This window comes from Berghia stephanieae, chromosome 7 (genome assembly GCF_034508935.2).
Source record: "Berghia stephanieae isolate SIO BIC M18660-M18661 chromosome 7, UCSD_Bste_1.3, whole genome shotgun sequence".
Taxonomy (NCBI): Eukaryota; Metazoa; Mollusca; class Gastropoda; order Nudibranchia; family Aeolidiidae; genus Berghia; species Berghia stephanieae.
Genome location: NC_088366.1, coordinates 56388269 through 56443767, shown reverse-complemented (window position 1 = coordinate 56443767; position 55499 = coordinate 56388269). Strand labels below are relative to the sequence as shown.

The 55499-nt window shown below is 35.0% G+C and overlaps 1 protein-coding gene across 4 annotated transcripts; it reads right to left on the bottom strand.

The window, feature by feature from the left end:
* Positions 1–5623: 5623 nt before the first annotated feature.
* On the bottom strand, positions 5624–52812 carry LOC144977540 (uncharacterized). Of its 4 annotated transcripts, none has more exons than XM_078922863.1 (19): positions 52585–52746; positions 44271–44415; positions 41425–41493; positions 40682–40727; positions 37370–37523; positions 35861–36001; positions 33173–33244; positions 32502–32667; positions 31928–32110; positions 31190–31285; positions 30275–30404; positions 29557–29630; positions 28354–28472; positions 24699–24868; positions 23770–23901; positions 22650–22716; positions 21460–21673; positions 12729–12792; positions 5624–11624 (listed from the first exon to the last, which is right to left on the bottom strand). In XM_078922863.1, exons 3-19 carry the CDS (start codon positions 41482–41484, stop codon positions 10981–10983), a joined length of 2532 nt encoding a protein of 843 aa, XP_078778989.1. In that variant the 5' UTR covers positions 41485–41493; positions 44271–44415; positions 52585–52746; the 3' UTR covers positions 5624–10980. The 4 variants fall into 4 exon arrangements, with proteins under 4 accessions (XP_078778989.1, XP_078778988.1, XP_078778987.1 ...); XM_078922862.1 differs by having other exon boundaries at positions 44277–44415; positions 52585–52723; XM_078922861.1 differs by lacking the exon at positions 44271–44415 and having other exon boundaries at positions 52585–52812.
* Positions 52813–55499: the final 2687 nt, after the last annotated feature.

The window sequence follows — 55499 nt, the reverse complement described above, 5'->3', positions numbered from 1 at the left end:
ATGAACTTCCTCTTTAAGACCAATCCTGGTTGGATTTAACAAGAGAGCATTCGTGTTATTCTGTGTGGCTATGTGGTCTAGTGGTATGACACTCGGTTTCAGATGGAAGGTTCGAGCCTCGCTCAGCACATAGTTGCGTCCTTGGAAAAGGCTCTTTACTCATGACTCACATATTTTTTAAAAACTCACCTTCTCACCATACTCGGGTATTAAAGGAATATTTGGCTGGTGACAGCATTGTCTGTCAAAAAAAAAAAAAGTAAAAAGTGGAGTACTATCACCTACACTATTTCTTCTCTATGTAAATGATATAAGAGAAACACTATGTCGAGGAGTGAAAATGTCGATGTACGCAGATGACCTAGCTCTGATTAGCTCTGACCAAAACTTAATCAAGGCACAACACAGGATGCAAATCACACTGGATAATATCAAAGAATGGACTGACAACTGGGCGATGAAAATAAATGCAGTGAAGACAAAGTTCACAATATTTAGCCTCTCCCCAAAAGATGAAAAAGCAAAGCTATGTATTGAAGACCATGAATTGGAAAAAGACGACGCACCAAAATACCTAGGAGTCCATCTTGACCCAAGACTAACATGGAAAAATCAAATCAGCAACAGTCAGAAAGTTGGGGTAAAGCGAACACAACTCTTGAAAAAACTAGCTGGAACAACTTGGGGAGCTAGCTCCGATATACTGAAACAAACTTACACAGGATATGTGAGACCAGCGCTAGAATACGGGATATCTGCATGGGGAAACTGCTCCAAAACTCAAATGGAAAAATTGGACAAAGTGCAAAACAGCAACATGAGGATAATAAGTGGAGGAATGAAATCGACACCGATACATGCAATGGAAACCATAACAGGACTTACATCTCTATCAGAAAGAAGGGAATCAAAAATTTTGAAACAATGCACAGACGTGAAAACAATGACAGATCAGCCTCTTCACGCTAGAGCGCAACAAAAGAAAACTAGGCGGCTGAAAAGATCACACTTTATTGAAAGAGCCCAGCAAATTGAAAAAGATCACGAACTTGACGAAATAATGACTCAAAAATGCAAAGCAAATATCAGAGTACCAATTTGGAAAAGGCAAAATCACTTGAAAATCAAGACTTCCGTTGGTGACATCTCAACAAAACAAAAACACGGCGAAGAAATCAAGAAGTCTGTACAGAAGTGCATAGATCAAAACTACCCTGAAAAAAAATGGACAAGAATCTATACCGATGGTTCATGCAATAAAGAACACGTGCGGGGGCCTGGGAGTGCACATCTAGTACACAAATGGTCAACAAAAGGAGATCAGCAAACCGACTGGTACTCGCACTTCAATCTACAAGTCAGAGGCAGATGCAATCCATGAAGCTGTTAAGCAAATCCTCTCAGAAAATGAAAAACCAAGACACATAGTGATTTTAACAGATGCTAAGAAAATTCTGGAGGATATAATGATGTCCTTTGCGGATGATATAGACGCCTTGGTGGAAGACCTCATGAAGCTAAGCAAGTTTACCAACATTGTACTGCAGTGGATTTCAGGACACTGCGGGATACTAGGAAATCAGATCGCTGACCAACTGGCAAAGGCAGGCAGTCGCATGCAGCAACCCTCCTCAACGTACTCAACAGGAGAAATTAACAAAATGGCCAAATTTATCCAGTCTCAGAAATGGAGACAGAAGCACCCAGAATACAACATGAATGACCCAATCAAGGTGCTCGACAGAAAGGAACAGGTCATCATCTTCAGACTGAGAACTGGACACAACCAGTTAAAGGAACATATGTGGAGGATGTCCAGAGCAGGTGCCTCTGGACAATGTGACTGCGGACTTGAAAATGAAAATGGACATCATATCCTAATGAAATGTCCAAGGTACAACCAGTTGAGAAGGAACTTCTGGCCTGACCCAACCCCATACTCAAAGAAGCTGTACGGCAGTGAGGACGACCTCAGGACCACTGTGGGCTTCATTCACCAGACCGGACTGACCATGTGACGTGACGGGAACGAAGAAGAAGAAGAAGGAAGGTTCGAGCCTCGCTCAGCACATAGTTGCGTCCTTGGAAAAGGCTCTTTACTCATGACTCACATATTTTTTAAAAACTCACCTTCTCACCATACTCAGGTATTAAAGGAATATTTGGCCGGTGACAGCATTGTCTGTCAAAAACAAAAAAGTAAAAATTGTCAAAGCACCATAAATGCATCATGTCTCGTCTTACATGTTAAATGTTGCAGTTCTGGGTGGGATTCCTGACCTCCCATAGTGGGGCAAGTAGATACATACTGTGTCTTCTATCCCCCTATGTCTGTTTTCCAACATGCTTTCTATCTTTGTCTTGGAATGAGATTACTTGGTTTTGTCCTGGCCGTGGCCGGATACCCTGGCTGGGAGGGAAGCAGTCGAATGTATAGTTAGTTTTGGGAGATGATATTTTTTTCCTTGTAAATCATCTATCTATTATGCACTGTATTATGCTTTCTTTATATTATATATGATTTGTAAAATATTTGAGTGTGTTCCTCTTAGCGGGGACCTTTGCTTGTGTCTGGATGAGACTTTTAGTGATCTCAAACTAAGTACTTTGATAGAGTGCTTTTGGAATTTAGACCTGTTTCTTATTTGAACCAATTCCCCTTTGTCTTCCCTTTTCTTGGATGCTTTATTGTAATTCTAGAACTTTTTACTACCCCATTTTCTTCCTTTTTACTGGTGCTGATATGACCTTAATGTGTTGCAAGCGCCGTAAAACCCTTAAAAACATAAAAACATTTATGATTTGTAAACATTTGAGTGTATTCCTCTTAGTGGGAACCCGTGCTTTTGTCTGGATGAGACTTTTAGGCGATCTCAAACTAAGTACACTGATAATGTGCTTTTGGAATCTACATCTGTTCCCTATTTGACCAAATTCCCCTAAGTCTTACCTTTTCTTGGATGCTTTAATTGTAATTCTAGAACTTTATACTATCCCATTTTCTTCCTTTTTACTGGCGCTATGGTCTTAATGTGTTTGCAAGCGCCGTAAAACCCTCAAAAACAAACAATGTTGCAGTTGGCTTGGGATCCCTTTTAAAGTGCCTTAAGCACATTTAGATACTGCGCTTTATAAATATAAAGGCTCAATTTTATTTTTTCCCTTCTAGTTGGTTGTATGAGATTTCTCAAGTTCTCTTCACAGCACCAGAGATTTTGACTCTTTGCCTCAAACTCAAAAGGCATTATTTCCCCCACCCAGAAATTCTTCCCTCCATACTGCATGTGCCACTGTTTTTACCTAAGAATTTCAGAGACTTCATACAAACTTCATTCTGCTTGTCTCGGAACACCGTCCACAAACTTGTTTGGGAAGGATATTCCCGTTGTTCTACGTGTACAGTGGAATCCTGATCCCCATGGTAAAGAGGCACAGGGTATAGTCATCTTCATTAATAAAAAAAAAAGGAAGAATAGCACATAAAAGGCGAGTTTAAACCAAAAAAAAAAAGAGGGAAGGGGTGGGGGTGGGGGGGGGGGGGTCTTCTAGGACAAATATCATTTCTTTTTTGGTTATGCAACATCCACTGTATTGTTCCGTCTGTTTGTTTTTAAGGGTTTTTTCGACACATTTAGGTCATTTCAGAGCCAGTAGAAAGGAAGAAAATGGGATAATAAAAATATGGATCATTTACAATTAAAATCACGACAAAATGCAACACAAGTGGAACGGTTCTAAAAGGGGAAGGAGGAAGATTCCAAGAGCAAACTATCAATGTGCTTTGTTTACTTTGTAAAACTACTCAAAAGTTCCATCCAGACACACGCACAGGATCCCACCAAGAGGAATACACTCAAATGCTTACAATACATGATATTCGAGACAAAAAAGATATTACAGTACTTAATAGAGAAATAATTCACAGGGGGCAAAAATATCATCTCCCACATTTGACTGTTTCCCCCTCAGCCAAGGACTCCAGTCAGGGCCAGGACAAAACCAAGTAACCTCATTCCAAGAAATAGAAAGCAAGTTGGAAAACTGATATAGGGGGACAAAATACACAGTAAGTGCCTCCCTGTTTTGCTTTTTTGTTTTTAAGGGTTTTACGGTGCTTGCAACATATTAAGGTCATATCAGTGCCAGGAAAAAGGAAGAAAATGGGATAGTAAAAAGTTCTAGAATTACAATTAAAGCACCCAAGAAAAAGTAAGACAAAGGGGAATTGAGAACAAATAGGGATCAGATGTAGATTCCAAGAGCATACCACCAATGTACTTAGTTTGAAATCACCTACAAGTCTCATCCAGACACAAGCACAAAATCCAACAAAGAGGAACACACTCAAATGCTTACATTATACATTCAAAATAAAAAAAATAATACATAACAGAGAGATGATTTACAAGGAAAAAAATATCATCTCCCAAAACAATAACTATGCATTTGACTGTTTCCTTCCCAGCTAGGATTCCGGCCAGTGCCAGGACAAAACCAAGTAATCTCATTCCGAGACAAAGACAGAAAGCATGTTGGATAACAGATATAAGGGGATAGAAGACACAGTATGTACCTCCCTGCCCGCTATGGGAGGTCAGGATCCCCACCCAGAGTTTGAGATCGCCTAAAAGTCTCATCCAGACACAAGCACAGGTACCCACTAAGAGGAATACACTCAAATGCTTACAAATCATATAGAACACATTAAACAAAACATAGTACAGTGCATAACAGAGAGATGATTTACATATCATTTAAATATCATCTCCCAAAACTAATTATACATTTGACTGTTCCCTTCCAATCCAGGGTATCCGGCCAGGGCCAGGACAAAACCAAGTAATCTCATTCCAATTTATTTTTTTTAAGGTTTTACGGCGCTTGCAACACATTTAGTTTATCTCAGCGCCAGTAAAAGGGAAGAAAATGGGATAGTAAAAAGTTCTAGAATTACAAATAGAGCACCCAAGAAAAAGTAAGACATAGGGGAACTGGGAGCAAATAGGGATCAAATGTAGATTCCAAGAGCACACTATCAAAGTATTTAGTTGGAGACCCCCTATAAGTCTCATCCGTACACAAGCACAAAATCCAACAAAGAGGAATGCACTCAAATGCTTAAATTATAAATTCAAAATAACAAATATAATAATACATAACAGAGAGATGATTTACAAGGAAAAAAACATCCCCAAAACAATAACTATGCATTTGACTGTATCCCTCCCAGCGAGGACTCCGGCCAGGGCCAGGACAAAACCAAGTAACCTCATTCCAAGACAAAGACAGAAAGCATGTTGGAAAACAGACATAGGAGGATAGAAGACACCGTATGTACCTCCCTGCCCACTATAGGAGGTCAGGAACCCCACCCAGAAGTGCTTCCCTGACCACATCTGAACATTATCTCACCCGGGAGCAATCCCAGTCCCTTTTCATGTGAAGCAAATGCTCTACCATCTGCCCCATCTAGACCCCCAAAGGAAAGATAATGTTGATGTAGAAACTCCTATTGAGGAACACGAGTATGAAGCTGTGAGGAAGTGTACTCAAAAAAAAAAAAATGGAGAAAAGAAGACAGTAAGTGACCTTATTGGTCTACACAGAAATCAAAAGAATGTGCTTTCGAGTCAGGGTATCTTTCTTTATTAGTTAATTACCGCATATCGTTAACAAAATGGAATCAGTTATTTTTGTTAAACGCAACAGATTTGAAACAACATATTTGCAGTGGTCGATAATGGCACATTATACTTATAAAACAATTTAAAAAAAAAAATTATGCCTTTTGCACCACGATATCATAAGATATCGTTGCCTAGGCATTCCACGAAGGAATATAGATAACTCATCAAACAAGATGTCTGATGTCAACAGGAATCACCCATGTTGTCCAAGTGAGCAAATTGGGGGGTTAATAATCTTGCTCAAGGAAAAAAACGAAAGTGCTTGAAGCGGTACTGGAAGCAGGGCTCGAACCCAGGTCATCTGGTTCACAGTGCAATGCCTTAACCACTCGGCCACTTTGCTCCCCATACTTGTAAAATTGAAACAAAACGTGGGATCAAGGGCATTTAAGTTTTAAAATCTTAAATTTCAATGAATCAACTATAAATGACCAGATTGCAACATCTCTGGGGCTGAGAGCTGGATTTACGTTGAATGAGGGGTGCCATTAATGGTATTCAGTAAAAATAATATTGATAAAACAGCAAATAAAAATAAGTATAATTTTTCAAAATTTACAGATACAAAACACAAATAACAATAATAGGTATTTTTCGTGTCTTCGTTTAGTATCAGTCCAGTATATCTGGCTGCGTTATACCAGGGTGACCTTTGACAAAATTAAAATCGTAGGTATAATAAAATGCAACAACAAGAAAAAATAAAAAAGTACAAAAAATAAAAGATATTTTCACGCATCAAAAATACAACACTCCAAAAAATAAAAAGGATAAATAATTGTTAAAGAACCATTTTAAAAAAGAGCATGAACCAGGTATCTAAGATATCACGGTGCGGGCAATTGATTACATACTTCTTACTGTAGAACTTTTTCAAAAATAGAATAGATTTCATAATACAAAAGCTCTTTCTTGAAGACATGAGACATTTCTAAATACTGTTGACCTTTTTAACATTATCATGGTATGACAGGAACTTGCGCATAAGGTTAGTAATGTTTGGTTGGCTTTTAAGAACAATTGGGCTATCTCGCATTATAAAAAAAGTTTAGACAAAAGTTACTCGGATGTCATTTTTAAAAAATAATTTATATTGCCTTTAATTTTAAGTGAAAAATCTTATCTTAATATTAAAAGGTTTAACACGAAACGGAAATTGGTTGCTGAAAGAAACTTGGCTTTGACTTTAAAAAATAAAGGTGGGAGAACATGAACTTGTGAGATTAAAAAAAAATCCTGGGAAGTCTGCTATTCCTTAACTCTCTCCTTACCAACCATTTTCAGGATTTCCCCCAAAACTTCACACCCAACTAACACAAAAATAGATTTTTTATCACTAAAACAAAATAGCAGTAAAGTTCTTGCCATACATCATTTCTTTAGCAAAACATGCTCTACAACACACTGGTCATTTTCTTTAAATTTTATGATGTACAAAAGAAATTTGAATAAGAAAAAATGTTGGTTGTGCCTTAACGAATGTAACGATTTTCCTATAGTTGGTAAGGAGAGGGTTAAAACCGTCCATTTTTAATGATTAAAGGGGAAAATATATGCAATTTAAAAAATATATGATAATATGCTAAGATTTAACAACTAAAGGAAGGAGAGAGTGCAATTAAAAGCAACAGATTTAGCTGATTTAAAGATTATCAATGCTTTTTACAATATTATACTCTTTGGGTCATTGGTGATTTGTTTTTATATTTACAATAAGTGTTTAAAACTTAAATCGTGCTTGCGTCATTTTTAAGTCATTTCAGGGCTGGGAGGAAGGAAAATCAAATTCAGACAAATCCGCGAACACAAAAAGACACAGTCTCAGCCACACAATGCAGATAAATCAACTGTTTTGTGAAATGAATATTATGTACTTATTTTTTACTCATTCTTTCCTCAAACCATTTGAGATTGGACACTCCAGTCTCATTTCATGATCGCCTACTCGGATACAGACCTGCCTACTTATAGTTCTAAAAAATAGTAGTTTTTAAACGGAAAAAATAAGTTCTTTATACAGCTATTAAAATGACTGATTTGTCTCAGCAAAATATTGAAAATTGCTTCAAAAAGTTTGGGATTGCACCAAAATGATATTTTCAACATTTTCTGATGCTAATGTTGCTCTGCAATTAGAGCAAAAACGCGTAAATTCTTCGAAGTAGTAGGTAGGTCTGCCAATGGTGAACAACTTTAACGATTTCTTTCCAGTATCATCTTACAATTATGTGGACAAATTGTGAGCCTCACACATGTCAAAAAATTTTTGACTTGACTTGCAATTGCAACTGACAAAGAAAATGAAAGACAAGGGGAATGGTTAAAATATTTGTATTTATGTTTGTTTTTAAGGGTTTTACGGTGCTTGCAACATGTTAAGGTCATATCAGCGCCAGTAAAAAGGAATAAAATGGGATGGTAAAAAGTTCTAGAATTACAATTAAAGCACCCAAGAAAAGCTAAGACAAAGGGCAATTGGTTCAAGTAGGAAACAGATGTAGATTCCAAGAGCACACTATCGAAGTACTTAGTTTGATCACCTAAAAGTCTCATCCGGACACAAGCACAAAATCCAACAAAGAGGAATACACTCAAATGCTTACATTATACATTGAAAATAACAAATATAATAATACATAACAGAGAGATGATTTACAAGGAAACAATATCATCTCCCAAAACAATAACTATGCATTTGACTATTTCCCTCCAAGCTAGGACTCCAGCTTGGGCCAGGAAAAAACCTAGTAATCTCATTCCAAGACAAAGACAGAAAGCATGTTGGAAAACAGATATAAAGAGGCATAGTAGACACAGTAAGTGCCTCCCTGTCCACTATGGGAGGTCAGGAACCCCACCCAGTGGTTAAAATATAGAGCAGCGTAAAATCAATAAAGAAATATCAATATCCATGATTTTGGTCTGGCCCCATCATGAACAAAGCACTGCACTGGATATCCAAATATTATGTTTTTTGTTTTTAAGGGTTTTACGGCGCTTGCAACACATTTAGATTAGATCAGCACCAGTAAAAAGGAAGAAAATGGGATAGTAAAAAGTTCTAGAATTACGAATAAAGCACCCAAGAAAAAGTAAGACATTGGGGAACGGGGAACAGATAGGGATCAGATGTAGATTCCAAGAGCACACTATCAAAGTACTTAGTTTGAGACCACCTATACGTCTCATCTGGACACAAGCACAAAATCCAACAAAGAGGAATACACTCAAATGCTTACATTATAAATTCAAAATAACAAATATAATACATAAAAGAGAGATGATTTACAAGGAAAAAAATATCATCTCCCAAAATAATACCTATGCATTTGACTGTTTCCCTCCCAGCTAGGACTCCGGCTAGGGCCAGGACCAAACCAAGTAATCTCATTCCAAGACAAAGACAGAAAGCATGTTGGAAAACAGATATAAGGGGATAGAAGACACAGTATGTACCCCCCTGCCCACTATGGGAGAAAATTCATCTGACTGTCTTCCTCTAGGAAAAAATCATAGAAATAGAAAGGGCCTGCACATCCACAAATGATCTCAAACTCAAGAAACGCACAGACAAAAAAAATTATATAGGGGGTAAGTTAGATTTTAATATTGCATGGGATATGATTAACAAGATTATAAAAAAAAATAATAATAACATCTATAAAAGACAAAGCATCTTTCGGTAAAAATGAGTTTATATTTTCCAGTGAATGACTAGAAATATATATTTTTTTCATAGTATTATAGCATTCAGACAAAGTGCAAGCACACACATGATCGATCATATTCAACAATAACACAAGTAGTTCATATATTACATTCGTAGACAGGGCAATCATAATACATGTTTTGTTTTTGTTTTTAAGGGTTTTACGGCGCTTGCAACACATTTAGGTTATATTAGCGCCAGTAAAAAGGAATAAAATGGGATAGTAAAAAGTTCTAGAATTACAATTAAAGTACCCAAGAAAAAGTAAGACAAAGGGTATCTGAGAACAAATAGGGATCAGATGTAGATTCCAAGAGCATACCACCAATGTACTTAGTTTGTAATCACCTACAAGTCTCATCCAGACACAAGCACAAAATCCAACAAAGAGGAATACACTCAAATGCTTACATTATACATTCAAAATAAAAATAATAATACATAACAGAGAGATGATTTACAAGGAAAAAAATATCATCTCCCAAAACAATAACTATGCATTTGACTGTTTCCCTCCCAGCTAGGACTCCGGCCAGAGCCAGGACAAAACCAAGTAATCTCATTCCAAGACAAAGACAGAAAGCATGTTGGAAAACAGATATAAGGGGATAGAAGACACAGTATGTACCTCCCTGCCCGCTATGGGAGGTCAGGATCCCCACCCAGAATCATAATACATAAAATCACTGCCTCTTTGCCTGTCAAAAAGAATGTTTGTTAAAGCCGTAAGTAGCAGGAACAATTGACAACAAGTATAAAAAAAGAATATTATTCAAAAGGGAATGATTACAAGCTGTGATGCCATTTTCAAACTACTTTTAATAGAGTACTATTAATATGCACAATTATCAATTTTAACATATTTCCATAACTGAAGAGCATTGTGAATTATAATTATAATTTGGAAGACAAATCAAATCAGAACAAAATAACACATTCCTATTTCTTTTAAAATAGTCTGCACTGACTTAAAATGCAGAATTTTCATACTTTTTATTTTTATCTAACCTTAACGTTAAAAAAACTTGTAGCAGCTACAGTGTTGAAGAAAATAAACTAATTTTCACTATTTTTATTTCTCATTAAGTGACACACAAGTCGGTATATGGAGGATAAATATTCAAATTCACATTCATTTGGCCAAGAAAATAATAAAAATCATTTACAAATAATGTAGATTCAAATTTCAAGAGCATAAAAAGTAGGCCTGCGAAGTCTTTGACAGGAAATACGAACATGCTAGAGAACAAAAATGACTATCATAGCTTAAAAAAAGAAAAGAACAAAATGATTAGCATGGGACATTTCAGGCTAAAAACCCTTCTTCAGTCAATAATAAAAGCGATTTAAATGATTTAATCCATTTGTTTTTTGTCATTAGCTGAAGAAAGGTTTTCAGCCTGAAACATTCCATTTTCAATAGTCTCTTCTTTTTCAATGCTGTAATAATCGTTTTTGCCCAATACTTTTAAAAATCTCACAAGACTAATTTAGTAATTCCACTTAATTTGTGATGTCATTCAAAGAAGAACATTGATGGTTGTGATTTTTCCAATCTCATACAAATGTCCGTTTCTTCTGCATTTACAGGAACTCTTGCAGGAAGCCATTCGAAATCATTTCATACACCTGATTTGAATCTGCACATTGGCCGTTCATGATTGTTGTAAGACTATTGTTGCTCATTTCATTGTTGAAATCATTGTTATATTTGCTGTTGGTGATACTATTGGACAAAGAAGGGTAAGTAGGCAAATTCGATTCAGTATCCATTTCATTAATGTCAAGTCCAAGCAAATTTTTCATATTTGAATCAGTTGGTAACTCTGTTGGAACCAATGATACTTCACCCGTGCTTAGATCGGTGAATAGAGTGATCATGTTCGAATTCTGATCAGCAATTGCATTTTCCGTTGTAAAGGTCTCTGCCCATGCTGGAGAGACTGAAGACATTTTAAAAGAACTTGCAAAAGCCAGTTTCTGCATTGTTTCTGTAACCTGTTTAATAACGTCATCATTACATTTTGATGAGAATACTCTGCATGCATTTTGGAATTCTGCAATAATCTGGTCCTGGCCGTTGGCAGTAGATGACATTGTTGAGGTGTGTTGCACAGATGGATCATCTTTGCAATGAATAGCTGAACCAGGTGATGAAATAAGGTCAAAATGTGGAATCCTGTTTTCATTGGGCGACATGTGGCCTTCAATACCGGAGTCTGGAGAACCTGCAAGTCAAATATGTCTAGGTTGAGATTTAGAATATTTTCATTTATGTTCTTATTTTCAACAATATGATAAATTTCAAGTTTAACTTTTAACTAAAGGCTTTCGCCAATAAAACACAAAATTTGATGGCAACATACATGAAAGAGAAAAAAAATTCGAAATGAAATCAACAAAACAAGATGGCAATATTAATAATCGTGGTAAAAAAATAATTGTTTTGTTTTTAAAGGTTTTACGGCACTTGCAACACTTTAAACCTGACAAGAGCTGGACTGCAACAGTAGCAGAAATGAACAGTTGGAAACAAATATAAACCTATGTGGTCTAGTGGTATGACACTCGCTTTCGGATCGGAAGGTCCTGGGTTCACGCCTCGCTCAGTGCATAGTTGAGTCCTTGGAGAAGGCTCTTTACTCACATTCTCTCACCGTACTAAAGTGTAAAATGAGTACCTGGCCGTTAACGACGTTGTCTCTGTTCGAAAAAATTGTAATATCGCCTAACAGGCATCATGTCCTGTCCTAAATGTTAAGAGTTGCTGTTGGCCTGGGACCCCTTGTAAAGCGTTTTGAGCACGTTTAGTGGATATTGCGCTATATAAAACCTCAATTAAAAAAAGCTCCATTAATAAAACCGGAATAAAACAAGTCCTGGTCCAGGAGACAGGAGTCGATGCACTTAGTTTCTTTTATTATACTACAGTATAGCAAACTACTGATTTTTCTTTTAAGTCACATTATTAGCTTTTTTTGTTGTTGTTGTTGTTGTTGCAGGCTCATTCATTTAAGTATTTGCTCTATAATTTCTATATAGTTTCTGTCCACTTGAAGTGTGCGAGCTGTTAAATGTAAATGTTGCTGCTCGAAGCTCGAAGAATAAATAACAATGTAAAATTGAATGTAAGCTTCAATTTAATATACGAAAACAGATAAAATGGACGTTTGGAGTTTCCGATGAATGAAACACTACAGACGAATGAGCTAATGTGGTAGTAGCATTGTTAAGATGACTGATCTCATTTGTCTGTAGTGTTCCATTCATCCTGTTTTGTTAATGATGGGGAAACCCGAAACATCCATTTGAGCTGTTAAATAAAAGCTCACCTTGTGAATAATTTTCCAAAGTGCCAAACTGGCTTGATGGACTCATCGTTTCTGCAGGGACGACCTGAAAGATAATACTAATGCATTTAGAATAAACACTACAAAGAGAAAAACATGGTGATGTAATTGTTCATGTCAAAGGGACATCAAAACGAAAAAAAAAGAATCACTTCATTTCCCTATCAAAATAAACAAATTATAAGTGACCAGTTTTTCTGGGTTTATTTTTGGGTTTTTTTTTGTGGAAAGCCTTTTTCTTTTGGTCATATAGTTGGATGACAGGACATGCCTATTGTCGCATAATTTATTTTTGTTTTACCTGCATAACAAAACAGAAAATTTTAAGACTTTTTTTTGGCCTAAATTTGCAGGGCCAGGAAATAAGTGAAGCCAATAGACAACTATTTTCCTTTTTTTTTGGGGGAGGGGGGGGGGGGGGGGGGGGTCTTGAATTCTTTCTTTTTTTTTCTTTTTTCTTTTCCACGTGTTACCAACAACAAAATGTGACATTATTATTTGTAAGAATAATAATCCCGTGGCATTGATTGCTCTCTATACTGTGCAAACTGTTTATAAACCCTTGTCTCCAATCTCGCCAATGTTGGGAGATCATCTGTCAAGCGTTGTTCTTGGATGAAGTGGCGTAGTTTGTCCACCATGTCAAGTTTTTCAGTGTTTGTCAGGGGTGGTGTGTCACATTCCGATGACTCATCCTCATTTTCATTATCCAGGTGTTGTCTTTTGTGTGGTTGAATGGGGTCCAGTATTTCCCAATTTGTCAGCTCACCGCTTATGGGTATATTTATTGTTGTCCAATAAAGATGGAATCAAGGTGTAGCGATTAAGTAGAGCTATTATTTTGAGAAAATTCTGTTTTTCAGGAATGTGTATTGTATAAGCGGAGTGTGCGATTAACCGATGTGCGATTAAGCAGAGTGAACTCTACCACCATTACTACTATAACAACAACTACTACTACAACTATTACTACTACTACTACCACTGCTATTTATGGTTGACCAATAAACGTCCTGTGTTGTGTTGTCTATCTCAGTGAACTAGGCTACTTGAAACAACCCGACAACATTTTACCTACTGTGCAAATAGTCTGGTCGAATATGTGCCATTTCCATGTCGAGGACTTGTGGGCTAAGTGGATAAAGCCCTTTATTAAAAATATCATTTTTTTTGTTTGTTATTGTGCGGCTATGTGGTATGTGGTCTTGTGGTATGACACTCACTTTCGGATCGGAAGGTCCTGGGTTTGAGCCTCATTCAGCGCATAGTTGAGTCCTTGGAGAAGGCTCTTTACTCACATTCTGTCACTGCAATCAAGTGAAAAATGATTAACTGGCCGTTAACGGCATAGTCTCTGTCTGAAAAAATTATAATATCGCTGTCATGGTCTCAAGTGAGTAAAGAGCTACTCGACTATGCATAAAGATCTATGTAGAATGAGGCCCCAGAATTTACTAGTTACTATAAATGAAAAACAATTAACGATTTGTTTACAATGAAATAAAAATAATGATGAAATTTAATTAAAAGAATAAACAGTGATCGTGGCAGTTACAAATAGAGATATGAATATTTTACGTAACTTATGATAATATGTCAGGTTCATAAGTTTACGTTTCCAGGCAGTTGATGGGCTTGGATGATCTATTCCTCTGATAACAGGATTGGACTCGTAAAATTCCGCTTCCAGGCAATTGGAAAGAGGTTATAGTGTAGTACAGCGGGCTTGGGTTTGATCCTTGAAGATTATACAATCAAAGTTAAAAGCTCCGGCGTCTTAATGGTGTAGATATAATATCTACAAAGTCCCAAAAGATAAAAATCTTCCAGTATATATATAGGAATAGAGCGACTGGCCGTCCGGCATAGATTGTGGAGAGAAAGTGAGTGTAGAGTGTTAGACCTATCAGCTTTTATAATAAGTGGCTAACGTGACAGAATGTAGAACGAAAAGTATTCACTAATTAGAAATTAATTCGAGGGAAGGCTATAAAAGGAAAGACGATCTAATATTAGAAGGTAAAGTTTATCTAAGCCTACCGAAATATAACTGGAGTGAGATGAATTCAGTTCTTAATAAAATAAAATTTAATAAGATAATTGTGAACAATCTTTACTGTGACACCCCCCACCCACGTTTAAAATATACTCTTTAACCATTATGGGAAAGATAGATTATACAAACGGAAGTAAATTTACTATCATGATACTCTAGCATTAATCCATTGTTATGATTTGTGCTACAATTAAATTATTTATTAACTAGACATGGAAATGTTTATATTAACGTAGGTATATGAATGGGTGACAATAACAATGAAAGATTGTGATTACAAATCATTGTGATGAACAACATGATGGCAATGTGATTACAAATCATTGTGATAAACAATAGTGATGGCAATGAAGCATGATTTAAGTCGATGATATGAAGGTAATTTTCTGAATGAAATGAATGAAAATGTAAATGGAATATTGACATTTCAATTATTAATCATAAATGAGTGAAAATTCATAACAATAATAGATAAAGAGAAGATTTCCCAAATCATGAATGGGTATGGTATATATATCCAAACAATACTCAATGTTACATTAAGTTGGGTCATCATGTTTACAAATAAAATTATCGAAATTGTGCGTTCTGATTTGGCATAATTTGCGAGGTAACTAACAGTATGCATGGGAGGTTAAGTTATACCCTTCTCATGTGTTTATACTAATCGAGAAAGTAGGTCGGCGTGAATATTTTCACAGCCTGGTATGTGAGAGATACTGAAAGTGTAATTTTGCAAAAATAGACTCCACCTTAGTACTCTACTATTATTCATTTTGTTATTTCTTATGTACGTGAGTGGTTTATGGTCCGTTTCGACCACAAACTCTTTTAGCAGTAGATATCTGCTGAATGTCTTTAAAGCAAAGACGATGGCTAGTCCTTCACGCTCTATTACAGAGTATCGTGATTCTCTGTCCAATAATTTTCTGCTTGCATATAAGCAAGGCATTAGAGTTCCCTCATGCTCCTGTAATAGTACACCTGCGATGCCCTTATCAGACGCGTCAGTTCTTACAACAAATTCTTTTGATATGTCGGGTAATTTAAGAATTGGTTCTGAACAGAGTAATGCCTTTAATTGGTTAAAGCTATTCTGACACACTTCTGTCCAAACAATTTTGTTCGGTGACCCATTCTTTGTCAGATTTGTTAGCGGTGTCGCGATGTGCGCGAAGTTGTAAATGTATTTCCTGTAAAAATTTAGGAGCCCAAGTACTTTGCGTACTTCTTTTTTTGTCTTAGGTGGTTGCAATTGTGCGATTTTTGTTTGTTTTTCTGTCTCGGGTGTCTGTGTCCCATGACCAACGGTATGATTAATCCTGCATTTGAAGCTTCGATATTAGTAAACATAGGTTGCGACACTGTGTCTCTATCAAAATACTTTTTTAGCATGTTTGCATGGAATGTCTTTGTTGTGTTGTTAATTTGAATCTCGTAATTAACATTAGATTTTACTGCTGTTATTTTGAATGGTCCTTTCCATGTAGCTAAAAGTTTACTCGAGTCATCGGGTAAGAGTATTAGTACTTTGTCACCAATCTCAAATTTTCTTGATTTGCTTTTGCGATCAGAGTATTCCTTGTATTTCTCTGCTTTTTTGGTGACGGATTCCTGTGCTAGCTTACACGTGTCCTCTATTCTGTCTTTCAGGTTTCTTACATATTCGTAAGCAAACATAATTTCGTTATTGTCCTCCTCATTCCCTTTACAAATGTCGGCTACTATATTGATCGGGCCGCGAGGTGATCGTCCATACATCAACTCAAATGGGGAGTAGCCTGTAGATTCTTGGGGTATTTCTCTATATGCAAATAGGATTGCTGGTAAGTATCTGTCCCAATCATCTGGTTTTTCTGCTGACACTTTTCTTAACATATTCTTTAGAGTGCCATTAAATCTTTCACAAAGACCATTTGCTTGGGGGTGGTAGGGAGTTGTGAATGAGTGTTGGATTCCCATGAGTTTCATGGTTTCATGCATCATATGTGATGTAAATTGGGGTCCATTGTCCGACAGTATCTCATTTGGTATGCCTATTCTGGTAAAAATTGTCATCAATGCTTCAGCTATGTGATCCGATGTAGTTGATTTCAATGCTATCGCTTCTGGCCACCTGGTTGCGTAATCGACTAGTGTTAGTATGTGTGTATGGTTTCTATCTGATTTTGTTAAAGGGCCTATAATGTCAATTGCAACTTTTTGAAAAACTTTTTCAATAACTGGGGTTGTCTCTAATGGCAATCTCGGTATTCTGCCTTTTGCGACTCTTCTTTGGCATGTGTCACACGATTTCACATATTCTCGGACGTCTTTAGTAATTCCAGGCCATGTGAAATTCTCGGATATTCTCTTCAATGTGGAAGAGCTCCCAAGATGTCCAGAAGTTATTGAATCGTGCGCTATTCCAAGGATTTTGTTTCTGTAAATACTCGGCGTGACCAGTTGTTTAGCTATTTTGTTTCTTTTCCTATGTAACCTGAACAGAATATCTTTTTCAATGATGTATTCAACTTTTGATTTCGTCCCTTTGTTTGCGATATTGAAATATGAAGTTAAAGTCGGGTCCTTTTTCTGTTCTTCAATGAACCTGTTCCTGTCAAATTGTTGTGGTTCTAGAGAAATAGTCATTGGCTTCTCTGTTGTCTTAGTCATCTTTCTTGTTTCTGCTAGACAAGCTGTTTCTTGGGTTAATGACCATTCTTTTACATCTGTTGGGTTGTCTTTAAGACCTTTTATATTGCCAACAATAACATCAGCGACGGGGTTGGGAAGTATACAGCATTCCACTATTCCTGTATAGTATGGGGTTTCTATGTACACGTTAGCTGTTTCAAAGGTTTCGACTGTGCCACTGAATGTGATGCATTGTACCGTTTTTCCAGTTTTGTCTTCGTCATTGATCAAAGATGCTTTTATTCCTACTGTACTGCATCCTGTGTCTCTCAATATTTTGCAATCAGTTCCATTAGCTTTGCCTTCACAAAAAAATAGCGATCCTGATTTGTGAGTTTGTGTTAAAAGTGACATACCTTTCACGCAATACACATTTATATTTTCTCCTGACATTATTCGTGTCCGATTATTTACACTGGTTTGGAGTGATGCATTTGCAGTTTCTTTCGGATATCCCACGATTTTGTAACATTTGTCTGCTGTGTGGCCTTTCATTCCACAATATTGACATTTAATTATAGGTTTGTTGGTTTTCTTATACTCAGTATTATTGTCAGTGCTATTTCTTGTTTTGTTTTGATAGGGTCGGCTATGGTCTCTATTGAACTGTTTGTTCCATGGTTTGTTACTATGATCATCTTGTTTCACTTGCGTGTTCCGAGTGATTGATCGGCTCGTTCTATTTGAGTACTGAACTTTAGGTGTACCTGGACTCTGAGCAGCAGCAGCGTAGTATGGTTCCTTCAATGTTCTGCTAAGGGGTGTCAATGGATGTGCGCTGTTAAAGTTTTCTGCGTAGATTTTTAATTTGTCCAAGTTTTCTGGCTTTCTCTCTTTAAAGAATGCGACTAAATCTGGGTTGCAAGCTTGATAGATTCGATTCTTCAGCGTGAGATAGTAAAGGCCTGCAAAGTCGTCTTGTTTTACGTTTGCCAACTCAAGCCACCGATTTAGAAATTGAGTAATTCGGTTCACGAATGTATTAAAGTCTTCTCCACTTTCCGGTTTTGCAGTGTGAAACCTTTCCTGGTAACCATCTTCCGTTAATCTAAATCTTTTTAGTAGAGCGTCTTTAATTTTACCATAGTCATCTGCATCTTCAGTTGTTAAGGTATAGAAAACTTTTAGCGGTTCTCCGGATAAGCAGTTAATCAAGGCTGTGGCCCATTTGCTTTCTGGCCAACGATAACCTTTAGCCTGAACTTCGAATCGGTGTAAGAAGGATTCTAGACAGTCTGAGCGTTCATCGTATGTTGGCATGCGTGGAAGTTTCACGAAAAATTCATCACTATTATTATGTTTTCTTTCATGACCGGTTTTTGTTTTTTTCAATTTCCAGCATCATTTGGGTCCTTTTGGTTTCTTCTTCTGCTAAAGCTATTTGTCTTTTTAGTTCCCTTTCTTGGACTCTTTCTTCTCGTTCTTCTCTACGTATTCTTTCTTCGTGTTCTTTTTCTTCTCTACGAATTCTTTCTTCGTGTTCTTTTTCTTCTCTACGAATTCTTTCTTCATTTTCTTCTCTACGAATTCTTTCTTCGTGTTCTTTTTCTTCTTTACGAATTCTTTCTTCATTTTCTTCTCTACGAATTCTTTCTTCATGTTCTTTTTCTTCTTTACGAATTCTTTCTTCATTTTCTTTTTCTTCTTTTACTTTCTCTTCGCACCATGAAAATATTCTTTCCTGGGGTATTTCTAAGTCCTTTGCGAGACTTAAGTATCTTTTATATGCTTCCATGTTGCAATAAATTAGTTACGATGTTTTATATATATTATATTGACAGGATACTGTTACTGACTGTTTTATTTATTTACACTTACTGGAATGAACTGTTCTATTTTTAGAAATCTCTCTCTCTTATTTCAACCTATTATGTATGTTGAATTTGATGCCTTTTATCGTTATATCTTATAAAGCAATGTGTCAATACAATGCGTAGTTATTATGACTTGAGTCCATAACAATGTGTCAATCGCGTGTACTCTAAACTATGTTACTACGAAAAATGTATCACCAATGTGTGTGACTCGTCGTTAGTTTGTGTACAATTATTCGCAATGACGCTAATATACTAGAGTGTGATAACAATAATAGGATGCCAAAATAATCCCAAGTTATCTATCACTAAATATAACACGACGGCTAGTAGACTCCTTTTATTATTATTTAGTTTTTAAAGACTCACTTTTCAGAACATAATATATAAGTGTTTTTCGGTAACAGTAATATGCCAAAAATGCATTTAAAACAAATCACTATGCAAAACAAATCACGATGTCTATAGTTACTATGTGATGCCCAACTCATGTAAAAGAGAATAATGAAGGATATATTTACCAACTCAGTTCGTGGCTGGGACCTCTCTCTTGTTCAATGGTTGTTCAACAATTGTAATTAGGCATTGAAGAGTGTTTAACAGTGATGTCTGAAATACAAAACAATAAAATATCGTAAGATTTATAATAGTTACAAAATGTGTTCACAACACTGAGTGAATGGATGATAGGTGAATGAATCGGTATGGAATGTAAACATATTGAAAACAATTCATGAATGAGGCAAACAACAAAATGAAATGAGTGATATAATAACAAAGTGGACAAGGAATGAATGAATGAATGAAAAACTGAGTGAATAGATGAATGAATGAATGGATAATGTATGAATGAAAGAATGAAGGGAGAATAAATGTATGAATGATTGGATAAATGAGTGAATAAACGAATGAATGGATGAATGAATGAATGGATAAATAAATGAATGAACAATGAATGAATGAATAATTTATAAATGAATAAATGAATGAAGGAATGAATCAATAAAATGCTATTCAATTTGAATGAAAGAATGAATGGATAAATTGCTATTCCATTTAAATGAAGAAATGAAAAAGAAAAAAAAATTAATCCTGTAAATAGGGAGTTCAATTAAAATATGATCAAGTGGAGCAATTAAGAGTTTTACAATTTAAACTTTAAAGTTAGATGAAATAGATATAAGTAACTAAATAAATTCAATTCTTTATATGTGTCCCCTCCAAAATGTCATGGTCTCAAGTGAGTAAAGAGCTACTCGACTATGCATAAAGATCTATGTAGAATGAGGCCCCAGAATTTACTAGTTACTATAAATGAAAAACAATTAACGATTTGTTTACAATGAAATAAAAATAATGATGAAATTTAATTAAAAGAGATAAACAGTGATCGTGGCAGTTACAAATAGAGATATGAATATTTTACGTAACTTATGATAATATGTCAGGTTCATAAGTTTACGTTTCCAGGCAGTTGATGGGCTTGGATGATCTATTCCTCTGATAACAGGATTGGACTCGTAAAATTCCGCTTCCAGGCAATTGGAAAGAGGTTATAGTGTAGTACAGCGGGCTTGGGTTTGATCCTTGAAGATTATACAATCAAAGTTAAAAGCTCCGGCGTCTTAATGGTGTAGATATAATATCTACAAAGTCCCAAAAGATAAAAATCTTCCAGTATATATATAGGAATAGAGCGACTGGCCGTCCGGCATAGATTGTGGAGAGAAAGTGAGTGTAGAGTGTTAGACCTATCAGCTTTTATAATAAGTGGCTACGTGACAGAATGTAGAACGAAAAGTATTCACTAATTAGAAATTAATTCGAGGGAAGGCTATAAAAGGAAAGACGATCTAATATTAGAAGGTAAAGTTTATCTAAGCCTACCGAAATATAACTGGAGTGAGATGAATTCAGTTCTTAATAAAATAAAATTTAATAAGATAATTGTGAACAATCTTTACTGTGACAATCGCCTAACAGGCGTCATGCCCCGTCCTACATGTTATGTGTTGCTGTTGGCCAGGGACCCCTTGTAAAATGCTTTGAGCATGTTTAATGGATATTGCACTATATTAAAGCTCAAAAATAAAAATAAAAATTTTTTAATGCATGTAAAAGCAAGCATATTTTTCTGGAAGTGGCTCTCCTCTTCTTTCACACATACCTGACTCACGAAAGGACTGTTTGCACTTTGGAAACCCGAACGCTTGTGAAAAAGATTATCACTCTGCAATTCACAGTCAGAGGGAGAGGACATTTCATCTGAGTTACCAGACAGGTTTCTAGCCTTCTTCAACTGGCTTTCGGAAGTAGGGAGTGCATTCACTCCAATATTGTGGCAGCGACAAGTGCTGCAATGCTTTGATATTGCATCAGACCTGGTAGGAGTCAGAAAATATTATTCTTATTAAAAATAATCAAACAGCCATTAGATGGTCAGCCTTAAAAATAAGTAACTTTAAAAAATGCATGCGGCTATGAGGTCTTGAATGACACTCGCCAGAAGATCCTGGGTTCAAGACTCGATCGGTGCATAGTTGAGTCTTTGGAAAAGACTCTTTACCTACATTCTCTCACGGTACTCAGGTATACAATGAGTACCTGGTCATTCACAAAGTTGTCTCAGTCAGAAAATTGTAATATCTCCTAACAGGCGTCATGCCTCGTTCTATATTACATGTTTCTATTGTTCAGGGACCCTTTGTAAAGAGCTTTGAGTACGTTTATTGGAAATTGCGCTATATAAAAGCATATGCTCAAGCTGAAGTTAAGCACTTTAGTACGTATCATCCTATTGATTGAGAACCACTGCTATCTCTGATCGCTATGCTAAACTAAGTGTAAACTAAAACCTAATACAATTAGCTCACATTTTACAGAATGCCCTTGCTGTTAAAAAAAAAAGTTAAAGTTACAGAGAGTTAAATACCTACTGGTTGAAAATGCCAGATCATTTGTATTGAATGCCAGATTGAGAAAACTGATTTTGATTGACTCTTTGGGAATTAAAGCCACGTGCAAAAAGGGAAAAGAATGGAATTTTAAAAAGTACTAATGATCAAAATTTCAGGTTAAAATCCTTTTGACACTGCAAATTTAGGGTTTACTCAAAACAAATTAAAGAGATAAAAGTCACCTTCATAAATAATACACATATCAAGGACTGAAGTATCGCCTGGTTAACATGTAAACATTAAATAGCACAAGAAAGAATGCTCAATTTAAGCTTTAGAGAAAGGGTAGCAAGGGGGGGAAAAAACTGATGCTTCAGTAATCAGCTTATCAGCAGGAGTCTGAATCCGTATCTAGTTATCCAGAAATGAACATACCACATTAAAGGAGTGAATGACTTACCCTGACAGCTCAGGTCCGCGGGTGTGTTTGAAGCGTGTATCATGATATTGTTTCATACCATTTGTATCTGGAATTAAATTGTAAACATTTCATAATGTTAGACAAACTGTATTAACAAAGATATGTTGTTATAGTGGTGTGTGGAATTCCCGTTAGGGTATTGAAACATTGGGACCCTTCAGCCTTTGGCCAATGAAATCTTTGTGTCCTTGCTCTGTAACAGGGCTATTTGGGTTCGCCTAAGCCTTGCTCGAGTTTGTTTTTTTTCTAGGAAGGAAACAGTTTGATGGATTTGTGTTTCAGTGAGAGATGATATTGTTTTCCTTGTAAATCAACTCTCCATTATAAATTTGTTCTGTCAGTGCTAGGTTTAAATTATAATGCTTAGTTTGTATCAAAAGCGCTTAGAGCCTGTGACAACGGGGTAAAGCGCTATATAAATGCCATTTATTATTAATACGAGTGTAACCATTTGTGTGGAGATCCTGTAGTCTTTAAAGTGGTTTTAGCCTTTGATCGACTTTTGATATTTGTTGAACTAGTTTACTGCTCGATTGCAAAAAAAAAAAAAAAAAGAAAAAAAGATGTCACTATAGGAAGGATGGGTGAATATCTGATACACTTACTTATTAAAAAGTGCTTTAAAATCATGGATTACACAATATCATAACCATAAGAAAAAAATGTTTAGAAACAAAAAATCACTGAAATCAAAGCAAAAGTTTCAATAGTCATATCAATTTAATTCAACAAAGTGTATTTTTTTTCTTTTATTTCTTCAGAGTTCATGTATGAGAAATCCGATTTTTGTCACGCAATGAGTCCTAGTCCATTGTTGCAACCATCACCAAATCTAGCAAATAGTTTTAAGATGGTCTTCGTTTAGTTTGAATTTGAATAAAACTTGGTGACTTTTATTCATAATTTAAAATTTCTTTGCTAAGTAATTGTTGTCCGTTTTGCCTAACACAATTTCAATGATGGTGTGAGATTCCTAAACATAATAGAGTGTGTATATTATATATTCATTATTAACTTCTTTTCTCTGGTGAAAATGCATGTGTGAATATAAGAGAAGAAAAAGAAGAAAACCTGATTAAAAACTGATAAAAACAATCACCTTTCTCAACTCCAATACTTTTCAAAAATCCGTCATTCATATAGATGAATAGAAGGGGTAATTTTTGCAGAACAGCCTCAAGGCCACAATCTGTTATGTCCTCCATTTGAGCAGGGATGCTGAGAGCTCTCTCTGTAGCCGAAAAAAAATGATGGAAAAAATCCTTATCAGGTCACAATGAAGTTTGTTTGTTTTAAAGGGTTTTACGATGCTTGCAACACATTTAGGTCATATCAGCACCAGTAATAGGGAAGAAAATTAGAAAGTAAAAATATTCTAGATGTACAATTAAAAGGATTTGAGAAAAAAGGAAGACAAGGGGGAACAGATGTAGATTTCAAGTGCACATTATCAGACACTAGCACAAGATCCCACTAAGAGGAATACACTCAAATGTTTACAATTCATATGTTAAAAAAAAAAAAAACAGTACATAACAGAGAGATATTTAGAACGAGGAAAAATATCATCTCCCAAAACTATAACTATACATTTGACTGTTTTCCTCCCAGCTAAGGACTCCGGCCAGGGTAAAGATAAAACTAAGTAATCTCATTCCAATACAAAGACAGAAAACAATTGGAAAACACATACAGGGGGATAGAAGACACAACAAGTACCTCCCTGCCCACTATGGGAGGTCAGGAACAATTAAGACAATCATATAAAAAATGATACATGTAATCCTGATGATGACGATGATGGTTGTTTTAAGTGATCTAAAAAAGCTTAATCCTTTGAAGAAGGATGGATGATGGTTTATTCCGTGGGTGATAAACACACTCTCTCTCTCTCTCTCTCTCTCTCTCTCTCTCTCTCTCTCTCTCTCTCTCTCTCTCTTACACCAAAAACATGCAATTTAATTTCTACATGTCTAGATATCTATTATTATCGTACATGGACTTTTCCTTATAATTGTTATAACATACCAGGGCTGTCAGTGACCTTGAATGAGAAAGCTAGGCGCACATGAATTTCCTTTCCTTGGTATTTGTAGATATCCGAAACTGAAGGGCGAATAATGACATTCTGATAACCAAACATGGAATTCTTGATGATGTTCTCGACGTGTGAAAGATCGCAGATGTCGTAGATGTACCTGGAATTGGATTTTAATGCTATGGTCAAGTTCCCTTGGTTAATTTAAGCCATCATGCGAAGTCTTTGACTTGTTATAAAATTAATAGCCTTAGCTTTTTGAATCAAAGAAATTCAGGTCAAGAAAAGTAATCATTCTGCTTGGTTTTTATTATTATTATTATTATTATTATTATTATTATTATTACTATTATTATTATTATTATTATTATTATTATTATTATTATTATTATTATTATTAAAAAATTATTATTACTATTATTGTTATATTATTATTATTGATATCATCAAAAATATTTCAGCACAAAAAAGTGCAACAATAATGATCAAATAATGCTTCTGTGGATCCAATCTGTTATCATTTAGACTAAAATTGACAGTGTTTTAGCATAATCTGAAACATATGGTCCTCACAAAATCACTTAACACTTATAGCCATAGGAAGTTTGGTAATGGGATTGATATTGAAGCGCTGAATACCCACAGCTGGAAGTTAATTAATCATACTTAACTCCTTCAACTGTAGCCCTCTACATATCTCTCGAAATTTATTGGGTATTTTTCCAAATTGAAAATGTTTGTTTTTGTTTTTAAGGGTTTTACAGCGCTTGCAACACATTTAGGTTATATCAGCGCCAGTAAAAAGGAAGAAAATGGGATAGTAAAAAGTTCTAGAATTTTAATTAAACCACCCAAGAAAAAGTAAGACATAGGGGAACTGGGAACAAATAGGGATCAGATGTAGATTCCAAGAGCATACCACCAATGTACTTAGTTTGAGATCACCTAAAAGTCTCATCCAGACACAAGCACATGTCCCAACTAAGAGGAATACACTCAAATGTTTACAAATCATATAATATAACTTGTAAACTAAACATAATACAATGCATAACAGAGAGATGATTTACAAGAAAAAAAAATATCTCCCAAAACTATAACTATACATTCGACTGTTTCCCTCCCAGCCAAGGAGCTCCGGCAAGGATCAGGACAAAACCAAGTAATCTCATTCCACGACAAAGACAGGAAACAATTGGAAAATGGGTATGGGGGATAGAAGACATAGCATGTACCTCCCTGCCCACTATGGGAGGTCAGGATCCCCACCCAGCCAAATTGAAAAAAAAAAAATATATATATGTATTACAATCATTTACACAGTCTAAAGGAAAATTGGCATGTACATCATTTGATCTAACTACCATTAACATTTAAAAAGAAAAACAGTAGCTTTAATAATACGACTATAATGTGTCTCAGAAAAGTGTAAATAATATTGGGTTAAAAGTAGCCAGGGAAAAATGCCGAAATAGTCGATGTTAGGGTTCAGTGATTTAATGATGATGATAATCTGAATCTGAATGTTACTCGAAGTCAACACAATTCTGAATATTTGTGTTTGAGGACGGAGAGAGTTGTTGCATGTGACAGCCATTGTTGGTGTTTAAGCGAAAGAATTTTGATTATCTTCGATTGAAGGTGTCTAAATCTGTTGTGCTCACACATGATTCGGAAAGAGCGTTACAGTCTTTGATAGTGTGGAGTTAAAACGAATATTTGAAGATGTTTGAGTCTGAAGATTGGTGTTTTAGTGTGATGATGATGATATGTTTTGTTTGTTTTTAAGGGTTTGACGGCGCTTGCAACACATTTAGGTCATATCAGCGCCAGTAAAAAGGAAGAAAATGGGATAGTAAAAAGTTCTAGAATTACAATTAAAGCACAAAAGAAAAGGCAAGACAAAGGGGATTTGGTTCAAATAGGGAACAGATGTAGATTCCAAGAGCACACCATCAAAGTACTTAGTTTGAGATCACCTAAAAGTCTCATCCAGACAAGTACAGGTCCCAACTAAGAGGAATACACTCAAATGTTTACCAATCATATAATATAATATGTAAACTAAACATAATACAATGCATAACAGAGAGATGATTTACAAGGAACAAAATATCATCTCCCAAAACTATAACTATACATTCGACTGTTTCCCTCCCGGCCAAGGAACTCCGGCAAGGATCAGGACAAAACTAAATAATCTCATTCCAAGACAACGACCGGAAACAATTGGAAAACGGGTATGGGAGGATAGAAGACACAGAATGTACCTCCCTGCCCACTATGGGAGGATGATGATATCAATAATAATAATAATAATAATAATAATAATAATAATAATAATAATAATAATAATAATAATAATAATAATAATAATAATAATAATAATAAATAATAATAATAATAATAATAATAATAATAATAATAATAAATAATAATAATAATAATAATAATAATAATAATAAAATAATAATAATAATAATAATAATAAATAATAATATAGTAAGCTTCACAGTCCGAATGACGCTTGATGAGAATTGTGTGATTCAGTCATGGTCGATAAGTATCTATAGCTGCTCTCTCCATCCATGTTGTTAATTGTTTCCATTGGTCACGGTCCTAGGCCAGAGTTTTGAGGCTGTCAAGATCTTATTGTGACTTTAGTACGGAGGGCACTGCAGTATTTCTTAGTTCTTCAGGGATTAATTCGGCCTCATCTGAATCCAGAAATTTCTGATATGTAGAGAGGTCCTGGTTCAGGGTAGTAACTTACTATTGATGTTGGTGGTCTCCCTACATATTTGTTGCCATGAAGGAAATATTCTGTCATTTCAGTTTGGGCTGGGATGTTATCTTCTCGACGTAAGATGTGACCAAATAGCCTCCATCACTATTCTTTTATTATTGTACTCAGGCGTTGGAACTTGGATCTTTCATAGAGATCAGTATTTGTAATTGTCTCTGGCCAATAGATTCCGATTACGTGACGTAATTGTTTGAGGTGGTATGAATTGAGACTTTCTAAGTTCTTTTTTGTGAGGCCCCAGGTGCCACAATTATATGTCAATATCGGAATAATCAGTGCCTCGTAAATCTGTATTCGTTTATTCTCACTGATTATGTTATTTCTATTCCATAAATTTTGGAGTTGGTTGAATGCATTGGTGGCCAGCTGCTTTCATTTTCTGATTCTTCATTTTCGTTGATCAAATTGCCTAGTTTACTTACACTTTTCCATTCATTTAAATTTCTGTTGATTTTTGTATATTCTGTTTTGGATTGATTCACTTTCAGATTCCATGCTTCTAGGGTAGTTGATATTATTGGCAAGTATATAGTAATAATAATAATAATAATAATAATAATAATAATAATAATAATAATAATAATAATAATAATAATAATAATAATAATAATTATTATTATTATTATTATTGTTATTATTATTAGTATTATAATACCTAGAGTGGATTTAATTACTTATGGGATTGGGAAATGCAAAGACCGGCATCTCTCAGCTCCAACGTGAGAAACAAAAATTACGTTAAACATTTTTTCAGACATTACAATATTGATGATGATGATGATGATGATGATGACCAGTACTCCGGAAGGCAATCTACACTCATTAAAATGACCCCTTACCCTTCCAACCAGAGCTTATTCAAGTAGCCAGATGTATCCAGACATTTTACCAGGGCATAAAACCAAGTAAAAAATCCAAAATAATCCACAGCTTCATCTACTGTGCGAGTGACTTCAGGCTGAAAATACAACAAATATTTCATCATCTAATCTATAAATAGGAATATACCAGTATTTAGAGTGTCTTTCCGATTTGAGTAAAAAAAACATCCATAATTTGGTCAGAATTAGATAGAAGGTAGTCAATTTGACTTTTATATTTAAAGAAAGAAATAAAATGAGAAAGAACTCTACTACTACTACTACTACTACTACTACTACTACTACTACTACTACTACTACTACTACTACTATTACTACTAGAACAAAAACTACTACTACTATTATTATTACTATTACAACTACGACTAATACTACTACTACTACTACTACTACTACTACTACTACTACTACTACTACAACTAACAATATAATAATAATAATAATAATAATAATAATAATAATAATAATAATAATAATAATAATAATAATAATAATAATAATAATAATAATAATAATAATAATAATAATAATAATAATAATAATAAAATAATAATAATAATAATAATAATATATACTTTATTCATTTAAAAAAATGGAAATTCGTTAACAGACGTGGCATGCATAAAAATGTATAAACACAAAATTGAGAATCAATGGCGACAATGTATACATATACATATGCAAATGCACAAAAATGTAAAAATATACAACCAAGAACCAATAGCAACACTTTATATATTAATTTGATAAATTGAGATAGGCCAAACCTCTGGCCTTTTGTCCGAACTTGTATAATAACAATAATAATTTTTAAAATAAATAAATTAGTATAAAATTTTATTTAAAAAAATAATAAATTAGTATAAAATTTTATTTTAAAAAAAATAAATTAGTATAAAATTTTATTTTAAAAAATAATAAATTAGTATAAAATTTTATTTTAAAAAATAATAAATTAGTATAAAATTTTATTTAAAAAAATAATAAATTAGTATAAAATTTTATTTAAAAAAGTAATAAATTAGTATAAAATTTTATTTTAAAAAATAATAAATTAGTATAAAATTTTATTTAAAAAAATAAGAAATTAGTATAAAATTTTATTTTAAAAAATATTAAATTAGTGTAAAATTTTATTTAAAAAAAAATCCAAATGATTACCTCCTCGTCCGTTTTGGTAGACGGTGGACTTTTGGTGACAGTCTCCAATCTCACATTCCCATTGACGGCTAACCCTGAGAGTTTTATACAAAATCAAAACAAACAACTTGATTATTAAATGTTTTGGATAAAACTTTAATTAAAAAAGAAAGAAAATAAGGTAATACATATCATTTCACGTTTTGATCAAGATTTTCAGAACAGTGGGAAAAATGAAACGAATTGGTGCTCACAATTTATTTTCTTCCAACTCATATTAACCCCTGTTAAGTGTAGCCTATGTAAAGTCTGCGAGCTTGCCTTCAGGTTTAGCTTGAAGTCAACACCTCACGCACCATTTACTTTGTTGTCAATAGTCAAATGAGTATAATTGAGTGAACGATCTTAAGAGTTATAAAATTTTGGATCTGAGATCATGAATACATAGAAAGCATCTGGTGAGAGAACGTGCGTAAGGAGCCTTTTCAAAGGACTCAACTATACACCTCTCTAATCCAAGCATACCTTGAACCCTGGACCTATCAGTCGGAAGGAGAATGTCACACTGAAGACCATATCATTTAAAATTTAAATACTCTTTATAGCTGAACAATGAGCAGGTTCATTTATCTTTAGTATAGTCAAGATATCAAAACTTATAAGCATACTCAACAAAAAAAACCCCCAAAAAATCGTGGTTTGCTCAATCCCTTCTCTTCCCCAAATGGAATACACTTACCCTCAAGTCTTTCCTCAAAGAATTTCTTTGCAACTGATGTCAATGGTCGTCCAATTACTTCCAGGCGAGTGATCACCATGTCCAGAACTTTTGAAGCAGGCAGATACCCTGGGACAGTAAACTCCTTGAACTGTTTGTATTGGAGACAGAAAAAGCCTGACTTCATGTTTTGTTTTGTTTTTAGTGGTTAAACGATATTTGCAGGTCATTTAAGCACCAGGAGGCTGGCTTACATTTTCCCATAAAAAGCAACAACACTGAATATGTAGGACAAGACATCAATTATTTTTTTTGATGGAAACAATGCTGCTAACGGCCAGGTACTCATTTTACACCTGAATACAGTTAGAGAACATATATAAAGAGCCTTTTCCAAGGAGTAAACTTTATATATATATATATGTGTGTGTGTGTGTGTGTGCGTGTGTGTGTTAGGTGCATTCTGTCGATTTCATGGATCCACAGAATGCGAAACAATCAATCGAGTGTTACGCATTCAGTAGATCACAGTTATACTACTATATATATATATATATATATATATATATATATATATATATATATAATATATATATATATACATAATTACATATATATTGGAGCAACCATTTCCATAAAGGGTCACTTATAATTAAACGCACAAGTGGTGCACAAGGAAATACTGTGAAGGGGGAAGGAAATCTTTTTAAAAGAAATCAAGAATGTAGCTGAAAAGCGTGCAGCAGAGAGGAGTGACATTCCATTTCAAGTCGACCTCTATCTATGAGATGGAACCGGAGGTAAGTACTAAAAAAACAACCCATTTGTGATCAGAGCTTTTTAAACTCCCTTAGTGATTTTAGGTGACTTTTAGCACCCTTCGCGCTATATCATTAGCAGAAATGTATCATAAAAATAAAAAAATAAAGTACTTACTGGATCAGCTATATTAAAATAATACCACAAAAAGGCCCCAGTAAATGTGTACATCTGGATAGATCCTTTCCGAATGTTGAAAGGAAGGGACAAAAGCTGAAAAATTAAAAATAAAGGGATAGATATGTCAACAAAAATGTTATCAAAAGATAATTTGAATTCAAAGAACAAGGTTTAGATGATTATTTGCAGATAACACATTCTTGTTTGTGTTTTGACAACCATTGTTTTGTGGTTTTAATCATGAAAATACACAGTAAAATCTGGCATACAAACAGACACGTCAATTCGTGAAACTCATAAAAACTTCAGATTAATTCCTTTGTTTCTTTCTTTTTTTTTGTTTTGTTTTGATTGCAATTTCTAAATTTCAAACATGTCTTCCATTTTCACATATTGACAGTACAATTGCAGACCATGCAAGTTAAAAACAATTGGTTTTAAACAGTATCATTAAATGCATTGTTAAAAATTGGATTTGGTTAGAGACAAACTGTGCTCGTGTGACAATTTTAGAAATTACTATTGGTTGCCTTGTAACTATTTTGGACCAACGGCTTGCAAAATGTTACTGTAATGTTACTGTAAACCATCAGATATTTCCTCTTTTATTTGCATTTGCAAACACACTTACATTTTCTAATTTGGTTCTGATGTATGCTATTGGCCTTTCTCAACAATACTAATATACCTGCAGCCAATAGAGTGTTAAACTTAAAATTTACCAGATCAACTTACCCACAGATGTTGGGTGACATTGTGATATTTGACTTGAAGAGTGAATTTAAGGCGTAACCATTCTTTGTGCGCACTCCCTTTCTCAGCAGCTGAAAGCTGGTCCTTTGGAATTGACCATGTTCCAAAGTTTATTACGACAGCTCCTTGTCTCTGATTTGATGACCCTGATTTTGAATTTTTGGTCTGAAATTCACAAATAAAATTTTAAGTATACAGTTAAAAAAAAAAAAAAAGAAGACAAAAAAGAAAGACAAAAAAAGAGCAGAGTAAGTAAGTCTTTATATATTGCATTCTTCAAAATGTTGTTTTAATCAATAGTAGTAGTAGCAGCAGCAGCAGCAGCAGCAGCAGCAACAGCAATAGTAACAGTAACAACAACAACAATAATAATAATAATAATAATAATCACAATAATACTAACAATAATAATAGAATAGAATTTACAAGATGAAACGATTGCTTTAATGATGAAACAGAAGTGGATGCTGCCGTTGTGAATAATGTTAGTTCATTACTGTTGTTGTCATTGGTATTAATAATTATCATTGGATGCTCGTTATCAATGTTGTATTACTTGTTTTGTTGCTTCTGCAGTCACAGCAAAGCCTTTAAACCCTTTCACAGTCTCAAGCGGTTTGTCTTCTCTGGCAGCTTTGCAGAGATCAGACTCGCTGACTCCGATCACCTGGCGATCTACGATGCTGAAGTCTTCACTTTGGAAACATTGAGCTCCAAGGCAACTGCAGATAATGTAGACAATAAAGCTATGGTTTAAGTGTTGACTTTCATTAAATTTATAGAGAGAAATTAGGGATTAGGCACTGGATAAAGATCTTTTTCACACTTTTTCAGATTTTCTAATTTTTATATATATATGAACTCTCGACTGTCAGTTCTTCATGATCAAATTTATTTGTTAAATTAAGGAGAATGAATATAAATAAAAATGTCATTTTTTCTGATCATTTTGACTTAACATTCATTTTTTGAAAAATCCAGTCCATCCTGATATACTACCAGTTTGACATGGTGTGTCACAATTTGAATCTCTGTTTTCATTTATTTGAAGAATGTGATCACCATTTATATAATTGAATGCAAACTTGGAACATATTGTCTCCAGAGCTTATAATAATTTTGGCACATGGAAAAGGCAACATTACAGTATTATAATGTTCAATTGATTTTACTTGAACAGCCCTCTATAAATTCAGAAAAAAAGAAAAGATGGAATAACATGCTCACAGAATATTTGGTATTGGATTTTTATTCCGATCATAATTTGTATTCTCTGGCTGTCTCTCCAAAACAAGAGATCTGTTGAAGAGGAGAAAAGGGCAATTAAACCACTTTCAAGTCACACTAGAAATCTCTTATTTATACATCAATAAATTGAAATTATCGGCAAATGAAAGAAATTAAAAGAACTTTTGAGAAGTTGGAGGTCATTTTAATAATGAAACTCTAATAGTTAGACGCATTTATATAAAAAAAATAAAGTATAATCTTAAAACTCAGAGAGATTATTTTAAAAAATATATATATCTTCTCCCAAAGAAAGAAATTTTCCTTTTATTATCTCCTTCAGTGTGAGATCCGAGCCTGGGCCAAAGATAAGGTCAAGGTGCGGGCTGGGAAGGGATAACACATTTAGAGGGACAAATTAAGCAGCAAGATTAATTCCAGCTGGATTGCTGCCCGTCATGACTGAACATCACTCTTCGGGGTTGTTGATAGCGCTCCCGCCACTATGTGCATTGATTTATCGACTTTGATGGAGACCTTCTAAACGTTATTTTTCCTGCCCCACAAGGGGTGCAGTACCCATCTCAAATAATGAGACAAACGAAGCATTGGAACTTTATTGCGTAGATTAGAAATACAAGCATCTCTACCCAAAATTGTTTTTTTCAAAGAAATTTTGGGAACAGGAACAGAAAATCGAATTCTAGGACTAGGATGAGAGTAGGCGGTGACAGTTTTATAACTGTAATAAAATTCAGAGACTTACCCACTCATCCCCCCCCCCCCCCCCCCCCAATTCCTACGAAAGTAATTTTAAAAAAAATTAAAACGTATATAAAAACACAATTGCATTCATTATTTTAAATCTAATTTTGCCCTACTTTAAAAATAGAGATTAAAGATATTCACAAAGAAGCAAGTTGTAGATTTAAAGACCATTTCTTATTATTGGAAATTTGATATATAATTTTTCTTACAGTGAATTGAAAGCCTCTTATAAAAATAAAAATAAATAAGATTAAATCACAAGAAGTTTGAAAACAGTTTTTCTTGAGGATTTGATTAGAAAATTTACAAACCGATTAATTGAATTTATTTAATGAGAAATTCTTAATTTGGAGAGAGTTAAATATGCACAAATGAACTTACTTTCACAAGAAATCTATAATTAATGCATAATCTAAACATATCAAAACAAAATATCTTGGGTTAAAAATATCCAAGCTAAAACTTTTTGGTGCGGCAATGAGAAAACAATGAAGAAATAAACTTGAAAAAAAGTAACAATGGTTGATTTTTAAAACACTCTTGTAAACAAAATTACTATTACAACCTGTTATGTTCGGAACAGATGAACAAACTCATTTAAGCAAAAAATCTCACCCAATTGATATATTTAAAAATTGAAATTCAGCGAACAAGGTCATCTGAAACACAGCAAAGCAAGAGCAGAGTGACAGGTTTGGTTTGCTAAAGTCATAAGCAATTAAAATATGTTTGTTGAAGTTTTGGCTTGCAACATTTCATATTTTCAACCAGTTAACTGCCGAACTCTGGAAAATAAAGTATTAAAAATTTTGGCCAGAAAACTCATCCTTAAATATCGATCGCTCCAAATGACCCTGATCTTGGCGAAAACTCTCAAACCTGGAACTTTGTGAGATTTACCTTTAAGTCCCTGTTTGAGAGTTTTTGCCAAGATGAGGGTCATTTAAATTAATCGATATTTGAAGAACGAGTTTTCTGGCCAAATTTTTAAATACATGTCTTTCCAGAGAACGACGGTTAACTGGTTAATTGTGACCGATCATCTTAAATGGTTTAATGCTGGGACAGTGTCATAAAAGTGATTTAAATCTAGAGATGTCCAGAAAAGAGAGATCTTATTTTCTGTCACTTTAAGAATTACATCTATTTATTATCTTCAGTAAAATATATAAAATTAAGCCTTGTTCCATATAAATTCTATTTATAACATTTAAATAACTCCTAAATAACAAAGATGGGGCACAACTGTAAACTTTTATTGGGTTTTTAAAAATCTCATTCAATATCTCAATTTTGATATATTATCTCCCTCCCAACTATAACACCCTTCAATCCTCACCCCAACCCCCCCCCCCCCCCCTACCCCTACTTCTTTTCACTTACAAGTCAAAATGAATACTAATCTACTCGAAGCTGTGACTGTAATAAGAATTAAACAAAAACAAAAAAACAAAAAATATGGAATGATATATAAAGCACAAAATGTTCCAAACTCAACATCCGTCTTCCACCACCAAAAAAAAAAAACTCCCCAAAAAAACCTTTACAACGATAATGCTTCACATTATAATCATACAGACGGGGAAAATGAGTCTCTTAGGATAAGAAATGGTGGAAAATTATGACGAGCTGTAATATTCGTTTTTGTAATACTTTCTCTTCTAACTTAATAATCCAAATGGCTAATGGAAGTCATTGTAGCAAGAATTCTAGTTAGAGAGAATAGCTTACAAAAGATTTAAAATGTATGAAGAAAAAAAACACAAACTATTGAATATGTGCCAAATCCTATTCCATAATTTTTCCTTTACCGTAGAGGATGTTTTAACTTTATTTTTTAGGAGAAAGGGGGAGGGGGAGGGGAGAGTTAGAGTTGCACATATAATCATTGTTGTGAAAAAAAAAAAAAAAAAAGCTTACATGTTTAACATATCCCTGGCAATATCCATTGCCTCCTTCTTTAATGACTCAAACACGGATGCATTTGATGAACCTTTTGTCTTTATCCATAGTGTGATGAGCTGAATGAAGTCATTCAAAGGCTTTGCAAAATCTGTATATCTGAAAATGTTTCAAAACAGTGATTTATTTTTACCCAGGATCTAACAAAGCCATTTTCTTAAATAATCATCTTCAATTATGGGTTATATTAAGTAAATCAAATCGCTCCCCACTATTTCCTGAAATTATGATAATTTCTAAAAGTTTCTGTACTGAAAATTCGTACCAAAGACATTTATGTTCATTCATTTTAGAAGCTCACTTATCGAAAATTCACAAAAGGATATTTCAAAGCCAGAATATGAGAAATGCTGGGATATTTAAAACATTTTAAGAGCCGAAGAAAAAGTATGCATCTGATCTGAGAATACAACAACAAACAAAACAAAGAAGAGAAATACGCCTTTCTGCATGGCATCTTTAGATGTCATCACCTAGGTATTCCATGAAGAAATATAAATAATCCATCGAACATCAGATGTCAACAGGAATCACCCAAGTCCACAGTGAGCGAATTGAAGGTTAATAATCTTCCCTAAGGGAAAAAAAACCCCAAAAAAAACGAAAGTGCCTGAACTGAGGCTCCAACACGAGACCTTCTAAGTCATAGTGCAATGCTTTAACCACTTGCCACTTCAAAAACTCTCAAACCTTGGACTTGTGAAGCCAAGATAGGGTCATTTTAATTGATCGATATTTGATGGACGAGTTTTCTGCAGCAAATATTTCAAATATGTGTCTTTTTAGAGTACAGCAGTAAAGAGATTCGAGTTCACTGTCTTTATCTGCAATAGGTAAAATACTCATCACTGCAAATTTTGTACAAAGACAATTATCAAAAATGAATAAAACAGCTTCAAAAATGAACAAAATACCAAACAAGCAACGTTTCAGGCTCAAAACCCTTCTTCAGCCAACAACAAAACATAAATACATTACTAAAAAAACCAGATCGACCACTAAATATTTCATACGTCCTCTCTGTTGAAGAAGTTATCTAGTCATGGGTCTTTTTGTTTACATTCTAAGATATTTCTTCCAACAGATAGGATGTACGTTTGGTCGATCTGATTTTTTAGTAATGTATTTATGATTTTATTGTTTTTTTGTTGTTGGCTGAAGAAGGGTTTTGAGCCTGAAACATTCTGTGCTTGATATTTCATTCTTTTTTAAAGCTGTTATAAAAATATTTGTTTATTACTTTTCAAAGTCCATAGCTTCTAAAAGCATGTGGTGACTTTCTCTCTTACTGTGTCATTCGGTTGAAAAATAAATATTGATCAAATTTGTTGTTGATAATATCTAGGATTTCTGGTGGGAGAGTGTTCCATTCCTTGATGGTTCTCGGGCAGAGACTGTTTTTATATGTGTTAGAAGTTGGAGGAGGGCAAAGTTTCAATCAGCAAGCACAGAAAAAAAACAACTTACATTTCTTTCAAGAAGGACAAAGTGACTTCTTCTTTCTGAACTAGTCTGTAGATTACTTTGCCTTTTTGTATCATATGAATATTCCTTTTATCCTCAAGAAACTTAAGCTGTGCTCTTTGGTTCTGAAGGAATTGTTTGCAGACTGATTCTGGAGCTAAGGACATAAGCGAAATAATAGGGGGGGGGGGGGGGGGGGGGGAAAGAAGTGGAGATGTTAAATACCATGCAAATGTTAATATCATATCATAAATAATGTAAAGGGTTATTTAGGCTAATTGACCTTTGAAAACTTTTTGTATTTAAAATTATTCATGATCATAATTGATTATTTCTTTTTCAAGTATTATTTTGAATCTTTCCACAGAAACAGCATTTTTCGTTTCATGCTTTATACTGTTCCAAAGTTTTACAGTTCTGCTAATACAGAAAAATGTTAAGTACACATTTATATTAATATTTACCCATTTCTATACATTCACACTGTGGTCCCGATAGCTCAGTTGGCAGAGCACTCGATTCATATGCTAAGGGACGGAGATCGATCCTGGTTGATGTCAAGATTTTTTTCTGACCCCCCTCTGTCCATCCAGCTGTGATTGGGTAGCTGAGTCTGTTAGAACTGGTGGAAAGTACTTTGTAATAGACTAGCGTCCCGTTCAAAGGGTAGCAAGCAATTGCTATTGTCTGCTTCACGCTATAGAAACCAGGATAAACACCGGCTACATGGGCCCAATGGCTCTAAATCGAAGGGGAAAAAAAAAAAACAACAAAAAACATAATCCGACATCTAAGTGGTTCAGTACAATGCTTAACCATGATAAGCAGCTTTATGGATATTAACAACAGTCAGCTTGCAACCTGAGCGTTAAAGTTTCAAATCTGTGGGCGATGAAAAGTTAAATTCTTGTAAAAGGGTTCTTTACTTTACTCAAAATTTCTGGGTGTGCACTGAATTAAAATGAATATCTGGCAAGCATGATTATTGTCTTTAATGAAAAGAGTTATAAAAATTGCCTTACATTTACATGGGTGAAATCTCGCCCAACACGTCCAGTGCTACTGTTAGCTAGGGATCTACTGCAGTGTGTTTTGAGCTCATTGAGGGGATTTGCTATGTTAAAGCTAATTTTCTTCTTATCTAAACTAGAGTAGTAAAGATTTCACATGATAAATGTAAGACAGACATAATTTGTTTCTATGTATTCCCTCCCAGCATGATGGTTTGAAAGGTTACTGAAAGTGAATGGGGCCCCTTTATAGTTACTGTATGTTGTTAAAGTCTGAGTGTGTGGCTATTTGGTCTTGTGGATTGACACTCGCCTTCGGATTGGAAGGTCCTGAGTTCGAGTCCCGCATCTGAACGGTGTATGATTGAGTCTTTGTTTGGAAAAGGCTCTTTACTCAAATTCTCTCATCATAGGTTTAAAAATGAGTACTTGGCCATTAACAACGTTGTCTCTGTCCGGAAAAAAAATAAAACTTGCCTAACAGGCATCATGTCTCTTCCTACAGGTTAAATTTTGCTGTTAGCTAAGGACCCCTTGTAAAGCATATTGAGAATGTTAAGTGGACTTTACTCTGCATGAAAACTCAAGCTCAAGCGCTTGCGTGTATGTGTGTGTGTGTGTGTGTTTGCATGTGTCAAGAGTGAGTATGTGTGCTGATAATAGTTTTATAACTTTTATTTATATTTATTATAGTGAACGGATCCCAGTAGAGATGTTCATATGTGAGAATAGTTAATCGTTTTTTTTTTTCTTTTTCTGTTCACTGTGTGAGAACAATTGTTTATCAATTTCTATATATTTGTTGTTTTTTTCTGATTAATGAGATTTGTAAAGGGTTGATGATGACATCCTTTAGACATAAGTGGCATTACTTCAATGCGATACTTAGTTTTCTTTTAGACATAAGTGACACTACTTGAATGTGATGCATATTCATGAGCAGTACATGGATTGCTTATGCACATACCTGATGGAATTTCAACCAAATTTTTTTTAGGGTTTTGAAAGAAAATGTTTTGAATCAAGATTTATAAAATATAAAACAGGCCTGTAAATGATTGGGTGAAAAAATTGTCGGAATTTTTGAACACATGAAAATAGACCAACAGGACAATAATATGGATTAATTAATAAACACAACGCAGATATTATACGTCAATTAACTAGTTAAATCCTGCGACTTTCCTCAACTCATTTATAATACAAAATAAGCAGGTACTTGTTTTATGGTACCAAAAAGAAAATCCCATTTATTTGAGAGAGTACACACATTTCTGGGCCCAGGTCTGAGTTAATTGTAAAATGAAAGGAAAACAATTCCTACCTTTTTGAAGGATGTGTGTCTAGTACTTGACACGAGAAGCTGCTTTATCTTCACTCCTGTTTGTTTGTGTTAAATTTTTAAGCTGAGTCTTTCGTTTATTTGGATTAATTCTTATAAAAGAAGAAGAAGAAGAAGAAGAAGAAGAAGAAGAAGAAGAAGAAGAAGAAGAAGAAGAAGAAGAAGAAGAAGAAGAAGAAGAAGAAGAAGAAGAAGAAGAAGAAAATAAAGAGGAGGAGGAGGAGGAAGAGGAGGAGGAGGAGGAGGAGGAGGAGGAGGTGCGGTCGTGTGTGAAGGAGGAAAAAGAGAAAAATTTAAACAATCACGGTTGTGAGGAAAGAAAACTTCCACTGAGAGCAGTCAATCACTGTTCGAAGAAAAATATTTATTTTGCATTATTTTTTTCCGGTCAACTTTTAGACTAAAATGAAGAAACCATTGGAAGGAAAAGAGACAGCCGGAGAGATGCGTGTGTGTCGGTAGCAAAATAGAGAGAAAAGGTATGGTCTGACACACGCTGTGTGTGTTAGTTGACTATGTGTGTGTTCGACGACTGCGACACTCTCTCTCATCTGTGGCACATTAAGCAGGCAGTGAATACATCCACGTCTAGCGGAGCATGTAGATGCAATGATAGTATACCTAGCTGACTAGATAGTCTAGTTTTGTTTTGTTTTTGACGCGATAAATAAAAATCTTCATTTGGTTTGGTTTTTTAAGTCGGCGGTCGAAAAGGAATAAAAACTTTTTTTTTCGAGGCACGAAATATAACTTTTTTTTTTCTATTTTGTTTGGTCCTGTTTTTTGACGTTATGATTTTTATTTTTACTTTTAATTGCTTAAATATCAGCACTTAACAGAATATATCGAGCAAATTCGTCCTGTTGGAAATCCAACAATTGTCGGAAGATTTAGAGGCCTGATAACAACATAATTTTCATAGAACAAATTCAAGTCTTTTTCTTTGTTTTATCTTACACTTACCTGTATGCCTTTTATTATTAGGTCCAAAGCATTTTCTTATTTCCATCTGTAACAAAGTAAAAAAGAATTAGGCTTGTCTCTTGCTTGACTGACTAAATATCGTTACGTTAAGGTGCTTGGAATTTAAATTTTCTCTACTTCATTAGTATATATTACCCTAGGTGAGATGTTAAAATCACTACGGGGCTGTCATTTGTTCAATAATTATTGCAGAAACTGAAATGATTGGTCACTCTTCTAAAATCTATGTTTATGAATTACAATTTTATTTCATTCTTATAATTTTTCATTTCAATCGGGTACTTGCATAGCAAAGTTAACAATATAACTTAGTATCAGTAAGTTTTCCTTTGGACATAATTAAGACAGAACAAGACCAAATATATATCTAAATCTAAAGAAAGGTAAGCAATAATAATTATATCATATACAGAAAGACAAAAGCATCAATTTTTTTTTTTACCAATCATAGTTGTATATCTGTAATAAAACACTTTTATACAGCCATACCATCACATTTAGATGTATTACAAGTAGGCAGTATATCATTATTAATTTGATATCATTCATAATTGCTATTATGTTGATAAAAAGCTAGGTTAGTGGTAAGGGGTAGGTGCATATAGTGATCAATTTCTGTAAAAAAAAACACAACAAAAAAAAACGACCTCATGAACAACGGTCCAAGAATGATCCAATTATACAGATGATAAAACAATAAAAAGAGAAGATGATAAACTTACCAGCAAATCCAGCTGTGTCCCTTTGAAATCTAAGGATGTTTGGAACTGGTAGCCGGCCATTTCGAACTTCTGAAAGAATTTAAAAAGCAAGATATATACACAACTGTATGCGGCTATGTGGTTTGACACTCAACTTTGGATTGGAATGTCCAGGGTTCAAGTCCCCTGAGTGCTACATAGTTGAGTTCGTGGAAAAGGTTCTTTACTGACATTCTCTCACTGTACTCAAGTTAAAATGAGTACCTGGCCGTTAATAGTGTTTTCTATGTACAAAAAAATTTGTAATATCGCCCAACAGGCATCATGTTTCGTCCTACACATTAAGTGTTGCGGTCAGTCAGGGAACTTTTGTAAAGCACTTTGAGCACGTTTAGTGGATATTGCGCTGTACAAATGCTCAAGCTTTTTATTTTTAAGTTTGTGAAAATGCAATTGAATCTACAAAACAATTACTCCATTCCAATATATCCAAAATAATGGGTAATCTAAACATGTGAAGGTTACAGCTTAAAAATAAACTTTTCAATTGAGTCATTATCATGAGTTAATCATTTCCTTATAAACAAAATTGCTTATAATGATAGGTCTGATATAGGCCCGATACGTTGCTGTTGGCTGCGAACACCTTGAAAACCACCTTGAGCAGGTTAAGTGGATATTGCGCAGGATAAATGCTCGTTTTTTTTGTTTTTTTTTTTTTTTAAATATCTAACCTGCTTGAAGATTTGCTGCATCAACTGATACCAAAGCAAATAGAAATAATTCAGATAACAACATATTTCTCATTATTTCAAATTATAAAAAAAACGATGCATTTTATGCAAATTACAGAAAATTTCTAGTTTTTACGTGGTTGAGTGAAGAATTCTTTGCGATTTTTATTAGATTCTAACAACATCCTACTTGACCTGTCCATCAGTCATTTGACTCTTATCAGCAACATTTCAATCACTATCAACGTTTCTATTTTGAAATGTTTTCTATCATCACTTTTAATTTATGACTCATCATTATTATCTTATCTATAATCAATAATGTGCATTTATGATTCATTAGATCAAACTGGTACGGTCCAAGCTGGTTTATTGGGACAGCTCGGTACCCAACAAATCGTCCCAATTAAGCGGAGGCCATGACATTTGAGAAACGTTTCATCTCTACCATAGTCGCACTCTAAATTTATCTAGACTCGTGACTGGCAATCCAACTTGTCGTAATCAGTTAGCCTGACACTTATTGCAACAGTGTTTATCGGACAGTGACATTCCATGTCTTAAAGAAAAAACAAACAACACCCTTAATCTATCTGCCTCTAACAATGAGAGACAAATCTAATTGCACAAAACAATTCAAGAATATGACACATATCGGTCATATATTATGTAAGCAATGGATTAAGAATACGTTGTCTACCCATTCGTCTCATTGAACAAACAAGCCATTTGGTGGTGACAGCCTTGAACAAAGCCATCACTCATTACCCATCGCACCACTGGTCAGTTTACCTGCAAACCTAGCACTGTGACCAATTACCCATGTCCATGCACGTGATGATGGCACTGACAAGGGAAACAGATAGATTCTATTCTTCACATCTCCGTGATGACAAACAGTTCGACCACACACCTGATTGGCTGATGTGAAGACACTAACAGGGGATACAGGTAAATTCTATTGTTCACACCTCTGTGATGAACTGTGCGACCACACCCATCCTGTTAGGCTAATTTTCATTGAATGAACCATCGTTTTAAATGATAGAAGACAATGATAGGGATAGTCATTGTCAAATTTTGGCCCCATCAAGTGGCGGGCCATCCCAATTAATCGGCTGGGAATTGGAAAGTGTATGACTGTTTATATAGCAAAAAAAATTGTTCCCAAGGAATTATCCCAATAAAGCAGCTGTCCCAATAAAGCAGCGTCCCCAATACCAGCTTAACTTGTATTATGTCAAGAGCATCAGATAAAGAGATAAAAAGAGTTTAAAGTTAGAAAATGATGAGAATGACACTTCTTATTTTTTTTTCAGTGATAGAAACTACATATTCATTCCAATCCAATTTTAAAAATCAGGGTCACCTCAATATAATATTATAATTAAAAAAACAAAAAAAAAAACAAAAGAAAACAAAACAAATAAAAATTGAGCTCTTACATAGCGCAATATCCACTAAACTCAAAGCACTTTACAAGGGATCCCTCGCCAACAGCAACCCCTGGCCACATCAACACTTAACATGTAGGACGAGACACGACACCTGTTAGATGATATTCCAATTTTTCGGACAGAGACAGAACTGTTAACGGCCAGGTACTCATTTTAAACCTGAGTACAGTGAGAGAATGTGAGTAAAGAGCCTTTTCCAAGGACTCAACTATCCACTGCCCAGACTCGAACCCATGACCTTCCGATCCAATGGTGAGTGTCATACCACCAGACCACATATCTGCACAAGGTAAAATTCACATCACAACGGGATTTACCAAGATGGAGCAAGAAAGTTTAGCCTTTATTTTGAAAACAGCATTGATAATGAATATTCACTTTTACCCATAAGTCAGTTGTGCATTTCAATTTTCTTCTTTATTATCAATGTGGGGCAGAGTAAAAGTGTAATCGACTTATTTGCATACAATGAATTTTTATCCTATTATTTTTAACATTTACACTAAACCCCAGAAAGACAAAAAGAAAAGCCTCCAACAAAACAACTATAGGCTATTGAGACCCTGGCAAAGCGAAATGGACTGCACAAAATTGTTTACTACCTTCAAGATCTGGATTTCTAAAAAACCAAAGTCCCGAGGACCAAGATAGAAAACAATGTTCAAGTACAACTAACTTGGACCTGTTTTGTCTTTATGCGGCTTTGTGGTCTTTTTGTATGACATTCAGATCGGAAGGTCAAGTGCCACCCTTACTTGAGCCCTTGGAAAATGCTCTTTACTCATTTTCACTCAACATGGTCAGGTGAAAAATAAGTGTCTCTGTCAAAAAAAAGAAAAAAGATTGTACTATCAACTAGCAGGCGTTGTCTCATCCTAAATGTTTAAGGATTGCTGTTGGCTAAGGACCCCTTGTCAAGTGCTTTGAGCAAATTAAAAGGATATTGCACTACTATATAAATGCTCAAGTTTGTTTTGTTTTTGTATTTGTTTTTTTTTTTTGTTTTTTTTTGGGGGGGGGGGGGTAGATGTTGTGACAAACCTTCACTGCTTAATTCCCTATTTTTGCTGCTAGACTTTTTTTTGGTTTTGTTAGTATAAGTCTAAAATTTATTGAGCCAATTCTTTTTATTTTTGGTAAGTGCGTTGTATGTGCATGAAAATGTAATGTAAAGTATGGCCGAGTATATGTGCGAATGTATGTTTGAATCTGACTATGACATTTTAAAAGTAAATTCCAAGACAAAATTTCTGATGTTTGTGCTACACTGATATGCCCCTTTTGGCAATTGAAAGGGTTTGGGTTTTGCAGTTTAGTGAACCAGTCTGATCTTCAATAAATTCTTCATTTAATAAAAATACATGACAAGTGTTGGGTATCATCCTAGAAAGAGGAGAGCTTACGCTACTAGAAGGGACACTCCTTCTTTGAGCCAATGGTCACAGCCCTCGCACGCTGACTCGCGAAGTGCGTGTGCCTCGCTTAGTGTTTGCCCTAGATACGGCTGTCGCCTGCATTTCTGTTTATGGATGTGTATGTTTATGTGTATGTTTCTATGTTTACATTTAGTGTTTGTGTGTGTGTGTATGTGTATGTGTGTGTGTGTGTGTGAGAGAGAGAGAGAGAGAGAGAGAGAGAGAGAGAGAGAGAGAATAAGTAGGAGTGAAATATCTGTTCGATGTTATCGTTATCATAATATAAGTATATATAGTTATAACAAGTGTAACTAAATGACAAATTGCCATATTTATGGACAATAAAGATCTATTATTATTATTACTATTATTATTGTTATTATTATTATTATTATTATTATTATTATTATTATTATTATTATTATTATTATTATTATTATTATTATTATTATTATTATTATTATTATTATTATTATTATTATTATTATTATTAATATAATCTGTGATTTTAACATTTATTTTGGGGTTGGGTGGGTCGGGGATAGATAGACAGATAGGTAGGTAGATATATATATATATAAATAATATAGCGAGAATGGGAGTGAGAGGAGGGGGGGTAGAGGGATAGAGATAGATAGATAGATAGATAGATAGATAGATAGATAGATAGATAGAGAGAGAGAGAGAGAGAAATAGGGGGGGGGGAGCACACAAAATTAACTAAATGTACTCACATTCCTCAATTGTATGTGTGTGTGTGTGTGAAAGAGAGAGAGAGAGAGAGAGAGAGAGAGAGAGAGAGAGAGAGAGAGAGAGAGAGAGAGAATAAGTAGGAGTGAAATATCTGTTCAATGTTATCGTTATTATATAACGTCATAACAAGTGTAACTAAATGACAAATTGCCATATTGATGGACAATAAAGATCTATCATTATTATAATAATCTGTGATTTTTAAATTCATTTTGGGGTTGGGTGGGTTGGGGATAGATAGATATATTGGTAGGTAGATAGGTAGATATAATATAGCGAGAGAGAGAGAGAGAGGGGGGGGGGAAGAGGTTTTTTTTGTTTGTTTGTTTGTTGCTTTAGGTCTCTTCCAACACAATTGAGGTTATATGAGAGACCGCTGAAACAAAAAAACAAGCAATCTAACAAAAATAGTACAAATGTCAATCAAAATCATAACCTAAAGATATCATAAGCTAAATTATAAATAACCAAGAACAAACAGGCAGAGGATTTACAGGAAAAAAAATATCCCCTGTCAAAAATACAATCACAAACCAAAGAAGCAGGACAGGCTAGTAAAGAGAAGAAGAAACGACATCACTATCGGATCGTACACCCATGCGAACATCATAGGTATATGATTCAAGGGTGATGCTCCCATCCAACCACCCGCGGGGGGAAGAGGGATAGAGGCAGATAGATAGATTGATAGATAGATAGATAGATAGATAGATAGATAGATAGATAGAGAGAGAGAGAGAGAGAGAGAGAGAGAGAGAGAGAGAAAAAAGAGAGAAACAAGGGGGGGGGGGGGGCACACAAAATTAACAAAATGTACAACTCAGCGTCTTCCATGTTCAACTCAATCTCTAAAATATCTCAGATCTTATTAGTACTAGCCTACTATAGATAGAAATCTCAAGTGTCGGGGAGCTGCAAGGTCTGGGCCGGACGTCCCGCTTGCTGAAAGGAAATTGATGTGCATTTCGAACCCAACACCTCTCATTTCCAGGTGCATTGATTGCCGCGTAATCCTGTCTGACAGAGATTATTGCATATGGCCTCTCATGCATTATTGTGTCCATAACAGCACCTTCCCGTGGTGTTCCCCGTTTCTACTGAGTTTGTTATGGGCGCGACCGAGTCCCCGGCGGTATAACCGGGCTAGGGAGTAGGTGGGACCCCTTCCTCTTAAGGTGCAGGAGACAGAACCCACCGATGAGTGGTACACGCTCTGCTCCTCACCCACCCACCTCACACTCATTCTGTAGTGTGGTGTCCTCTGTATGTCCTTACTTTTCTTAATCTACCCCTATAGCTCATACTTGTTTCCTAGTGCTGTAACTTTAACACTTCTATACTCCCTCTTTGGTCGACCTGTGGCCCATGTCTTCTGTATGACTATCTGTGATTGATTGTAATCATGTATCCTTCTTAAAAAATTGAGATTTTTAGGGGAAAGGGCTGGTATCCCTTTGTTTTAGGCCCACAGAATCTCTCATCGACACAAATGACCCAGGACGTGACGATCCTCTGTTTATGAAATATGGCCCTTTAAGCAGAAAGAATAACTGAAATAGATAACTGCAAGCCAGGAAACAGTAGGTGGCGGGGAATGGGCGACCGTCAATCATGAAAGAGACTGCGGGAAAGACAAAATGAAGGCTACTTGACTAAACCCTATAAAAATTAATTATATGAGGAACATGCATCTGCAGTTCAACTCCTGATGTTATGCAGCTGACAAGGAATACAGGTTAGGGTGGGAAGACAGACCAGAGACTCCCCAGCATGCCATGACAAACAAAAGGAAAGCATACGAGCTCGGACGTCGCCTCGAAAAAGGTCAGCGCCAGACAGTGAGTACCCAGGCTGATCTGCGCGAAAAGTCAGCTACTGGGACAAAGAAATTCCACAAACATTTGAATATTTTACAAATTAACATTTGTGGAATCAGGAATAAAAAGACAGAGCTGAAGAAATTATTAAATGAAAAGGAAGTTCACATTGCTTTACTTCAGGAAACCCTGTATAAAAATAGCGATCCATATATTGCTGGATATACATACTATACCTGCAAATGTGACGACTGCCGTGGTGTTATTACTTATATAAGAAATGACATCACGGGAGATGTTACTTCTAAACCATCACAGAACTCAACTGATGTACAGAAAGTCACCTTATGGCACCTAAATAAGAAATTTACCATTTACAACATTTACAACCCTCCACGGTGTATTATAAACCTAACAGATCTAAACAGTTCCCAATACAACAACACAATAATTGCTGGTGACTTCAATGGCCACTCTCCACTATGGGGATACAAAAATCTAAACAACACAGGAAAAGAACTAGAAAAGCTTTGCAATACAACCAACCTCACCATTTTACAAAATGCAGACTCAGTCCCGACCCTTCTTCACAGAGCTCATATGTCCCTGAGTCATCCCGATCTAACCATCATCTCCTCTGACCTTCTGAATTCTTGTCACATTAAAGTCCTGGATGAAATAGGCAGTGACCATAAACCAATTTTAACACAAATAACAGTTCAAACACAGAAGAAAACATTTGAGCAGAAATCCAAATGGAATTTCAAGAAAGCAAACTGGGATGTTTTCACAGCAACATTAGATGACCAGCTTCCAAAAATTACAGATACATCAAGTGTAGAACATTTAAACGAAGCCCTCACCAAAGCCATTCTTGCAGCTGCAAAAGCAGGAATTCCAAGAGGTAGTCGACAGAACTACAAACCCTTCTGGAGCAAAGAAATTGAAAAAGCAGTAAATGCAAGAAAGGAAACAAGGAAAAACTTAGAGGAAAACAAAACCATTAAAAACAAGATTGAGTACAATAAAGCATCGGCAATTGTCAAAAGAACTATTAACAACGCTAAAAGAAAGAAATGGGCAGACACATGCGCTAATATTGACCTCAATCAAAATGGGAAAAAAGCATGGGCCTTACTTAATAATCTTAACAATGAAACCCCAAAAACCAACCCAAAGCCCATGAAAACTACAGAAGGAACAATCGTAGATGACCAAAAAAAAGCCATGATCTTCAACAAACATTTTGCTTCAGTAAACAAGGCATCAAAAAGAAGTGAAAAGGACAAAAAATTGATTAAAGACCTTAAACATCAAGAAAAGGCCCCAAAAGCTATCTCATATCTGTTCAAAGAGGGCTTTACCATGTCAGAACTTCACAGAGCTATGAAAAAACTCAAGTTAAGGAAATCCCCTGGACCAGATAAGATACACAATGAAATGCTCCTGCATCTTAGCGTGAGAGGTAAACAGATGCTTCTCAAACTTATAAATCTAACATGGGAGACAGGAATAGTACCAAGGGGATGGAAAAATGCTATTATAATTCCAATCTTAAAGAAAGATAAACCACCCGACAAAACGAAAAGTTACCGACCAATATCTCTCACCTCATGTGTTGGAAAGATCGCTGAGAGAATGGTAAATAACCGATTATACTGGTGGCTGGAGACATGTGGCCTACTAAATAAATATCAGGCAGGCTTTAGGATAGGGCAAAGAACAGAAGATCAATTGTTTAGATTAAGTCAAAAAATAATTGATGGCTTTCAAGATGGAAAACATACAGTCGCGGTTTTTGTTGATCTCCAACAGGCCTATGACAAAGTATGGAGGAAAGGGTTGTTATCAAAAATGATGGACTACGGAATTGATGGAAATCTCTACTTCTGGATTAAACAATTTCTCAGTAACAGAACAATCAAAACAAAAATTAATAACGGACTGTCAAACAGAGAAGTATTAGAGGAAGGTCTCCCACAAGGATCCTGCCTCAGCTGTACTCTCTTTCTTATTTTTATAAATGATCTACCAGAAGTATTACAGACAGAAAAGGCCCTATATGCTGACGATTTAGTTATGTGGTATACTACAAAGCACCTACCAATAGCCTCCAATAGAATAAATGAAGATTTAGAAAGCTTAAACACCTTCTGTGATAAATGGAAATTAAAAGTAAATTGCAATAAAACAGTCTACTCTATATTTACTAAGAGCCATCCTGTTTCCAAGAAAGAAATAACACTCTCCATCCAAGGCCATCGACTCGCGAAAGAAGAAAACCCCACATATTTGGGCATACAGTTAGACAGACAACTATCTCTGAACAAACACACTCAGAATGTAAAAATCAAAGCCACAAGGAGACTCCAGTTACTAAAACGACTAGCCAGTACTAATTGGGGAGCAGACAAAAACTCGCTTCGACAACTCTATTTAGGCTATGTGCGTTCCGTCATGGACTACAATTTAGCCCTCCAAAATGTAGGTAGTAAAAACACACACAAAACCTTGGACAGAGTACAAAACCAAGCCCTTCGCTTCATCTCCGGTGCCCTGAGATCGACACCCACAGCAGCATGTGAAATACATACTAATGTGGAACCACTTGGACTTCGCAGAGAATCAGCAGTGCTTGAAATGGTTGAAAGATACAAACGAAAAGAGGAAAACCATCCAAACAGAATTCTGGCAGAGAAATGGAAACCAAGAACAAGATTAAAACAAAAATCCCTGCTACACATTGCTAACAACTTGAATGAAAGACACAGACTCCCAGAAAACAGAGAAAAATCTATTTTAATCAGTCAAAAACCTCCACACGCCGAACTAAAACTTCCAAAAATAAAGACTAACCTCGTAGAAGAAACAACAAGAAATAGAAACAAATCAGATATACAAACATTAGCAATGAAGACAATACAAGAATACCCAGACAACTGGATACATGTTTACACAGATGGATCTGCCCACAAAGGAACTAAAAATGCTGGGTATGGGTTTGTAGTAGAATACCCAGATAAAACCTGTGATAAAATCCACAATTCTTGCGGAAGCTCCTGTTCAAACTACGAGGCAGAGGCAGTTGCAATAGAAGCCTCACTGCGACACCTCTCTTCTGTTTTCCAGCTAAACCCTTCAAAACTTCAAAACACTGTCATCTTCACAGACTCCAAATCGGTTCTCCAAGCTCTCGATTTAGATAAACTCTCCTCAACGTTCAATAGTTTAAGATCTCAACTAGATGAATTCCTTACAACACACAGAGTAGACTTATCTCTCCAGTGGATACCGGGACATTCAAATATACCAGGAAATGACAATGCAGACAGACTAGCCAGACTCGGATCAACACTTTTACAACCATCATTTCCAGTATCCTTAGACACAGCGAAACAAATAATCAAAACAAATAAGAGAGAAGAATGGATGAACAGTTGGGCAATGAGCACCACGGGTAGATGTATGTTTTCCCATATGACCACTCCTGTAAAGACTGATTGCCTAAATAAGCTCAGAAGACACCAGCAAAGCATCATCTTTCAACTAAGAACACAACACATACCGCTCAACAACCATTTAAGCAAAATTACAAAAGACACATCCCCCTCCTGCCCCTTATGTCAACACCCCAATGAAACAGTAACACACCACTTGCTTGAATGTCAACCTCTTGAAGATCTGAGATGCACATTCCTCCCACCAAATCCAAGCATCAGTAACACACTTTATAGTCACCTGGAACAACTACAAAAGACGTCTAACTTCTACGTCATGGCACAAGACCGAAGGGCTAGAGCTCAGGTGGTCGCTGGTTCGGATAAATAAAAAAAAAAAAAAAATCTCAAGTGTCACTGATGGTTGTCTATAACATGTGGGAACAGATCTCCACACAATACTAAAATGAAAAAGACTAAATTTCAACAAAGAGTCACTGATGGGTGTCTACAACACATGGTCCAATAAAAATAATAACTAAACAAAGGGTACACACACACGTGCCCAGTTTAATTAGACCTCCCCTCCCCTGCCTCCCCCTCTAGTCTAGCCAGGCGAAACCGGCAGCCAGCCAAGGAGCGTGTTGCTAACACGCGCTAACAAATCACTAGGCAAGTGTGGTGTGTGCCACGGGAACGGCGAGTTGTCCCTTCTAGTCGTAGCTCCTCTTTCTAGGGTATCATTCTAAAGGTTTTAAAATAAGTTTCATGTTTATATAAGTCATGTTCGTGCGTTATTCCTAAGGCAAAATTTAGAGTAAGTGAAAATTGATTTTAAAATATGAGTTTCCTGTTCTAATAAGTAGGGTTGATGGTAAAAGAAACAAAAGTGTTTGAGATCATTAAGCAGTAATATTTATCAAAAGATTTCCTATCGATATAACAAGTATACATAAAATGCATCATCATGTCTATTTAGAATAATTTTTTTAAAAATATGAATTAATGTGAATTATGCCACAACTGTTTATGTTTTGTAATTATGTAAATTGTATATTAGCACCAAAAAAAAAAAAAAAATAAAAACTACTATCTACTACATGTATATAAATAGATGCTTTCCTTTTCATAGTTTAATAGTTTAGTGACTCTATTTTTGCGATTAACAAAATGCTGGAGCGATATCTAGTTTTGCATTAGGTGTCGCTCTATTAGAGCGATATCTAGTCATCTAGTCACTTTGAAACTGTTATAAGTTATGGCTGGTCTAATTGTGAAAATACTCTCAAACGTGACAAAAGCAATACAGGCACAGGACAATTAAATCAAGTCCATAATAATTGTGTTCGATAATCAGACCTGAAAATGTGTGCAGCTCGTCCATAACCCAAGAGAGTAGAATAATTAATAATGGCATTTTAGAGTTTTGAGGGTGTTTTTTTTTTCAGATTTGTAGTTGTAGGTATAGAAATCGAAGTTTAGAGTTAGATAATATAAGTTTATATTTATAAATCAAATGTAGGGTGCACAGTCACAGGCAAACCACAATTAATTATTTTGAACAATACCTTTATGCACCGGCAGCGCTGATGAATGCCGAACAAAATCAAAAAGTAGTATATCTTGTAACGTCGAGCAATAAATTCCCCACAACCGTCTCAGGAAAACAGATGTTTGTATCTAAATAATTTGACAACAACAGGCAATCATGATGGCGGATGAGGTAGATTAATATTAGGCCAGAAGTTATTGCAAAATAAAGCTTGTTTTCAATTAAAGTGCAGCAAATTAAGTTCATGGCACAAAGATGTGAGTTATGTGGCAATAACTGAGTTTATTTTATTATAAATAAAGATTTTTTTCAAACGTAAACCGTCCTCTAACAGTATAAATAGAAGAAAGTTTAATCAAATTAAAATTTGATGCTAGGTGGACCAAATATAAATAAAAGCAAATAAAGACTAAACCATTGAAATTATCACAAAATAAAGTAAAACGAATATATTTTGTCCTTGAGAAGATATCTATTGATGATAAATAAAAAACTATAATATATTTTTTACAATTTAATATATTGTTCTAAAACTTGCTGCAAATTTATCAATCTGGCAGAGTCAGTTGTTCCTCGGGAGTTGGTATTGGAGGAATTCCCGTAGCTAAAAATAGTTTATAAGGCAATCTTTTCCCGGAAAAAAATCAGTTTGACAACTGATTGTGAGTTTATGATATTATCATAATATAAATGTAGGCATGTCGTATTTATGATGATAATGGTAAATCCTGCAATTGAGTCTATCGGAGATTCCTTTGTCAGTTATGACATCAGGACCGTTGTTGCGTGAGTTTGACGAAAATTAAAGATCTGAATAGGTGTGTGCGAAACAGGGTCAGCCAAATCAGAAAATGGAATAAAATAGAAAAAGACAAATAAACCCATTAAACAAAATGAGTCGATTTAAAAATCACCGTTTCATTTGTTAATTTTAACTGGCATCTTAAACTAGAAATGTGACTTCATAGTGATCTTCTTCTTCTTCTTCTTCTTCTTCTTCTTCTTCTTCTTCTTCTTCTTCTTATTATTATTATTATTATTATTATTATTATTATTATTATTATTTAATAAAAATGATGATGATGATGATAATAATAATAATAATAATAATAATAATAATAATAATAATAATAATAAATAATAATAATAATAATAATAATAATAATAATAATAATAATAATGATGATGATGATGATGATGATGATGATGATGATGAGATGATGATGACGATGATAATAATAATAATAATAATAATAATAATAATAATAATAATAATAATAATAATAATAATAATAATAATAATAATAATAATAATAATAATTTATTCGTCCAAAACAAGAAATTTGTTGGGGTAATCATATATATTGTGACGGTGGATTACAAATTCACATTTTAGCAACCGGGTCATACCGACATAATACTAATTTGATGCAGTGGGTAACATTTATTATTTTATGATGCTATAATGGTTACGAAGGTTTTGTCGTCCTGTGGTATGATACTTGTCTTCGGATCGAAATTTCCAGGGTTCGAGACCCTCTCTGATCGGTCCATAGTTGAGTCCATGGAAAAGGCTCTTTACTCACATTATCCGCTGTACTCAGGTGTAAGATGAGTACCTGGTCGTTAACAGCGTTGTCTCTGAAAAAAAAAGTGTAATATCGCCAAACGGTCGTCACGTCGAAATGTTATGTGTTGCTGTTGGCTAGGGACCCATTGTAAATCGTTTTGAGCACGTTTAGTGGATATTGAGCTATAAAAAAGCTCGCATTTTTTAAGAGTTTTTTTTTTGTTTGTTTGTTTTTGTTTTGTTTTTTTCACCGGGGAGTTGGCATGAAGGGAAGAGGAGGAAGAGTGAGTGAACGAAAGAGTGAATTAAACCCCTAACAATAACCAGATGTCTAAGGATAGGGTAGAGATCAGAGAAAAGCAAAAACTAAGCGAAGGACTTTGTTTTGATTATCTGCCGTCATCTGTTTTAAGTCAAAGTCAAGGACGTCACAGTCTATTTCTTTTACAAGAAAATTAATCCCTTCCTGAGGAAACGTCATCGTGAGTAAACGAGCATCGCTGAGAATATGAACTCTGTGCTACTACGTAGTAGATATTATGTGTCGAATTACCCAATTTATTTAATAACAAGAAATTAAGTGAGTAGAGAAGTGCCAGAAGATAAAATGCGGCTATGTGGTCCAGTGGTATGACACTCGCTTTCGGATCGGAAGGTCCTGGGTTCGAGCCTCGCGCTCGGTGCATAGTTGAGTCCTTGGAAAAGGCTCTTTACTCACATTCTCTCACCGTACTCAGGTGTAAAATGAGTACCTGGCCGTTACCAGCGTTGTCTTTGTCTGAAAAATTGTAATATCGCCTAACAGACGTCATGTCCCGTCCTACATGTTAAATGTTGCTGTTGACCAGGGACCCCTTGTAAAGCGCTTTGAGCACATTTAGTGGATATTGCGCTATATAAAAGCTCAATTTTTTAATTAAAAAAAAAAAAAAGAGAATGAGCTTTACAGTCGGCTATGCGGTCTTGTGGTATGACACTCGCTTTTTTAAAAAAAGGGATTTCAAACGTAATAACTGGACTGTATTTTGAATCCCTCTCGCGAAATCTTGAGGTCATGAGGTCAACACACAAACACCACTAAAGTTAATTCGCGTGTTAGCAGTTAAGCCATGAAAACTTCATTCTTCACACAAACACAATGTTATTATAACACAGTTACACATTTATTGTAACCTAACGCCTCTAATTGTTATTATGTTGGGGTTATTTAGGTATTGAAAATCTTCATAGTCATAACTACGAGGCTTGGGTTTATGTGATAAAATTAATAAACAAAAATGAATATATCGGCTTAAAAAATAACAAAATACTAATACTAAACATAGAACGTTTCGGGCTCAAAACCCTTCTTCGGCAAAAAA

Bases quoted from the DNA above. Each gene is read 5' to 3' on its own strand.
- LOC144977540 (XM_078922861.1), bottom strand. From the start codon at position 41,484: ATGGCCGGCTACCAGTTCCAAACATCCTTAGATTTCAAAGGGACACAG. The intron at 36,002-37,369 runs GTAAGTTGTTTT...AAACATTTTCAG, and splicing joins TTGTCCTTCTTGAAAGAAAT to ATATACAGATTTTGCAAAGC. The intron at 32,668-33,172 runs GTGAGCATGTTA...CATTATCTGCAG, and splicing joins AATCCAATACCAAATATTCT to TTGCCTTGGAGCTCAATGTT.